Genomic DNA, 72,089 nt, shown 5'->3' on the forward strand with positions numbered 1-72,089 from the left:
TATTGATGTGTGTAGTTAATGCTTAAGAACACTGAATCTGAGCCCAGATGTAGAGTCCACCTATCTGCTGCTCCCTTTACAAATTATATTTGTTAACATTTCAAGAAGATTTTTTTAAATGGTTTTCAACAGGAAAAAAAACCCAAACCACTATTTTTGGTGAAGGCTTAATTTCTTTATCTACCATATTCCACTGGGTTAGATACATGAGTGGAAGTTTTCTACACATCATAGAACAGTAAACATCTAATACAATCTATACTTTCACCAATCTTTTTTTGCTGTAAACTATCACTATTCCCTATATATTAAACTGCATCTAAAAATAATTTTTCTTCTCTTTTATATGCTATTACAGCTGTAGGTATTTTAGCAACAGGAGTTGTTGCTAGTTGTTTAAATTACAAAATCTGACAATTTAACCTTCTTGATCAATACTCCTTTCTAAATATTTTTAATAGATGAAGAGTAATAAATTAAATCACTTTGAAATAAATGACTTTTAATACAGAAATCGTATCAGGCATCCTTTAGAACAGGATCACATATTACCTGAAGATACTTTTCCCTGTTATTGACACTGCTATTTACTTTCTTCCTCCATCCTATTTGATTGACTCAAAGTTTGAATATGTGTCTGAAGAAAAATGAAGGATCTAAATCCTTTCTGGGGCAGCTCATTCTTTCAAAACTTTTTTAGATGTGACATTTTAAGAAAATTTGCGAGAGCCAGGAATTTACTGACCTCTGCCAAAATGAGTACTATGAAAAAGGAAAAATAGGGGAGGTCACTGAGACTCAGCCAAAAGTAATATTATTAAAGAATTCTTTATAGACCTGACTGCCAATTCATACTGTTCTGGAGACTACAGCCTTGTTCCACTCTGGCAGAGTGTCCTACCTAACCCACATTGTTCTTTGGTCACTATCCAAACTCTGCTGATGGATTTGGGAGCCCCTCCAGGGAGCTGAGTGCACTTTGGATTGCAGCATAAAAACACCAGTCAGACAATGTTAAAGTCTTGCTGAATAAGGCATTACCTTCAGAAGTTAATTTTGACGTTTCAGATGCTAATGAATCATTCTGTTATACTTCAAGACAGTAAGAATATGGTTTTTCCTGTCATGTGTTTAACACTTGAAGTTTTTTGTCATTTAATTTTATTTATGTGAAGAACTGAGGCTCAAAATAAAACCATTTCTGAAAAATGGGAATAATTAGATCCAAAATGGATTCAGCAAACAGATTTCATTCTTTAAAATAGGGAGAAGTGAGGGGAGGAACATGTTGATTCATTAAATACCCAAATGATTTAGGAGAAAAGGTCTTATTTTTTGAATGGGACAAAGACAGCAGGAGACAGTTTTAAAGCTATTGCTGATACTTACGGAAAGAAAAACACTCAAATTTGCATAGGTGTGAAAAAACAGTCACTAATTTAGCTCAGGGGGAAAGTAGGACACAGTAAATGAATATATAATTTTTAGTCACGGTAGACTATACTGGAGGATAGGTGGAATTTTCAGAACCATTTAGCTCTACTTGATTATGCTCACTTATCATTAGCAAAAACGTACTGTCTTTGGTAAAAATAAAGTTGTTCATCACTTAGCTCTTCCAAAAAACTCATCCTTAAATGTCAGAAATGCTACTAATTTTGACACTTTGCCTTAAAATGCAGACCACACACTTGGGAAAAAATTATCTTTCTTATCATTATTTAATGTAATTTTTCTGTGAATATGCATCTTGATGACAGTGAAGAGCTATCTTTGATGTCATATCTACAAGGAGTCAACTGAAAATATATTCTCAACATTAGTGATCTATTTCCAAAGTAGGAAGGATAGAGTGAAATCTGATTGTGTTATTTGCAATCCTGTAATTGTCGCTACCGTATTGAAATATGGAACAGACAACCCAGGAGATTATTAAATATTTGGATTTGAGACATTCCTGTGAACTTTAGGCAACCAGCCAGAACTAGTGCAAGCAAATGGTAAAATCTTAAGCATTTTTAAAATACCTTAAAATCATTTGCAACCACATAGTTAAAGGAGAATCAGTGTTCTTCCTCTTGTGTTATTACAGAAGACCTTTCAGTTGTAGAAGCATCCTGACACAGAGTTGCCCTGGGAGATACACAAAGGTCTTCTGTATAACCTTTTCTCTTTTTTTTGAGCAAGTCACTTGTCATATAGTAACTTCCTTTGATACCATGCACAACACTGCCCTGGACTTGTTTTATGTAACAAAAATCCCCTTTTACATTCACCAAGCCCAACACATGTTTTCACAGTGGTTCGGCTAGCCCATGCCTCAGGGTTAGACAATTTCACCAATGCCCAAACAAGACTCCTACCCCAGAGAGTGAGAAGTTTCCAAGCTCACTGCTTTCCTCAGACACGCTGTCTTTAATGGAGAGTGAAAGGAGGAGGTCACATCCTGTTCCAAGAGGGAAAAGGAAGCTTGTACAGTGTTATTTTTCATAGCAAAAAAGCCTCCCATCATATAGCTTGTGCAATCTGCTTAGATAGTACAAATGAGTCCAGACCTCTTATCTTAGCTGATATAGCCAAACTAGATGTAGACAGGTCAGTAGTTCCTCCAAAAGAAACAGCAAAATATTCTGAAAGCTTAAATATTGTTTAAATAGCACTCCATTTACTTGTCTTTATATTTGTCTTGTCTCAACATACTAGACTATGCTACTACAGGTTCTTGTAAACTTTATTTCTTCCACTTTATTGTACAGTCATGAGATTTATCAGATATGTAACTTCAAAACAATTCTATATGCCATTATTCCAAAGGAAGGTGAATGCAAACTAAATCTAAAATAATGAGTGTACTATTAGCTATACTCGTCTTATTTAGCAGCAGAAGGGATGGATTTGAGTGACTTGCACCTTGCACTGCAATCCTACTTTTCTTTTCTTTTCTTTTTAAGCAAGAATTCTATTTATCCCCTAGAATAAATATATATATTGTTCTTTCAGGACAGTATTTTTAAATGCAGCTTGCAGTAGTCCATGGTAACCTGACTAGAGCTAAAAGCAGCCAGTAGCATTGATTAAATCAGAACTGAATTAGACTAGTGACGACCAACTTTGATAATTCTGGCTTCAGCATTAAGTATTTTATAACTGAATTGTCAGGTAGGTGCTAATTTTAATTTTTGAGTTCAGCAGAAATCAAGAACCATAGAAAGACAGACTGAAAACAAAATGGAAACTATGTGCATCATGATTTAGAAAATAAGTGATTTCTCAAAGCAAGTTCCTAAAATCATTGAAAATTCATTCTGATTTTCCTGGAATACCTTGCTGTGCTCCTTTCAGGAACAGTTTACCCTCACCCAGCTAGAGATTTTATTCATGGATATTCCACAATTATGTTATATATTTTAACTGAGGACTCACTTCACATATCAGAATAAGGGAACTGCCAAGTACATTCCTAAAGTCAAGTAACAAATGAACATAAATTCAGGCTTGGACAAAATGAAGTGTGTAAGACAGACACTCTGACATCTTGCAAATCCAGATTAAGTATGCTAATTTGATCAAAATAATTACCCCATTAAACTTATATTCCCAATCAAGCCTAAACAGAATCTGTGCTGAGGACGAAGTTAGCCAGGTACCCAGTGGGGAAAGAGAAAAAGGGAGGAAAGGATGGCTGACTGGAAAGGCCATAAGGAAAAACTAATCTTCATTTGGCATAAATACAGCTGTTACCAGGAACTTGCCTGGCCAGAGCAACGCCAAGCCTTTTTCCTCACACTGACTGCAAAATGCTGCAGGAAGTTTACAAGGAAGAACTAGGCAAGAACTAATCCTTTCCTACTCTTTCTGCAGTTGCAGTTTTCCTGCCCTAATATTCATCTGAAGTTGAATGTTTTACCTGGTGCAGGAAACCATGGCATCAGGTTTTTCTCAGGTGCTTCTCAGGGTCCTGTTGTAGTCCAAGGACCCATTCATCAGAGAGCTACCACAAAAGCTTTTCTAAGCTTTTCATAATTATTAAGCTGAAAGTCTTCAACTGATACAACACTCATGCTAACAAGGTTCCATCTCCACCGTCCACCCCAGGAAACACCCAGACCTTGACAGTTTCTGAGGTTATGACCGTTTCATCTTTATCACAGAATCATGGAATTGTTTGGGTTCTAAGCCCCTGCCAGGAGCAGAGGCACCTTCCACTAGACCAGATTGCTCAAAGCCCCATCCAACTTGGCCTTGAACACATCCAGGGGTGGGACAACCACAATTTCTGCGGACAAGCTGTTTCAGTACCTCACCACCCTCACAGAGAAGAATTTCTTCCTAATATCTAATCTAAACCTGCCTTCTTTCGGCTTAAAGAATGCTGTACACATCACTGTTGGCCTGAGGTGAGGGAGTGTGTCCAGGAAGAGCAGTGGAGCTGGAGCACGAGTCTGAGCACAAGTCTGATGATGAGGGACCTGGGACTGTTTAGCCTGGAGAAAATGAGACACAGGGGGCCCTCATCACTCTCTACAACTACCCAAAAGGTGAGGGTCAGCCCCTTCTCACAGGTAACAAGTGACAGTCCAAGGAAATAAATGGCTAGGGTCAAATGGTGCCACTCATGACCTGTTACAGCCTAGCTTGCCAGCTATTAAGGATATAATCTTTTCTATGACCCTTCTGGGTCCCTTCTAACTCAGAATATTCTGTGATTCTGCGACTACCTGCCCTTGTGAAAAGTGCTTCCCCAGCTCCCTCATAGTCCCCCCTCCGGTACTGAGCTGCCCTGTCCAGAGCCACTAAAATATTAAATAATGTGAATTACTTGTACTTAAACAACCAGAAATTCTTTGGAAAAATATTATCTCAAAGAAGAGGCAACAAATGTGTTCACTGATCCCTGACATCTCCATCCCAGCTATTGATAAACAGTGGCTGGAAAATTGAGCAGTCTTTTCCAGCTTCAGGTGCAAAGAAGCCTGTAGTTAAGTTCATGAGAAACCAGTGAGGGCAACTGATAGAGGAGGCCACACCTGGCAAGAGGAATTGGACCTGCACAGGAGGAGAATCACACATGAGAGAAAACTGGCCTCTGGTGAAAACTATTTATAGACAACAGCCCAAAAAAGGATTGGCTCTATATTAATGCCGCGCTACTCCCTGTAGTTCATGAGTGCCTGACTTTCTCCTGAAGCTTTCTTCTTTGTTCTCACCTGACTTCTAAAAGGGCAAGGTGAGTCCTGAACAGAGGCAGACAACCAGCCCAACTTTCGTCTTTAATGCATGAAGCAGGTGCTCCAGGGTGCTGCCTGTTCCAAATTCAGCATCTCATTTGTTATAAACTAACAAAAAACTCCCCTGGGCATGCTGGACCCAAATAATTCCTTAAAACACTAAATGAATCAAGACAGCTTAGTAGATAAAATAGTGTTTTTACTTAAGGTAAAGAGATGAAAAAGGTCTGACATTTAGTCTCATGTGACCTTTATCAAGGACAGTACAGAGCATACAGGTTTTACCTTGATAACCCACTGTAGCCGGAAGTCTTTGACTTTGATAAAGGTCACTCAGGTCCAAAATGTTGGATCATTTTCTGTTACCCTTATCTGAAAGAAAAAAGGCATTCTTCTTAGTACAGTAGTGTTGGGGTTCCTCCCCCCTGGCGTGGGGTCCAGGGGGAGGGGGACCCTGGAGTAGAGGCATGGCCTACAGGGTTTCCCTACTCCCTGGTCAATCCTGTTCCCCATTGGTTGTTTTGTGTTCCCCTGCGCGGGGAGGACCCTGGTTGTTCCGTGATTGCAGAGTTCTTCGGCAGGACCCCGGCCATGTGGCTGGAAAATAAATATCTCTGAAACAGCTATCAAGAATCAGTCCCTATTTCTTTCCACAGGCCCCGCTATCTATACATGTTGCAGAAATCCCCGCTGCAACACAGTAGTCCTCCTTTTTAGTATTACTAAAAAAAAATTTTTAAATAAATAAATAACTTTTTTTAAAGTAATTTAGTTCCAGGAGGAATATCTTACATTATTCTGTATCCAGCACAGTCTTTTCTATTGTCCCTTTTATTTCTGCAAAACTCTCTTCTCTGATCAAACATCACTGGCCTCTGATTGGGGTGGATCATGTGAACTGAGCTCCACTGATGTGAGTAAACAGAAACAAATGGTGAAGCAGAGTACAGACACCATGGTTCTTCATTTTTTTTTTTTTTTTTAATAACTCATTTACTCAGCAATGTAACTAAATAGAAATGGGAGACATTTATGTGTATAGTCACACTGTAGTTAAGAAAATTGGGCTCAGCTGTTACACTCTTGTTTTCTTCCGGAAGAACATTGCATGAAGCTAGCATGGCAGGACAGACATAAGGAAGATGCTGAAGCATGTACTTGAAGCCTCAATAATTTTCAATGTTGTTCTTCAAAGATTTTCTCATCATTCTTCCTGTGAAAGCTGTATTTTCAAGCTTATGTTCAGATTTGTGTTTTCAACATGTAAATTACACACACTCCAACAACTATTTCTAACTGCTCCCCCTTCAGTGTTTGCCCAGACAGACCACCTTGAATCAATTACATACATAAGGGCCAGAGAAAGAGTTTACTTTATTGTCCGCAGAAGAAAATCCTGTCTGAAAATCATTTCTTTCTAGAACTGTGCAGAATTGCACATTCTTCCCTTCAAAATTCATCTCAAGAGCAACTTACATAGAGTTTTACTTACACAAGTTGCTGTGCCATAGGAGAAATATTGATTGGGAGACAGGACTGCATCCAGTGTCTTTTGTGACTGAGGAAAGGTAAGTAAATGAATTCAGACTTCCTCTTCTATCCCGATCCTGTCCTTAGAGCAAACTGTGGCAAAAACGAGAGATAACAGTGTAAAGGGGTTGGTTTTCCCTTGTAATAGTGGCTAAAGGAAAGATGAAGAGAGGCAGGTGAGCTGTGACTATACATGGGATGTCATGGATGGGACAGCACAGCCAACTTAGAGCAAAATACTGCCACTCGTAGAGGAGAAAGAAAGTAGGAAACAGGATACAGCCTGTGTCTCTACTGTTCCTAACTTCTTGGGTCATTAGTAGTGTCCACAGATCAGTTCTTGATGTAGCCCAGAGTGACTTATTTTAGAAGCTCTGCAGAAGCTTTGCATATGGTATTAAAGGATCCTTCCACCTATTAAACAATATACATATAAAAACAAACCTTTATTTATGTCTACTTTTAGAGATGTTTTCTTCACTGACCTTCTTCAACGCCATCCTCTCAAATAAAAATATTCCAACTACTACTGTGACCTGTATTTGGCTGTGGTGGGGTCAAAGAGCCACTACTGGAGACAGAGAACCAGTCTGAAGGTAGCTGCACAGGTCTACCAGCACTAACAAAAGAAAGTAATTTGGCCTTCAAATTTTTAAGGCTGAAGCACATCCTTAGACAAAAATCAGAAAAATCTGCTGGAGACTTCCTACCAAAGGCATCTGGATGTAAGTTCAAATTACTTCAAAATCATAGAATCTCTTTTTCTTGAGAGATTCTGGACACTTCTGGGTCAGACCCACCCTGCCCCACCCTACCTCCCATCCCACACCTCCCCTCTCCCGTTATAATGAAATGGTAATCTGCTACATCCTCATTATTAGGAATCTCATATCCATGAAATGGTTACTTTATATAACTTCAGATAAAATACCTTTGAGACAAATTTGTTAGGAGTTGCTTGGAAGCCAGTTTCAACCCTGCTAACACAATCATTGTAATTTTCAGGAGAAAAACATGATCTTTGTAAAGAGAAGAATCTAATACAGGCATTTTTGTTTGTGGGCAAGGTTCAGTTAAATCTGAAGTTAAGGTGCCTTCAGCCATCTTGTATCCTACTCATGGGAGCTCACTCTGTGTTTCTATGAAGCATAAATTTCCAAACTTCCACACATAAAACTGTGGTCAGCTCCAGAAATAGCATGTTTAAGAAGAATGCTTTTAACTCAGGTTGTTTTGCTTCATAGAAAGAGCCACATATGACTGTACTTAAACTAATTATATGAAGGTTGTATTTTTGACCAGAAAAATGTGTATTGCATTACATACGCTTAGAAGAAATATGTGAAATGGAATTATTATTATTATTATTATTATTATTATTATTGTTATTATGCCAGGAAGATTTGGACTAATTCACCTCTGCAGGCACTTCTCTCTACATCTTCCAATGAGACTTTTGACATTCTGATCTTTTATAACTAGAGTTAAATTTGAGGTCTACATAGTCTTGTCATTCCTGACCTTACTGACTCTTACATCCATCACATGGCTTCATTTTGCTTCTCTGGGATAGTTCAGGCAATGACAGATTCACTTCAGAAAATTTCTTAGGAGATTTTAACAGAACGGTATGTTTTATAAAACCCTACCAGTAGCTGGCATGGCATTAGAGGGGAAACAAAAGTACTCAGAAGCTGAGAAAGGAACAGAAGATCCTACACGGATGCTCACAATGGAACACAGCTCATTCCTACTCCCACAAAAGCAAGGGCAAAAATCCTTGCCATTTACTCTATAGAACTGTTATTACACCATCCCAGGGGAGCAGCAAAAATAGCATCCCATTTTGCATCTGGCTTCCAGCTTTATATTAGCAGAAATGTAGGACACATGGGAAGCAAAACAGGCCATACAAAAGGTGAGTCAGTCAATCTGATTTTATGGCTTTGATTCACTCATTCTCAGTTTTCCTCAGCCTCGAGGAATGGTAGCCCTCAGAAAAAAGGTGCAGCTAAGTAAGTCCATGTTACCCAGCTTGAGTGGTTAACAGAGTAATTACAGGGCTACTGGGCACCTCATCACTGACTTACCAGTTAGGGCATCAAATGCATGACATGTGGCTGGTTGGTGACTGTCCCTTTAGCAGTAACTATCAACCTTCCTCAGAGCAATAACTATATTTAAATGACCCTTCCCCAGTACAAGTCTAACATAAGATAATAAGCTCTAAGTCACTGACATGCTAAGCAAGTGAGGAGAGCAAATCCAGCACACACATAAGCATGCATCAAGTTGAAGCGCACATTCTGATTTTTTGCAGTAAAAAACACCAAGCTCCATGCCCAGCTCTTTCCACAGATCATATCCAGAATTCAGAAGAGTCCCTGAGCTGGCACAGACTAATTAAGAAGAAAGGGAAAAATTATATTTATGTGTAAACAATACTCTTATAAAGAAACACTATCAATAATGTAGTGGTAAAATACTTGAAAGGAAATGGATTTTTTATGAAGTCAGTTTTCCAAAGCCTTTCTTCAGATAAGAGAATAATACTTTTAAATTGCTATTCACGATGACCACTTGTTAACATTTTGCCCTGGGGAAAAAACACAGCTTAGCAGTACAAGGGCTTTATAATAAGCATCTTTATCTCCTTGGGATTCTTGTTATTTTTTTCCTCAGTACTGTAAACCAAATACCACTCGGGTTGACTCACACAGACCGCGGGAGGCGGACATGGAAAAGAGGGCTGTTTTCTCATGAGAAGTTCAACATGGTGGAATTCCTCTTCCATTTCTGCAGCTCCAAAGACGATTTGCACCCAGCTTGACCTGGCAGACGTAACTTTTCTTCTCTCACTCCTAATTTGTCTGCAGTTGGGTCAGGTTCATAGCTGTTTGGAGTGTACCAATGGCTTTCCTGGTTGGAGCTATAAAAAAAGCCTGAGCCTACTCAAATACCAGCACAAGGGCAATATCGTAGGCACTCCTTGGAAGCAGCAGAAAGAATGGGGTAGATGAGCTGGCAGACAGCATTCCTGTCGTAGCCCACAACCAATCACCATATGTTTGGCTCCAAACTAGGCAGCAGAGAGGCCAGAACAATGCAGAGAATTCAGATGATTTTGTTATGTCACAACGAAGACAGGGAGCTTTGAAGCTTGCAAGCATCACCTACATTCTCTGCCTTTCCTTACCAAAGCATTACTTCAGAGAATTAGCAAGAGGAACCTTCCTCTTAAACACTCTTAAAGATTTGGTTTCCAAAAGGGGCTTTGTTCTATGGTGGCTTTGGATATATTTCCACTCTGAATTTGCTTTAACACAATGTTTTTTGTTTTAATACAGTGAAGGCTTTTAGCCTGCTCAGTTAAAGAAAGTTAGAGGGAAGGCACTTCCAAACTGAATGTATATCCCATGGACACGCAATGGAGTACGCTTCAGAGACCCTTCATTTCGGCACTGGAAAAGCCAAGATAAGCTGTGGATGTCCCATCCACAGAAGTGTTCAAGGCCAGGCTGGATGGGGCTTTGAGCAGCCTGGTCTAAGTGGAAGGTGTCCCTGCCCATGGCAGGGAGTTGGAACTAGACAATCATTAAGGTCCTTTCCAATGCAAACTAGTCTGATTCTCTGACCTTGTGATCTAGTTTAGACCCAGCAAATCTCTGCAGTTAACAGAGCGATCAGTATAAAAAAAAGTAGAATCAGAAAGCTCAGAAACAACTGCAAGCACCACGTTACAAATTTGCACTCAGAATCAACTGGTTTGAGTACTCAGCAGTGATGAGGGCACACCACAAGTGCTGTGTCCAGTTCTGGAGGCCTCAATTCAGGAAGGACATTGAGGTGCTGAAGAAGGACAACAATGCTCATGAAGGGTCTGGAGGGTTAATCCTATGAGGAATGGCTGAGGAAGTTAGGGCTGTTTAGCCCGGAGAAAAGGAAGCTCAGGGGAGACCTTATTGCTCTATAAAACTCCCTGAAAGGAGTTTGTAGCCAGGTGGTGGTCCCAGGCAATACATGACAGGACAAGAGGAAATGGCCTCACGTGGTACCAGAGAAGGTTCAGGATGGACATCAAGAGGAATTTCTTCACAGAAAGGGTGATTAAACATTGGAATGAGCTGCTCAGGGAGCTGGTGGAGTCACCATCCCTAAAGGTGTTTAAGAAAAGACTGTGGTCTAGATGACATGGTGGTATTTAGTCAAAAGCTGGAATCAATGGTCTCGGGAGTCTTTTCCAACCAACTGATCCTTTGAGTTTGTGATTCTATGCTAAGGGGGATGTCTTCACACCGCAACTTCACCCCATTTCAGGTGTTGGAGACAGTCAAGGGAGTCTCCAACAACAAAGCAGCTTAGGCTACAGAGATTTAAGATCTTTTTTAGGTTGCCAATTTTATGCGTGTACCACAAGAGCCATTCTATTATATAAACCAAAAAATACATTGATCTGCCACCGCTACAAATGCTAGTTAAGATTTTTTTTTTTTTGGTTCTACATTAGTTTACACACCACCTCTTCTTCCACACTGGGTGGACACAGGCCTAAATGGCCAGGAAAAAAATCTTAACACGCGCAGAGATGAACTGAGGAAGGATAAGAAAAGAGAACATCAAGTACAGGTTACAAGGTTCCACCTTCTACTGTGAAGGCAGGTGGGATTTATAGACAGCCTGTGCCTGGGCTGCCTTGAACATCAGTGCTCTCAAATGAACCACTGACACAGGGAACACTAGTGCTCAGAGTAAGGTCAGTGTGACTCAGCCCACTGCGGGGCTGGGGCAGCGAGATGCCAATCAATCCCAGCCCCTCCCCTGGATCGAGTTTCCCAAAGAGGCAGACTCAGAGGATGGGTTGATGGGCGGCTCAGAAGCCTAAGCCCCACCCCCCCGGGCGGTGCCCGGGTACAAGCTGCCTCCCCGGTTTGGGAAAAATCTCGGTTACTCGGTTGTTCATTGGTTCTCTGTTATAACTCCCGCCTCTCGGTTCCCCCCCCCCCCCCGTGGTTCTTGTTACATTGTATCCTACCCCTGGCTTGTAACTCATTGGTTGTTTTCCCCTTTACTGGGGTTTTCAAATTCCCTATAAAACTGAAGACAAGCTTCAGTATCGGATCCCATCAATCCCATCAATCCCATCATATCAGATTCCAGCCTTCTGAGCTTGTTCAGGTTGCGAAACTTCTAACAATAAACCTGTTAGAAGCCAGACCCGAACAGCCTCTCTCTTCGTCTCTGAGCTAACATGAGCTGATACCATCGGCTCCTGCCGTGTTCCCTCTGCATAGAAACCAGCTAGCTAACCCAGTAAGCAGCTCTTTTCCTGACTCCGAAGTCGCTTCAGCGACGCATGGAGGTAACGCAGCTGGACTGTCTCTGACCTGGGGCACACCAGAGCTCATGCTTCGAGCACCAAGAACTGCGTTAGGTCAGGTCATGATCCCAGGGAGAAATGCTAACCTCAATTAGAGGCATATAAGAGATTCTAAGCCAATATTCACCCCCTGCTCTTTTTGTGAGGCTGTAGTTCCATGCACTGCTGCTCCACATAGTGCCACAGGCTGCCATCACTTCAATATGCTGATAAGCAGTGCTCTGCTAAAGCACTGCTGCAGCACTGCTGGCTGCTGCAGACATGTAGGTATTTTTGTTACTAATGTGTGACCTTAGAGAATTTATTAATGAAAAACATTGCAGCTTGCAGAGGAAAACAGTTTTAGCCTGAAGCAGACTACCACTGAGGTCAGTGAGTCGAGCAACATGAAGTTAGCTAAAGATGACCTAGAAAGGAAGAGAAAAAAACCATAAGATTTGTTTCTTTACGGCTTTGTTATGGCAAACAATTACTGTGAAAGGCTTTTTTCTATTTTTTAATGGGTGTTTTCCTTGTGCAATTGCTCAAAGTAGATATCTAGGTATAAGATGGAGGTGGCCAGAATATTTTCTACATAAATATGTCCACCTAAACAGTTTTAAGCAATTTATATAATTTGTCTAAAAGGTGTCTGGATCCCAGAGTTGACAGCTTGCTGTTTTATTTTTGTTTTGTGATGACTAAGAGTAAGTTCCAGTTCTAAAGTTGTAATAACATGCAGGCCACACAGAATTATTAAGGTTATATAAAGATACTGGTTTAGTAAATGTCAGTGGCAGGAGAACACAGTCTTTTCACAGAAAAAAAAAAGGAATATGATTGTTTGAAGGGGGTTTGACAGTAAATGTAAAATATTCAACTTTGGGTTATCTGTGTGTCTGCAATTTTGCTCTGTGCACTTTTTCTTGAATGAGGATCAGACTTTCTGCCCAACATCAAGTTCAGTGGAGCTGAGAGATGATACCAGGCTGCAACAAAATCCTGTCCATCAGGAAGTCATTTAGGTCCCAACAGGTTGTTACCTTTAACCACTATTTATTTCTCCTTCAGTAAAAAACCAAAATTTGACAGGCTGAAAATCAGCAAGGAACAGACTTAATCATATCAAAGAATGAGAAGGGAAGTGAACAAACCTGTTTCTAGCTTGGCTTTACTACTGTCCATACTTATGCCTCCAAGTAGCAAATAAACCCCAAATCTAAGCTTCTGAAAGCAGCACAAAAATCATAATCCCTTTTCTCTTGCTAATACTAAGGGAAAGACCAAGAGTCAAAATATTCCCAAAGTAAAAATCAAGTATTCCACAACCATGTGAATAAATAAGAGGCAAAAAAAAGGAAGCTGCAAAAGTCATCTTAGAAGTACGACAAAGATGTCTGACAAACAACTGCTAAAATATGAAAAAATAAATAAATCTTGAGTGTGCCACATTCTGTGATCTAGAAGACTAAAATAACATTTGGAGAGCCATGAATCAATATGAAGTATTTCAAAACTGTTGGCTCTTCCCCAGACACATCCCTAAAGACATACTGTGGGAACATTTTTTGCACAAAGTATTGTAGCTGCAATATAGTTAGTAGCTTCCCATGAACTTATAGTTCCAGGATTACTGTAAATAAAGTATTTTAAACAAATTTAAAAGAAAAAAAAGTCTTTCAAGAACAAAAAGACTATATACTGTAAGGATACTCAAAACCAGCTACCCCTGCTTTTTTTTGACATTTAACAGACCAGATATTCAAAAATGCACAATGACAACTCCAACTTAGATGCACCACTGCCATTGCCAGCATCATATGCATCAATTTATGCTTAACCATGTAATTTACTGGGTTTGGAAGGGAGCAAGTACCACTTAAGAGAAATACTCCATGATCAGCAAAATGGGCTAACACAAAATGCTGTATATTATGACATGAAATATACTTCTTGTTTTAGAAAGTTTCTCTCCTCCCTTTTTCTTCCAGCACACAGCTCCTATCTCCCACCCTAACGCTACTTCTAAGCCTGGTTTTAGTCATTTCTCCCTAATCTTCCCCACACCCACTAACCATCCATAAGCAGCACCCAAATCCACTACAGTGAACGCTTGTGAGGAATTTGCCAGTGCTGAGTCTTTAAAAGCAGCCAAATGAGTAAGTCTGGAGTCAGAGGTCAGAAAAAAGAAAAAAAAGTTGGGTGAGTAAACTCCATTCACAAAAAAAAAGAGTCTAAAATGATGCAGAATATGTTCTCAATCTGGCAAGGCAAAACACATACTTCTTCTGCTCCTGTCCATCATTTCATGAGCCTGGCTGCCACTTTGGTTTACACTCAGTAACACCTTCCTCCCTAGGTAGTCCTATTGAAAACTGTGAGATGAGGCAGGGAATAGCATTCTCAGTATTAACAGCAGCAGTGAGGCTGCCCCTTCATCAATCATCGATAATCTGGGGTTTTATTAAAAATAGCTGATACCTGTGCTGACAGTTTCCAGCTCTGGCACTGCAACCCATTCAGGTTGTAAAGGGATTTAGTGCTCCAAATCCTGCAAGAATCTTGTAACTGTCCAGTTATCACTTGATGGCCACACCCCTTCAGCATCCTAGTGGCCATGTCACTGCAGATAAGCTCTGTTTATGTTAACTTAGGATATACAGCATACTTCTACAAAGCTGGATGAGTGCCCTTTTGCAGGATGTTCTGTACATTAAAGTCCTGCAGCCAAGAGGCCTGAAGATGTTGAGGGAGAAGAAAAGGCTTTTCATAGAGCTTAATCCAATTAACGCACATTACTGAAGGTTAGGATCATATGTCACATTATCCAGACACATCCTTTCATGCACCATCATCTAATTGCAAAGTCCAATTTTCTTTTAAGGCTTTTCAGCTTCATCAAGAAAATGTGATGGGAAATTCAACACTTAAACTACAGGTGTCTTAGATAAGATTTCTTCATCTTTCCTTTATTTTTCACGCACTTCCCCCACCCCCAAAGAAATATGATGCCTTTTTTAAAATAGTGGCTTGTTTCATCAAGTAATACAAACTGGCATCCATTCAAATATCTCCTAAGCTTTTGTTTGAGGGATTGTAAGACCTTAGTGCAGATGAGTAGAGGAAGAAAAAAGCAGGGAGAGTGAAACACCACATACTGCAAATGAATAAAGGATTTCAGGTGCTGTGGCTGCTGGAATGCTATCAGGCTAGATTTCTCTAATAGCTTTGAGAGCACCTTCCCACCATCGTCACATTAAATGCAGTTGTCAGAGCGAGGTCTGCCATCCTTGATCAAAAAAGAGGGAAAGGCAGATTCTCATTTCTGTACAACCCTCTTTATGCAACTTCAGCAGGACAGGGGGTATGAGAGGACAGTTTATGCAGGCAGGTGAGCATCTTTCTGTGAAACTGTGAATTTCTTCTCAATTTTTCCGGGAGCAGCTGGAGAGCACAAATCTTTCCACTTAAAAGGGCTAACACTGAAACCAGGAGCAATCTAATTTCTAAAACTTGGGCAACAGGTAAATCCATTAAAGATGGATGTGATGAGAATCCTACTGGAGAAAAATTTATTGGAGAAATTCAATAACGCCTTGAAAATACACCTTGATCTCATGATTATTCTGTGACACAAGTATGGCAACTTCTAATCATAGCCCCCAAGTTGGTTACTGCTACCTCCCCACAGAAGGCTACTGGTTTCATACCCCAACTGCTAAGAGTACACCATTACATTCCTTATCCATTTCAGTGCAAATGCCAGTTGCTCATGTCACCTGGCAACAAAGGTTGCTTGGAACAACTGTGTTCAGAAGACCTACAAGAACACAGGAACCTACAAGAACCTGTCACCCTCAGGAAAAGTCCCACTTGCTCATACCCACTTCTCAGTCAACTACGGAAAGAAAATAGATTAAGTATCCCATTACTGACCCTCAACCTTCAGTATTTATGTCTTCTTGAAACTACTGCTGCAGGTAGACTGAGGCAGGCAACATACATGTATTTTTGCTTTCCCTTCCAGCCAACAGGATGAAATATTTTAGTTTCCCAACAAATCCCAAAATGCTGCACAACATGTAGCAGTCACTAGTGGCTTGGTCTAACTGCTGATGTTGGGCTCCGAGCACATATGCTGAAATTTATGCAATCTGTGCTCTGATATTTGCAGTGCTGGATCTGAAAGAAAGAGGCAAGCACCAGACCTGCTGGGCCTCTTCAACAGAATTAGTGAGAGACTGAAAGGATTAATGGAATATGTAGGGAAGGAGCTGCTCATTAGCATGCAAGGAGCATCCATCTACAAGGAATGCTTGAGTTTTAACAGATATCTACTTTGGGGTTTATTAAGTTTCTTGTGTACTTCAAGAAAAGAAAGCAATGCAGGAGGCATGACCAGTGTGCTTAATTTCTCACTTTCATTTAAAGTGTTACTGAGGAGTAGGCCCTGCTGAGGACTACATATATTTCTAAAAATTCAGCTTAGACTTTGACACATCTCATTGTCCATTGCTTTGTTACATCACAGACTGAAATGAATGTTACTTCAAATCCAAGTCAAACCAACTTCTCCCAGCCTGCCTCTGTGGAAAGGAGGGGGACCAAAACCCCATTTTATAACTCAAAACAAACGTGAGGACTTATAACTGAAAATATCTACAGGAGTGGTTGATGCAAAACCAAAATGCAATGAAAAGAAATAAACCATATTGTGCTATTTTTATCTTCTTCCTATTTCCCATGAGTCAAGCAAGTGCAAGTACGATTGCTGTAACCATTCCCCGTGTATTTGTGCTTACTGCAGATACTGCAGACATCATTTTGATTAAACTCCTACCCATTAATCTAACAGAGATAGACATTTCTTGGTAAGCACACAACTACTAAGGCTCATTCAGCATTAGGGTCACCATCTGCAGCTTCACTGACTTTCCCTGAGACTCTGCCTTGTTCTACAACCTTCAGCCAATGTAAGAGATCAAAACCACTGTGAACTTATCCCCAAAGATTTGGGGATGGACCAAGTACAAATGCTTCACTGGCTTAGGTCAGTCTAATCTAATTCTAATTCAGTACAGAGTACATATAACAGACACCTGGGAATCTAAGACAACTTGCTCTATACATACTCCCTGCTGGCTATATGTTGACAATTGAGATCAGTGGCAAGAACAGAGCAAAATTCCACAAAGTCACATTATTAACAGTTACCTATTCTGCAGTGATATGTGTGTGCCTTCCAGCAATACATGTGCTTTCCTAATGCCTTCAGTGCTATGTAAATTTCCTGGTGCATAAGGTTTTTTTAGCATTCATTTAAACAAATACAGATTTGGCACAAATGTTACTCTCTGAACATGTAGATTCAAATAGCCTAAAATTCTGGAAAAGCTGGCACCCCATTATAGCCCTTTTCTGGTTTTATCCTGCTTCCAGTTACCACTGGTCACATTTATCATTGTATGAATGTAATTATTAAATTGACATTTTATGAAAGAAAAAGGTTGTCCTTGTGACAGGCTTACATTTCTGTGTGCTGTGGTTTATATGAGTAGTAGCAGCCCTGACAAAGAGCATGTGACCTGATTTCCCAGATGTCTGTAAATGCACTTGGCGTTGAATTTTAAATCTGACTGAATTCAAAGCTCTTCATATAAAACACAATTCAAGTTAACTTTTATCTCTATTTTTTCCCTTTCTGTCTCAGCAGCTGTTCTTCTTTTATTATTTCATGTGCTATATTCAATATGCAAAGTTTCCTTGTTTGTTAGAGTGCATTACACTTTCGAATGCATCTGTCATGCTGAAAAACAGGAAAGTAGCATAAAGCCTCTCTTGTGAATTCCCCACCCCCCCACCCCCAGTTAAAGGAAGGCTTAGTTAGAAGAAAAAAAAAAGGAAATAACTGAAATTTGCCTCTGAGCATCTAGAAAGCTTAAGAAAAAGGTTCCTCAGCTTTATGAAAGTTTAAAAATTAAAACACTGGTGAATTTAATGCTTAGAAATGACAATGACTGGTCCTGGGAATTTTCCTTAAAAGGATGATTTGGGAGCTAAGACACAGATAGGAGACATGGATTCTATTCTACATCTATCAACAGCTTACTGGTTAACCTCTCAGGCTATGCCAGCCCTGGAGATAGTTAGAAAAATAATTCAAATCCTCATCTGAACCAATGTAGGGACCTATGGGAGTGGGGGTTTTAGATACAACAGCTAGACTTGCTTTTACCCTTCCTTATTTTAATCCTGCCAAAACTGAGCCAGAGACATACAGTTCAGTCCTGCCTCAGAAGTCTTTCCTCATTGAAGCTTCCTGGATTGTAAAACACTGGAGCTTTGTTGTTAAGTTTCTCTGGAGCAGAAAGATCACAAGGGTTGGATCTGGGTATTTCTTTGCAGCAATCAGGATTATGAGACTGTAGGAGAAGCCTGGCCTGGGCTGTGCAAAATTAATTCAGGCTAATTCACCCTCCCCAAAGTCCCAGCAGCTGAAGACCACTCCTGCAGAATTCCAGATGGACACTGCACCCCTCCTTAAGGAATCCATCCATATTTCAACAGCATGAAGCACAGCACTGAACAGCTTTCAAAACTATGCACACTGTAGGGCATTATTACTAATAAATAAAATCAAACAACAGAATTAATGGGCATTTAAATAAACATTAGGAATATCACTAGTTATGGGGGCACATATGAACTACATCCCTATAACAGGTGCATATAAAAGGACACTGCACTTAATATTTTTTTGCATTTTTTTAAAAAGTTAGGCTCAATCTAATCAACAGAGCTAAATGTATGAATTTTGGCAATGGCTGTAGCTTATTTCCAAAAGCATGTGGTCACAAAAAAGTTCACATCCCTGACCAATTTTCTGGCAGGTTTTGCTGGTGGTTTCCAATTTCAACAGTTTCACGGGGGCAAAATTCCTTACAGCTTCCTGCCTGGCACCTGAGTCAGAGGCTGGAGTGTATCTCCAGCAGCTGGCCAGGCAATGTGCTTCAACGTTCAGCCCATATTGTTTCATGATGTATTTTCAAAGGTCCGCTCTTCATTTTGGAGCAGAGCAATATGAGATCTAACACATCAGATCTAACTCCCTGAAATAGAATAATCTTGTTCTACCCACCACTTCTTCAAGTCCAAAAATCCCCCCTGTTTTCCATATTAAGCAGGGTTTTTGGTCATCAACAAATGAAATGGAGCTACCAGGCAAGATTGCAACACAGATGTTGTCTGACTTCAGTCAAAGTTCAGTGTTGAACTACATGTATGTAGCTACAGTGAGCTGTAACTCTGGCCATCCTCTGCAGCCTGGTCTGGCCCAGAAAACATTAACGCCTTTCTAATTGGGTCACTGTGGGCTGTGTTGTAACTCATTCATGCAGCTCCCCTGTTTTAAGAAGTCAGAGCATTCTTGTCTCTGTACCCAGCCACAGCAATCTGCATGCTAACATTTTCAAGTGATCTGAAACCACAGTTTGAAATGGTATTTAAGTGCCTAAAATCCTTTAAAACTTCTAATTGCCTTTTAAATACAGGTCTGATTGACTCAGAACTAGATCTACAATAAGAAATTATGAGCTAAACATGTTTCTAATTTTAACTCTACAGCCACATAAGCCAACATTACATAAATTATGTAGCACTGAGAGATTGCAGTTAAAATTGGGTTTCAGAGAGAAAACCGAGCTAGAAAATACCCATTTAAAAAATACCTGCAGAATTATGATGGAAATATTAAAAAAAAATGAGGCTTAAAAAGGAATTAATTAAACTTTACTGCTCAAAAGCACAAAGGATCTTGATCTGCACTGCAGAGAAAGCACATATTCACTTGTCAGGAAGACCAGATCCTTCAGATTACTCTTCTCTTTCAAGTACATTGGATCTACTTAAAGTGTTCTGCCCTTAATCCATGAAATATTTAATTATTCACATGAAAAAGTAACCATTTCAACAGGAGTGATTTAGCAAACTCCAAGCGAATGGCCACGAGTGGCCTGATATGAATCACTCCAGACAGGTAATAGCTCAGTTCCCTGTCCCCTTCTCTTTGGGTGACTTCCCTGCTCAGATATTAATTATAGGTCTGCATGCCTTCCAAACCAGGTCTGCCTTGACATGCTGCTGAGGGAGAACAAAATTACCTAAACCAGGCCACAGGCGTCTGCCAGGTCAGTCTAAAGTGAGACTTGAGTGCTTTAGAACATTGCAATGATAACCATTCACTTGGTCCCACAGATGCTTCTGCCTTCTGATCCACCAGATGGACAAAGCTGAGGTTGAAACGTCTTGGAAAACACCTCCCCCTACACCAGCCCAGATGTGACTGCAGATCACAACATGGTCCTCTGTTGTGATCCCAAGGTCCTCCTTGTTTTTCCTAACTGTAAAAGGGAAAACCCCCTAGACTTCAGTCCCTGGGACAGATCAGCACCAAGAGCAGACAAGAATGTAGAGATGAATATCCATACCTGATATTCATTCCTCCTTACATTTCTGAGGCTTTTTAGGCTCCTGAAAAGCTGCTGTCAGTACTGTACAAACATTCAGTTTGCAGCTGAATTCCAGCAGTTCAGAGATCATAATGGAATCATTAAAAATAATAGATCAGAGTAAAAAAAAGTGATGCCTGATCCATAGTTTCACATGTTCTTCCATATCTATTAGTTCTTTGTGGCAAATAGTTTATTCTAATAGTTTATAGGCAAATAGGTAATGTCCCAAACATATCAGCTCTCTATGCCTGCAAAAACTGGTAAGCAATAAATAAAATGCAAGACTAAAACAGTAGAAAGAATAAATTTGGATTTCTTTCAAAGTTCCTCAGCAATTGGACCTACACAGAAAGAATAAAACGTATATTTCTGTATGCCTGTAGGAGTACAGAAATTCAGAGTTTGGTGTGAGGAATGGGAAGAAAGGCTGCAGGAGGAGAGAAGCAGGAGAACTCTTAGAGGTAGGAAGGGCTAAAATTTTATTTCAGGCATCTTTCTAGGAAGTGATCAGCAGATGGAAAGCTCACAACATCTGGCATTTAAAGAGAAGTTGATATTTAACAGGATTTCCTCTTTCAAAATATTGATTTTTAAAAATGAACAGCTTTTAAAGAGCACATACATACATACAAAAAAAACCTCAAAAGCAAGCTAGCCACAGTGCCAGTCTCATCGCATCATGCAGCTGTCTCAAATGTGGTTACCATCTGCCCCAAGGGTGGATTTAAACCTGACAGACTAGAAATTAAGGAACTGTTGTCCTCAGCTCATCAGGTCATATCATTTTCATGATTCAACCTAACCTTAAAGTCCATCCACAATTCTCGGGGGCCATGGTCAAAATATGTGTTATGTACAGCTGAAAGGTGAAATGGCCACAAACACATCCTGCCTCCTGCCCCAACACAAGGAGCAGGGGCAGGAATGGTGCTCATGCTGCTGCTTCTCCACAGCACTCTGGTGCCTGTGTTTCCTGCCTTTCCCCCATGTGACAGTAGCAGAACAGGACTGCAAAGAGCTATTTTGCAAGAAAAAAATGTGTGTGGTGTTGTTCATAGCTCATCTGTGCTTATAAGACTCCTCTAGGCTGTGCTGGCTGTTCTCCTGAAAGTATTATGTATTTAGATACATAAAATAAGTATTTATCAGATCAAGAGCCAAAAAAAAAAAAAAAAAAGGCTAAGTTTATCTATTCTCACAGGAATTTACATATTTCTATATTTCTTGGATGTCAATGATTTTATACTGCAGAGAAATATTTCTGAGAAAGCGTCCCTCTTTTAACAGAAAATCATCTGATCTCTCCAGTTTCCAAACAGGCCAAACTCTCCATACACTCAAGCCTGTTAAATTAGTTGTGACTATGACCAGAACTGCCATTGTGTTCCCAAAAACAAGGTTCTAATGATCTATGCTGCTATCTTGGAAATGAATTATAAATACCTTTTAAAACAGAGTAGTAACACTTTAGTTTTCCATAGCAACTTTCAAATCAAGTGTTGCCTCCACATGTCAAGTCAGTGTGGCCAAAAACACCACATATGGATTAAGGTGGATATTAAAGAGGGAGCAATATCTCAAAAAGGCCCTCTTTTAGAGAGGGAATTTCTTTTTCTGCTCCATTTCTTAATCTGAAGTATACTCTTCTTCCAAATTGAAAAAACACGTGCATGGAAAAAATGTAACAGGAAACTTGGAGGAAGGAGCCGCAACAGGAAGTCATCATTAAAAAATTCTAAGTTTAGAGCTGAAGAAGGCCAGGAAGTGTCATTCACTCCTTATGCCCCAGTAACAAACCTAGACTTGGGTTGGAAAAATCTCCATCATAAACAAATTTCAATACGTGCCCAGAATGACAGTTAAATGAAACCCAGGCCATGTAGCTAAAACTGTAAATCACATCCTAAACAATGATGCCCCAAAAGAGTCAACAACTTTAGTCCAGATAAAAGCCAGCTTAATTTAAGTCTGAGTGCTATTCAGTTGTCCTAAATTCCGTCTTAGCCCCTGAGCCTAGTGTTTCCTTTTCACTAAATGTTTTGAAAGCCTGAAGATAGCAAAGGGAAAACACCAAGTACAAAGATTCATATGCAATTTTGGCCATGATAATAAGTCCTAGATGATAAAGGACTTTTCCCTTCCAAATTTTTTCCTCTGAGTTAAAACTACCTTATTCCAAGCCCCTACCAAGAAGTTCAATTTCTCTGCATGAAAAGGCTTGACTACGACAGAAGAGGATGGACAAGGTCATCCCTCAAGGTTTCAGGCTTTCCTTGTAAAACAAAGGAAACAAGTCCTTGCAGAGTATAGCATACAAAAGCCAGCGATGTACAGTTCACTGGAGCAGGGGGTACTGCGCATTCACAAGTAACAAAGCCGTATTCCCTGAAGAACTGCATGATGAGGAGGACATGGACATGAGCCAGCTGAACCGTTTCTTTTCATGTAGCAACTTATCATCTATGTAATTTCTTTCACTTCAAAATCTTTCTTTCAAAAATGATGTGGAACTAACGCAGCAGCTACAGAACACCACTGCTGCACACCTGGTTTGCTACACAGGCCACTCTGGAAAGCAGCTAAGGAGACTGGATATCTCCTCTTCTACAGTTGTCAGGATCTGCCCATGCAAATGGCTGATCGCTAGGAATGGGCAAGTAATAAGGATGGCTTTTGAAGATGATTCCATTAGCTACAAAATCTCACTGCTGCAGCTAAACAAGCCATTTGTAAAATCCTGGACAAAGAATTTCTTTTGGATTTCTTTCAAAGTTCCTCAGCAACTGGACATACACAGAGCTGCTTGCACTGAAAATGCATAATTTCCTTCTATGTATTATATGACTTGGTTCTCTAATTCAGATGCTAGACAATTTATTCTAATTTCTTATCTATTTTTACAGGATCAAACCTAACAACATAATCTTCAGGTTTATTAACATGACCACATGTTCTGCTCCCTCCCTTCTCTCCTAATGACCTGGGGCTGTGAATAGGCTGTTGTTCTGACACTACAGGGTGTGACATGTTAGCATTCAAAGTTAGTGCAGGAACTGGTTGTTCAGCATCCCTGAATTTATGCCCATCTGTCAAAGTGGGTTTGTTCCCACTCAGACAGTCATATGTTGGTGGCAAGAGACAGGACAGGCACCAGGTGTAAGTTCAGAGTAGATGGGGCTAGAGCGTTAAAAGGAAAAAAAAAGAAGAAAAAAAAAAAAAGAAAAAAGTGTTGCTTTGCAAGTAGCTGCTACTGATAGCAAGTAATCAAAACATAGGGAGATTACAGACTCAGATTTCTTGACACTTTGAGGCATTATGCCACAAACAAATGCTTTTATCCTTAAAATGTTTCATTGCTGGGAATTTACATTTGAAAATCCTAATTAAGGGACAATATTGTCCCCCACAGAAAATAAGCAACCTCCACAAATTCAGTGGATATCGAAGTATGCTGAAAAAATTACCCTTACATAAGACTTCATTTTATTAGTGGAGGGCTGATGTTTCTTGTTTCTTCGAATAAGCTACAGGCAGTCAAACAGGCATAAAGCTGGTAAAGTTATCCCGTGAAGAAAAGAAAAAGCAAGATTTGCATTTTGGGAACACCACTTTATTTATTCTGATCAAAGCAAAATAAACCAAAAAAGGTTTACTACTTCAACAGTAAGAAAATTGAGATTTATCTAAAACTGTGAGCCACATTTAGAGCTTACGGACATGGACATGTATTAGATATTCAGCAGCTTGTGCAAGGATGTTTAGGAGATGAAGTCTAATAGAAAGCACCCAAATCTCTGACAGGAGACTCCAGTTTTTCTTCCTCTGTAGTTGAGTAAGAAAGTCTTCCTACCACATATGACTTTAAGGAGGACGGACCTCTAATGAGAGAAGGGTCACCCCTTAAACATGCTGAGGAAAGGTGGAGGAGAATCAGAAAGGCAAAGGGATGGGGGAACAAAAATTGGGAAATATGAGAATAACACCCTCTCATCATACCTTGGCTACACTGAAAAGAGAAGGTGCTTTTTGGTGCCAAAATGACACAGGAATTCAAAATGTTATCAGCTATTTTGGCTCCCACAGCTGGACCACTCATGATGGATAATTTCTCACATTTCTGCATGTAAAACTGATGTGCAGCCCAGACATCCCTCAAGAGGTCAGGGGGCAGCCTCAGGGCCCACAGCCCTGACAGAGGCTGGGTGTCTTCACTGAGACATCCCTCAAGAACAATCTGTCCCAGCTAGCAGATATTACTGGTACTTTGGAGGACATATATCAAGGTTCTGTGTCCTGCAATAAACCGACCTAGCACTCTTCAACAATAAATTTGGGGGAAAGAGAAAAGTAGTATTGGAAGAGTATCTTCTTTGATGGAAGGGTGGTGAGTGAGTGTGAAAGTATCATTTAGGTCTCAGACTATACTCTCACTTTGGCAGATATAGATAGAAAATATCAGATTGGCAAGACAGCTTTGTGTATAAGTAGGTACCAGGCATTAAAAAAAAAAAAAAAAAAAGGAGACTCAGTAAAACCTCAAGCTAAAGCTGTAAGGAAAAATATAACAAGTAAACATCTTTCCCCCCACATCAAGGTGGCTTGTAAATGAACAAGCCAGAAACAGATGTTTCGTATCTTACTTTCAGCATCAGCAGCTCCCTAAAATGATTCCTGAGTTTTGTCATCTTTGGTGTTCTGCTCAAAGCCAACCACTTAGAGGCAGAAAGAGTTCTGACAGCTCTATGCTGGCTGGTGTTTCCAGCTATGCTTTCTTGCCAGCAATTAAAACATTATGCTTATACCTGTGTGATAAAAAAATTTTTTTCTTAGCATCCAAATAGTTAATATATCCAGACTTTTATGACAGTTTAGGATATTACTAAAGAAAACAGGAAATCAAAATTAATGTAAATAAAATAGATGGAATAATCCCATAATGGAATAATCCCATAATGCCCCCCTTTTATTCCCATGATGCTCAGGTGCTAAACCCTTTCAGTTATGTTAACACAAATTAAAATCATATTAAGGTGCAATTCCCAACTGTAATTCACACATTAATTTAAGAAAAATGTGGTCAGACTACTCTGATATTTATTGAAAATGGAAAGAGAAAGACACAGAGAGAGAGAGAAAGAAGAGAATGTAATTGCTTCACAGTAAGTGGAAGCATTTCTGGGTGAAATAGTACTGGCAGTACTTATTAAATTTCATAACAGGATGTTCTCAGCTCAAATATCCTCTTTAGTTCTTGATTTTATAACTGAAACTGACAGAGCAAAACCACTATGAAAGCAGAAAAATATGAAAGTCTTACTTATTTTAAATTGTTTTTTCCCCTCTAGCATTGCTGCCCCAGACTCTGGATTCCTGAGGTTTGAGTGCACTGCTACATATCTCACTTCATGCACCAGCCAATTTTACCCTTCCAGATTCCTTCATTACCTGTTCTTAAACCAGCTCTGCAATTAGATTGTAGTTATCTTCTGGGACTCTGTCCACTTTTCCCTGGTCCCACTCCCTGTCCTCCAATAAGAACACCTTTTCATCCTCTGAGTTTTCAGAGCAGATTAAACAGTCACCGCTGCCTACTTGGCAGGTCAATTAACTCTAATAAACTGGCATACAATTCTCAGCTTTATCATAAAAGCTTCACAAAGAGAGGTTTAGAGTTTGACAGACCCTTTGTCTTTTATTGACCCTATTGCCCTTCAAGAATCCTCAGAGGTAAACACCAGGTGTTCCCACTTTCTCTCCAGGAGAGCATAATGAAGTTAGGAAGGGCTGAAGCCTTCCGTTCCTCAAGCAACCCAGCACTATCCCTTGCTTTGGATATGCCAATATTTCCTGTGCCTCCTCCAAACTATTTCCTTGCCCAGACAGATTGTTAAATGACTGTTCCCAGGACTGCCTAAGCCTTTAAAAGGCCCGTAACTCATTACAGGGTAGCAATGTCCCTTTTGCTAAGGAATCCCTCCAACATAAAAGTTCTGCCTTGCCATAAATTAATCCTTGTATTTCACACAACATATTTGTAGGCAACCACACTTAATGCATACTTCATGACTAATACGTATCACTCATGACTGACTATGGATTAAGATCAGACGGAGAGGCAAACTTCAGGGTGAGAAGAGGTTTGGAATCACAGCTGTCTACATAGGAAACAGGATCAGATAATCAGCCTGCCATGAGTTACAACAAATATTGCTGTGACCATCTGCACTACACCATTACAGTTTCTTTGGGGGGTTGCATTCCTTTTTCCTACGTTGCCAATCTTGCACCTATTTTGCTCTCATTTAGATTATTTCTTGTGCAGCCCTTCTCATGCTGATTGAATCTACCAAAATAAAATTAAAATTTAAAAAATGCAGACCAGAAAATACATTGATACTCAGCCAGAAGATTAGTAACACATTTTGATGTAGGGCCACAAACAATATAAATACATATCCACACAAGGATTCTTTTCAGTATCTGCCACGTGCAATAGATAGATAGATAGATAGGTAGATAGATAGATAGATAGATAGATATGTACACATGCAGAATCAAAACTTGTTTAGTGAGATGAGGTAAAGACTATCTTTTCCTTATCAACAAGTAAGCACAACCCAGGCATGCATTTCTTAGGCATTCAAACAAATGGCTGTAATATTTTGCCCCACTGCTCCTCTCTGACTCTACCTGCAGTGCCGTGTCCAGCTCTGGGATCCTGAGCAGAGGAAAGATATGGACCTGTTGAAACTGATCCAGAGGAGGACCAGAACAAATTATCAGAGAAACAGAGCATCTCTCCTGTGGGATGAGGCTGAGAAAGTAGGGAGTGTTAAACCTGGGGAAAAGAAGGCATCAGGGAGATGATATTGTGCCTTTCAATCTTAAAAAGGGCTGAGAAGCATCAATCTGATTTTTGGTTATGCCTCAACATATGTTATAATCTTCTAAGGGCTACACATGTGCTGGTAACCCTGTCCCTGGGGGGGTTTTGCCTGGCAGCCAATCAGGGCAGAGAAAACTTTCCCAATCAGACTGCACATGACTTCCCCCCTGCACTGGCCGGTAGGACAAATACCCAGATGCCCGAGAAGAATGCCCGCAAAAGTGGTCTGGGGGAGGATCCTTAGCACATAAAAGCAATTAACTCCAACACAACGGGCGCCATTTGCTTTTGGGTTACTTGGAGGGAGAGGGGACTCGCCTGTAGGGCCAGCTCGGCCCCCCTCCTGCCTTCGTTTGTTCCTCCCTGTGGTCCCGCTTTCTTGCCTGTGCCTGCTTCGCCCTGTTTTGCCGTTCCCACGAACCAGTTCGTCACCACGAAGACTTCGTGCTTTGCTGCCTCCCCGACGGGGCGGGCGCCGCCGCAGCCAGCTGCCTCCGCCGTGTTTGCCGGCCACAGCCGCAGCCGCCACCGCTTGTACCCAGCCGTGATCGCTGCAGCTGCTGTGTTTCCTGCGCTGCCCACCGCACCAACTTGCTATAGCACTAGCCCGTAGCAACTAGCCTGTCGCCGCCACCGTGTTTCCCGCGAGCACTCAACTTGCAGCTGCCGCCGTCTTCAGCCGCGCCCCGACTCTGAGAACCTGCAGCTGCTCCAGGAGCACGCCTGTAACCACAGCAGCCTGTTCTCTACCGACGGAAGGGACACACAGCCTGCTGCTGTTTGGAAATTGTGCCCAGACCGCCACGGGAGCTATGCAGCACTCACGCTCCGTCTGCTGAGCTGGCGCCGACAAAGCGCTCAGAATTCCTTGTGGTAGCGCTGTCCTGTCTTCTGTTTCTTTCCTTCTCTCTCTCTTCTTTTCCCCTCTCTGCTCTCTTTTCTATCCCCCTTTATCAATAAATAGTTCTCAGATATAATATTGCCACGTTTGTGCTTTATTTCCGCCCAAGAAATCTATCAAAAGAATCCTCTCCAACTTTCTTTACATAGCGGAATGGCTTATAAGAAAGATGGGGCCTGTAGTGATTAGACAAGGGCTAATGGCTTTAAACTACAAAATGGTAGGTTCAGACTGGACATAAAGAAGAAATTTTTGATGAAGGCAGTGAAACACTAGAACAGGTTGCCTGGAGAGGTAGGAGACGCCCTGTACCTGGAAGTGTTCAAGGCCAGGTTGGACAGGGCTGAGAGCAACTTGATCTAATCAGAGGTGTTCCTGCTTATTGCAGGAGGGTTTGACTAGCTGACCTGTAAAGGTCCCTTCCAACCCATACTATCCTGTGATTCTGATTCCAAGCCCTACTGGCTCTGGGAGTTTAGCTTCCAACTCTCAGAGACATCTAGTTGCCAAGAGCTGGAGTGAAAAAGGAGCTGGAAGGAGCTTCAGTGCCGGCTCACCTGCCCTCCCTTTCAGAGAAACTTTCAAGCTGATGGTCTTGCCCTTCACCCTTGCCACTGTCAGGTCTCATACCTCCTTAAATCCTGACCCTTGTCCACTGACTTGACTTTCTGGCTCATGGTCCAGGACCATGAACTTGCTGGGCAATTGCTGAACTGAGGCTAATCCAAGTTACTGTCTCTGAGTGTTACCGTGGTGCTGATTCAATTCCAGGCCTCTTGTTAATGGCATAATGGCCAGAGGTCACACTCAGCACACAGTTCACCTGCCCTTTTGGAGCTGCCAGCTGTCATTGATACCCCACACTATATCACAGGTTTCTGATAAAAAATTTCCCTCTTTTAAGAAGCAGCTGGTCCTCAGATCGGTCCAGGATCCTGAACACGGAGAGCTCTGCATTGCCACTGCCAGCAGCAATGGCATTCTGGGCAATCCCACAGTTAGCTCCCAAACAAGCGTGTCTTTTTGAGAACCTCTCACTTGCTTTGTGTCCACTCCACTCATTGCTTGTCCTTGAGAAGAATTAAGATTATCATATGTTTTGAAATATACCCAGAACCTTAGTTTTATTCCTGGCTCTTTTCTAGTAAAAGTTTAAAAGAGAGGTTAATACTATAGCCCTTGCGTATGTTATCAGCAGAAGCTCCTTCGGTGTGAATACAGAGGTCACAGGTGTTTGGCAGCAAGTGCTTGTTCTCTTGTGTCTGCTCAAGAAGACATAACAGCAACACATATCAAGCCTATTGATTGCAAATGCCAGCTCTGGGACTCCCATGGAAAAGCATCTCGGCTCCCCACAGGTCAGAAGGAACATTATACAGCTGAAAGCCAGCCATGAGTCACGTGATTCATAGACGAGTAAAAGGGGCTTCTTTGTTATGTTTTTCCTCCCTTGAAACAAAATTATGTTTCATGGATGGAGAGATAAAGAAGAGCCTCTACAGAGCTCCTTGTGGATGCCTTCCACAGAATTCTAATGTATGCTAAGTTGAACCATTAATATTCATAGATCAGTGTTACTGCCAAAAGAAATAATTTTTACAACAAATTCAGCTTACTGCATTCTAAGCTGTCAAATCTCTACAGGATTTTGAAGCTCAGAAACTTCTTTTAAGCTCTAGTGAAATCCAGAAAACAAAACTATCTTTTAACTTTAATGAACTTCCATTGTTCTATCTTTCTTGCTCTTTTTCCAGAAAAACTAATCCTATGGATTCAGCTTCTCAGTTTCTCCAACTTGCTATGAGTTTGAAGAGGTCAGCCACTACTGAAGCCATCAGAGAATATCCTTAGATGGTCCTTTAATATTTCAAAAGTATTTAAACAGATTTTTGTCATACCAACAACACAATTACTTTTAGAATATACTGTTTTGTTCACTGCACTTCATTTTTCATATTTTTTTACTGATAGAAATGTCTTGAATTAGATGATCATTTCAGTAAAAAAACTTAAATCAGCTTTAGTCTAAGCCAGCATTTATTTATTCTTACTTTTATCTATTGAATTGTCTTTTGAGGCTATTTTGTTCTGTCCAGATATCACTGTGATTTATTAGGCTGTTGTTCAAACCTTAGCAGAGGACACCATAAAATATCATAACATAAGTCACATGGTGGATTCCCTATATCCCAATCACCCAATTCTATTCAATAGTATAAGAGCAATCCACCTCTGAAGAAGCCATACTTCACTTTTGTCTAAGGAAAAAAATCCAGTCAGTAAAACTATATGTTGCTTGTCATACTGAAGGAAGAGGAAAAACAAAAAGGTAGCAGAGTTACCTAGTAAAGCTGATGTCTCAAATCAGGCTGGATAAATTCTTCTTCCTTTCACTGGACATTTATACCTTAAAAAATAAAATTTTCCTTAGATGGAAACAGTTTCAGAGCTATGGCAAATTGCACTTCATGAGTATGAAAGTCTGTTAAAATATGCCTAAATTCAATCTTTGCATGTGGGTTTCTTTAGAATTACATAGTGGGAGTGCTATTTTCCCAAAATCTGAATATATATTTTTAAAAAGTCCTAGCTGCTACTTCTTACACAAAAACAATCTCAAAACAACCTGATGTCCAAACACTTTGGTGGCTGAGACAGAATTTGAAGACGAACGACCTTTGAGCACAACACATCCTGGAAACTAGAGATCCTTTATTTGTGTTCATCATCCGTATCAGATTTGCTGAAGTGGGAGGATAAGAATGTGGCCTTGAGTCAAAGCAGCCTCACTGACATAGCAACATTTCCGTAATTGATCTGGCTGTGAAACTAAACTGGAATGCCACTGATCTATTTTCTTTGTAGGCTTACAAACCAGGAGGATCAGATTCCATGAAAGTTCATTGCCTAATTTGATTTTCAACCAAATTGCAATTTGTAACTAAGGATTGTGAAGAACATCATGGGCGTGTTTGTAGCAGAGATTCATACTGCTGCGAACTCATGTCTTGCCTGTTGTATAAAACAAACATAAAACAAGTATTGCTAGGTCTTGCTAGGAATACTTTAAAAACAAATTGTGAATAGTCATCATAAAGCTTTGAATGTGTAATTGTTCATTTGTTCACTTCTTTATACCATAATTTCCAACAGCAGAAGCAGCTCTTAGAAAGCTGCTATGACTCCTTGTCACTAATGCAGATGTTTTTCCTAGTCAATTCATACTACTTCTGTGTGCTAGGAATAAGTTTCAACATCGTGCCGAGACTTACAGAGGGAAAGGTGCGTGGGCTAAAGATGCACTGCAGATTTTTGTGCTTTGACTGCGTCTGTGTAGTTCTCTTTTACAAATCAACCACTGTATCTCCAGAGTGCAACATAGCACCATGTGGCAAATCCCACAGTATTCCTCAGCAACCCTGTGCTGCACAGTACAGTACAGTGTATTGCAGAGTATTAAATTGGGCCACAGAAAAAACCTGCATTAGGATAGCATTGCATACAGGGTCAGCAAGTCCTGCATCACCAGAAGTCATGATCTCAAGCAGCACTGTGCACATCTGGATGTATTATCCCAAGTGCTGGAGCTATGGCAGGGCTGGAGTGCACGTCCCCTTTTGGGTATGACTGATAGCATCTCTCCCAGTTCCACGTCACACTGCCTTGCCAACAGCATCCTTTCAAAGTGGGATATGTACAGCACACTGGTTAATTTATTATGCTATTCTATCCTGTTCTTTCGATAAGAAAGGTTGGGAAGCACCACATCTAGTGAAACCCTCAAGGGTGAGTATCTCAGTTTGGACACAAGTTTAGAAGAAAACACTCTGGAATGAGTGTTTCCTCTAAAAGGGTTCCAACAATCCCTTTCGCCAATAGGAAATGAATACTAGTGGATGAAAGTGAAAAAACCCCAACCATTTATTGACAAACAGAATGCCCACACAGCATGGGAAAAATGTAAATAAATGTTAATATTGAACTGTCAGACCTTACTAGTATATATATATAAAACAAGACAAACAAACAACAACAACAGCAGCAGCAGCAAGCAGAACCAGAAGCCAGTGCCAGCCTCTCTCGGCCACAGGCCCTTTCCCCTTGGGTGCAGTTCCGCTCACAGCCGGCAGGGGCGCTGGTGGCTCCCGGCCGGGCAGGGCGGCTGCGATGATTCCCCCGCGCCTGCAGGGGGCGCTGTGGCGCGGGCTCAGCTGCGTCTCCACTGACAATGGCAACTCAGGCGACAGGGAAAGAGAGGAGGAGGCTCCCTTTCCAAAACTCGAGGGGAGCAGCCGGTTTTAGTGCCACTCCGGGTGGTGAGCTGGACTGTAGTGGTAGCCTCGGAGCATCAGGCTGGAACAGCAGAGGCGAGCAGACCCCTGGGGGCAGTGAGTCAAAGTATAGCACTAACCCCAAAGCAGTGGCAGAAGCAGAAACAGCAGGGAGTCCTGGCAGATGCGTGGTGCTGAGCTAAAGTGTAGCACTAACCCCAAAGCGGTGTCAGAAAACAGGGGGGCTGGGCAGGGGATTACTCCTTTGCACAGCTCACCAGTGACAGCTGGTCCCGAGGTTGGGCTGCCGCACAGAGGGAATGACCCAGCAGGGAGGGCTCCCGGCTCTTGGGTCTCGGCACGGCACGCATCGGCTCTGGGCTCCCAAGCGGCAGAGGAGCAGAGAAGCAAGACGGCAGGCCCTGATCACAGTGCCAGAGGAAAAAATAAACGAGGGGAAAGAAGGACAAAAAGCACAGGGCAACAGGACCTCAGGTCAGACCCACCGTGCCATGTGGCAGCTGTGTTGATCACCCCACCCGAAGGAAGAGGAGCCCCTGGCCCTCACCCCCCGCAGGATCCCAGGCCAGCCTTCATCCATCGCATATTCCCCAGCTGGGGTTGGGGGCAGTGGTACTTCCGGACACAAAAGAAAAACAAAATGGTTATCAAATATGAACCATCCCCAAGACAGTGAGGGAAAAGAGGGGGGAGAAGAGAAATAAATAAGGCAAAAATATGTTCAGCTAACAGAACTGTAATGTGACATGTGAGCTATAGTACAAGTGCCCATAGAGTGGCTACGTTTCATGCTGTATATATCTATATTATCTATTATGTTGCAATGAACTCCTACAACCAAATATGATAGAATCATAGAAAGTCTTGGGTCAGAAGGGATCATCCAGTTCCAACACCCAGCAATGGACAGGGAACCCTCCACTAGAGCAGGTTTTTCAGAGTCCCATCCCACCCATATGTGCATCTATCTATAGTATGCTCCCCAGAAATTAAATGTTCTGTACTCAAATGGTGCTGCATATAAAAGCCAAGACTTGTGCAAACATAAAAGTTTAGTATTAAGAATCATTTACCTTATGATCTTCACTCTCTTTCTGAATACACTGTTAATTCTAATGTAAATGCCTATTTGTATTCTGAAAAAGATATTTCAATATTTGTGTTGTTTATAGCTGAAGTAGGGAAACACTTTATAGAAAGCAATTTGTTCAATTTAATTCTTCAGTTGCCCATGAATGTGCCATACTTATCATTAAATTTATTTCATATTAAAAATTATTGCTGAAAAAAATGTTAGTATATAATTCTTGGTTTATAATACATTTCTAAGCACTTCATTGCAGAGAACTCAGATTCTACAGATTAAAATTATGTACAGATCACATGCCATAAATTCTGTCTCTATTTTACATAAGAAATTTGGTAATTATCCAAGCATTTTTCTGGGCAAATGTATCAGAAGACATACATAAAGTGAATGTAAGAGTACTCACATACTGTCACCCTTAATGAGAGCAGAAAGACTCTACCCATACCCCATTTAGATAAAAGAATGTGATTCCCCAAACTGAGTGGTCCAGAATCATTCTTTGGGATAAAACAGAGGGGCATGAGTTTTTACAGGATTCACTTGGTGTCTAATCCTTCCTTCTGCCCTCAAGTGGTAGTGATTTCAAAAAACACGGGAGCTGGAAAAAATTATGCCCCTAGCAAGACCAAATTCCTACAGACACACAAACTGTGTAAAAGTACAGCTGAAAATTATGTCCATAGGAAACTTTTAGACTAAAAGTGCATGAAATTCATAAAATGTTTTTCCCAATTAATAGGGCCCACGTGGGACGATTTACCAGAACAAAAATAGACATCTACATTGCAAAAGTCTAGGTCTGAGATGCTTTCACTAGGATCTCATCATACTCCATGGAGATGAGTGGCATTGATGCCTAAAGATTTTTTTAGTTTTTTATATATTTTTCATGTATTTGTAGCCTTGAAGATTTTTAATATATTGTTGTATGGTTTCTAGGACTTTTCCTGCCCTTTTGCACAATAAGCTAACCCTTACTAACATATTCTTGAAATTCTGTTTAGTCTTATTCTTAAGAAGAGAATTTCTGATAAGGATGTCTTGTTTTCCACCAGAACTTAAGAGACATAACAAGAAATGGGGCAAAGAAATCCCTGGACCATCTCCAAGGGGCTGACCCAAGGGTGGGTTACCGGGGCAACTGATCTCCTATTGGATGTACCTGCTAAATATACCAATTAATTACCCTTATAAAAATGGTAGAAATCCTTTATCACATGCACACAGAGACATATTTGTGCATCTGAAAGATTTCATTAAAGAGTTGCTTTTTATTTTACCACTTTAACACTGTTGCAAGTTTTGTCTTTTCATTTTAGCCAACAGCATTACAATGGACTACACATCTCACCCTAAAGTGAGATGCACATAAAGAAAGTCAGATGATTTATGTCCATTAGATTTAAGCCCATAAATTGCAGACTTTGTAGGTAAGATGAATCCTATCCCATATTAATAAGGAAACTTGTGCCTGTGAAAGCCCTGCTACTAAGTACCTTTCAGCAAGTACAAACACATTTCTTGGATCATTTTATGGGTTCTGCTTGCCCACAAATAGAAACCTTCGTGCCAGAGAAAAATACATTTTTGTAATGTGATCAGATGGACTAAACAGGAAGAAGGCTTCAGATTTTCCTTGAGATAAGTAAACTTAATTAGAATTCAGAGGAACACTTTTTAACTTCTTTCTTATTAAGTGATAGAAACTTCGCCATTTATGGAAAAAGCGTACATCTTCTAATGTAAAAAAATGTGGAAACAAGATGGTTTGGCATACATTTCTTAACTCTGTTTCATCAAGCTTCTATTCTTTCTGTAAGTACTCGAGTTGCTACATGAGCAAATCTTACAAAAATAATGACTATCATTAAAGTGCTCATTTAAACAGTCGATTGAAGTGGAATATCATGGTTCTCTAGTCTGCTGGATAAGCACTCAGGAAGTGTTGTTTTGCTATTTGATATGTTTCCCTTCTTTTAAATCCTAAAGAATCCCATGGCTTGCATAATAAGCAGCTTTACATTTTAAACTCAATGAGCAGAGATACTGAAGCAAAGGAGAAATCTGTCATTGAAAGAATAAACATCTCTGTTGATGCTTCATTGTTTAAAGTCTTTCTTGAATAAAACTAAAACATTTTCTTGCTTTGGGACACAAATGGATTTCCAAATCTCACAGTGATCAGAACAAAAAATGAGTTCAAGTCCAAGAAGCATGGAGTACCTCTGTAAAAGGAAACCCTGTAAACAAAGGATATTCTGTTTCAAAGTATTATCACAATGAAAATTAAAGACTCTGGCATTTTTACCCGTATGAATTCACATCTAAATCAGTCCACAAATACCTTCATTGCATACTTAAATAAAAGGATATAAGGAGTTTATGAGCAAATAGTAGTTTATGCTGTTGATTAAATAAGGTGCTACAGTTTGGGATTGAAGTTAGGTTGCTTTCAGCACTTGCTTCAACAATAGAATCAGAGAGTGGTTTGGGTTGGAAGAGACCTCAAAGCTCATCTTGTTCCAACCCCCCTGCCACGGGCAGGGACACCTTCCACTGGACCAGGTTGCTCAGAGGTCCATCCAGTCTAGGCTTGAACACTTCCAGGGATGAGGCATCCACAGCTTCTCTATTCCAGTGTCTCACCGCCCTCACAAGGAAGAATTTCTTCCTACTATCCAATCTAAACCTGCCCTCTTCAGTTTGAAGTAATTCCCCTTTGTCCTATCACTACATGCCCTTGTAAAAAGTCCCTCTCCAGATGTCTTGAAGCCCGTTTAGATACTGGAAAGTGTTATCAGGTCTCCCTAGAGCCTGTTTTCATAGGAGAGGTGTTCCAGTCCTCTGATCATCAAAAGAAAATAATAGAAAAATTGAGAGTCAACCTAAAGAGCATTTGCACAGCAACTCTACAGAGTGAGAAAAGACTCCAAATGAGTAAACTTTAACAGCAATCTCACATTTCAGTTACTTTCCTTTACTTGTACACTGCAGGGTCACTGTAACTATAATTGTTTGCATACATTTACCTGACTGAGCAAGAGCTAGAGAGAAAGATTCCAATTTCAGCCATTTCTTAGCAAGGAATGATCGTTCAGTCATTTATGATTATACTGTCATTGATTTACACCTGTAAATCAAGACGTGAACTGCCTGAAAACCCAACAAACCAATACACACAAACACACTCAAGAAAACAAACCTGTGGTAGCAATAGTTCACAAACGAATCTTGAAGACAGATGATTCTTTTGTAGCTAAAGGGAGCATTTGTGACTCACTATGAAGAAAAAAGCGTTTATCCACAGTCTCCATTGCATCACTCACTGAACATTTTCTGTGAAAATAATTCCTCCCTGTCTCAAATTTGGTGCAGTATCTGTTTGCAAAATACCAATTTTTTAGAGAAATATAGTAAGTCAGAAAATGTTATGCTTGAAAAACATGAGTTGTGAACTAAAAGGCATCCTTTTCTAGTTCTCCTTTACAGCCTTGGCTTTCTGGCTATATAGCTGCACCAAAGGCAGTCACAGAAAGGTAACAGTCTCAGGGTCCTTATTTAGGCTTTTACTGCATTTTAAAATAAAGAGTAGCAATACAAAGTCTGGTAGGAGGTATTGCCCATGGTGAAGATTCCAAAGGCTTTGACTTGTTATTAAAATCTAAAATTAAAATCTTCCCCTTGTAAGCAACTTTGACCAGGAGGAAAACAATATTTACTTTTAGATATGTTTATAAGCTGGTTATGCATGAATGGGGTATGGAGGACTTTTCTATTTGCAATGACTTCTCCATAGGTATTGTCAATGCGCATGTAACAAACTCATTAAAACAATACTGAAGTGTGAGTGGAGGACTAAATATCTGTATTTTGTACCTGAAGAAAAAGGGTTCTTGAATATCTTGAAGATCACTGAAACATTGTTCAGCTTGAAAAACTGGAGGAACAGTAGGAAGGACTTTATATATCCTTTATATGTATCTTTCATAGGCAAAGTAGGACATACGAGTGTATTGCAAGGAGCACCATGTGCTTAACATTTATAGACAGAAGTGGTGCAAGGTAACCATCATTCACCACCCAAGTAAATCACTTGGAGAACTAGCTTTAATCCAGTATTGGTATCATATAACCATCAAAGACAAGATTCATTATTCTTTCTTTGGGTTTCACTCATATAAATTTTAGAGGTCTTTTGTTATGTATAACCAACTCTTGTAATTCACCTCCTGCATAGGTAAGCAAACCCACTCTCCAAAGCAGGAAAACGTCACAAGTTTCTCTGAATTTGAAAGGCGTTGCTTTTAAAGAGTTTTACTTAAACACATTCACCATAATTCTTTCTTCCCCAGCAGGTAATTTCTCAGAAGAATCTGGCTGACAAATTGGTCTCACCTTTGATTCTAGAGAAGCTCAGCTCTAGAGTGTTTATCCAGCAGTTACAACGTAGAGACCATTATCCAGTCTCTGCATGATAGTTAGCCCAACTTCTAAGGGGCTTCAACTGCTTTCCTTCTTAAAGAAGAAGCCAAATACTGTGATATAACTTCAGAAAAACATCTTAATTAAATCTTGGGAAGTACAGAATATCCAGGAGACTAGAAATGCATAAGATCAAAATCGAGTTTACACAAAAGAGGAAGTGCTAAAATTTCTGAAAATTGCAATTCAAAAGATGAAATAGTTGTAAAAGAGAAAGAACGTGAGTTCATGCTTTCCTTCTGTGGAAACATTTGTTTCTATGAATCTCCCCACACAGTACTGTATAAGTTCAAACATTTCAATGAAGTTAAAACATTGTTTTTATCATTGTGCATACACAAGACCAAAAAAACTCACTTCACATATCCTTCAATGCTGTGTTCAACTGTGTAAATTACACAGGTTTAAGGAATACAGGTAGTGGAAGCTCTTCTTTTCCTAATAGATGGAGGTTTAAGAAAATTAAGGAAAATTTGATTAAGTAAGGTGTACATTTCTCTTTACTAGCAAAACCCAATTGGGTTTTGCTAGTAAAGAGCATTTTAAAAATAAGCATTTTAAAAAATAAACATTTTAAAAATAAGTAAGAAATCTCTTATAATCACTGAATAAATGCAGGGGTTTAATATTGAGTATTAATGTCTATTGCTTTTCTTTGTGTATCACCTAAAGACGGTACAATTCAAGGTACAACTTTATTACAGCTAAACAGTAAAATAAATCTTGTTAATGAGAATTTGTTTGAACCTTCTTCTGAGTCATATATTGAGATATAAGTACTTCCCTGAAAGATTACCTTGCAGTAAGTATTCATCCTCCTGAAACATAAATTCTGCAAATTACTTTCAGATGGGCTAAAATGTAGCTCAATCAGCAAAAAATGAGCAGTTCAAATAATGGAAAGGAGGAAAGATTAAAAAAAAAAAAAAGTGGGCCTTGCAAATTTGCAAATAATACAATCACGGGGATTGTATTATTGCCTGATATTGCCTGATATTGCCTGTTCATAGCCTTGATTGTCTTTAGCAAGATTATACCCTTGGAATGACACTTACGAGCTTGAAGAAAGAATAAGGCATCTTCATGGCAGCTACTAAGACATATATTTACATAACAAGAGAATAAGGATCTTTTACTAGGTAAGTACATCCTTGTCTAGGGTAGAAAGGCACAGCAATCAAAACCAAAGAGTCAGCTTGGAACATGACAGACAAAGAAGGAAGCTGCAACACCACTGGGGTTTTTATGAGTTGCCCAAATGCAGTTTACTCCAAAGAAAACACTGTCTGCAAACAGTGAGCAAGGCACTGGTTTAAGCACACAGTCAAATTGGGTAGGCACTTCCCCAGGGTGAATCATCTGTACTGGTTTTTGCTGGGATAGGGGTGAATTTCATCCTAATAGCTCTGTGTTGGATTTGGGACCAAAACAGCACTGATAACACAGAGATTTTTTTATCTATTGCTGAGCAGCACTTGAAGTTAAGGTGTTTTCTGCTTCTTTCCTCCCTTTTGCCCTCCCCGTTTTCTCCAGCATCCTGCTGTGGGGGAAAGAGAGTGAGTGCTTGTGTGGGGCTTAGCTCCCTACCAAGTTTAAACTACAGAATAATCTTAGACTGAAGTTGATCAGATGACTGATAATAATTTTAAACGAAAGGCTAATACCAACAGAATAATTTCAGTGCATCACCTCTAGAGTGATTCAAAAAAAGTTAACCTCTTCTAACAAATATTACCAACGTGTATGGTTATTGTATCCAATCCAGAGCAATACAAACAGCAAGACACAACTGAGAAGAGTGTAAAACACAAGACAAAGGCAGCTGATTGCAAAAGTAAAAGAAGAGGGAAAAATAATTTTAAAAATTCACTGTGATTGTAGTATGAGATATGATCTCAGAAGTGGCTTGTATTGTACCAGGGACTGTACAAACTTTGCAGAAGCATTTTCCTACCCTATTTAAAATTATCAAATAATGAAGGGAACAAACAGGCAGAGGAAGAAGCAAGTAAATATTGCAATTACACAGAGGCACAGGAAGTTTTTGTTAGGCTAATCATGAAAGCCAGATATGCAGATCAGCATGGTAGTTTCTAACTTCTGAACAGGAAAAGAATAGAGCCTCTCCTCAGAGTACGAACACTACAATATCAATGGTAATGACTATTCACTGGTTATAAAGCAACAGTGTTTCCATACCACACTATTATTTACCACATCATATTTAAAATTTTCTACTAAAAATGATTTACAGACGTACATTCCCAATTCCCAGATACAGTTCTCACTGGGTCTCATCTGCACCACCTGCAGATGCAAAGGATCCACAAAGGAGAAAAAAATTCCTTTTCAGACAGAAAACACTGTCCTTAACACGTAAGAGACAGATAAATATACCAAGAAAATAACATGAGAATGTGAATCCAAGCAACTTCTTTGGAAAGCCTTTTGCTTCCAACAAACCTCTTATGAACTTCAGATTTCTGCAGCGTTTGAGAGCCAGAGGATAAACCACACAAATAAATGGTTGTGCTACCCTCACCTACTGACTTTTCTAACTGTCCAAACTTTATTTAGCATTTCAACCAATTTTGAATGACCCTCCAGACGTTCGCTTATCTGCTTTGTCAGGTCCCATTCCTCTAACAAGAATTTTGGCTTCCAGAACTAAGGGATTGCTCCCAAGAGTACCTACAAGAAAAGGTCCTTACCACAAGCTAACCATTAAACCAAACGAGGAGCGTAGTAGCTGTACTGATCCAAAACAATGCCAAAGGCCTTCTGAAAATCAGAGACAGCTGAGGGTTTGTAACCAAATATGTTCCCGGACATCTTCAGTTCACTGGTACTAAATATGCTGTGTTTCAGTATTGTCTGACTTGTCCAAGGAAGATACAGGACACTGTTTAACAAATAAGCAGGGAATTCTGTAAGAGGAAAGTAAGTGAATTATAATCATCAAGGTTTGTAGGGAAATGGGGAAATTCTTTCTTTTGACAGAGGAAACAGACACAAAAAATTCTTATAGCACATTCAGCCAAGCTTACTGAGGTGAGCATATGTTTTCCATACTCTTTCCTCAAGGCACATGGAGATCCTGCCAGCAAAGTTCTGAACTGATGTTTTGTTTAACTACTACTTTACCATAAACGTACCTCATCAAAGCTTTTTATATTCACAGAAATAAGGCCAGGCCTTACTTGCTGATGTAAATCCAGAAAAAGCATCACCAAAACCTAGAGATACTGTTTGTGCATGCAAATCACATACATTCTTAATACTCACTTGTTTACCTAACTCAGGAATTTAAGTCCATACAAAGAAGGGGCAATTAAAAGCTCAAAAGGAAAAAATGTATCACATATGTAAAATAAATTATATAGGAGCTATTAATTTGTAGAGTCAGGTTAGAATTAGGATTTACATGGTCATTGAAATATATTTTTTTTTTTCTGTCTTTTGCATACTGTAAAAGATTTGAGAACAGTGTGGCATTTGGGACTGCAGTTTTGGTCTTACAGCTATTAAAATATATAAGAAAAAATTACTTGTGTAGCTATTATGGACATTTGTGGGAGAAGTTATTTGAATATCCACATAGTCTGGAAACACATTTGCAATTATTTTGTTTTATTTAGAACTCATATTTCATGGAATATAATTACAATTAAAAAGCTGTTTCATATTTAAATTTGACCATTTGTAATTTTTGTTTAAAAGCTGGATATTGAAGATAAAATAATAGAAAATAGGATTATTTCAATGTATTGAGGATGGTATTGTGATTACAACTGATTTTTGTTTCAGTAGCAGTTTTTATTCCAGAATTGCAACATGTTAATTACAGCTTCTGTTCAAAAAAGCCTTTGTCTCCAGGAAGGCTGCTTAGCCCATGCTTAGTGAGGTTTATGCATGAGCCTAAATTTATGTCATTTTAATGTGGTTTCCTGAACAGTGGTGTGACTTGAGCACATAAGTAAGAGAGGTTTTTTGCTTTACAATTAACTAAATTTCGCAATGTCTTCGCTCTTCTTGACTCACATCTCTGTAATGAATTTTCCTCTACTGTAATTCAGAGAAATTAAATACAGATAGATCAAGACACACATTTTTCCTTAATTTGGGGCAGATTTCAGACCTGGGATGTTTTTCAGACCTAGAATTTCTCTGAAAAAGATTACTTACCTGTGCTAAAGTGGGAACACAAAACCAAATCTGAGGTTAGTCATTTCCTGGTTCTTTCAGATTTGGCTTGAAAATTGCAGAAAATTAGCTTGCTGTAGGAACATTAGCTCTCTGGTCACAATGCCAGTAAGAGTCATTACAGCTTCACAAAGTCAACAAACACATAACAGGAATACAAAATCTTTAAAGGACATAAAGAGACATAAAACTATGGTCTATTCTGTCACTGTCAGACCTGCTTCAGGAGCTTCCCTTCAGGTTATATTTATGAGTCCTGTGCAGAGTGATTTAACCAAGTAACATGTCTAAACCAGACGGTTCCATTCCCAGTACCAGGAACCCAGTAGACACAAACCTGATCTCCTCTAGAGATGGACAAACACGTTAATCAAAGAATCACAGAATAGTGATTAAAAGGCTGTCTAGTCCAACCTCCCAACCATAAGCAGGAACATCTAGACCAGGTTGTTTAGAGCCCCCAGCAATGAATCTGAGTCAACCTCTTAAATCTTATCAAGATTAGGCACTTCTTTTCCTTTATCAAAATGTAATTTGAAGACTATTGCAGTAGATTGTAAGAAAGGTTGGATAGTGAGCAAAGGGAATGAAAAATCCACTCTCCAGCACTTGATCTAGTTGGTGATTGTGCAGCCCTCTAATTTATCAAGGTCTCTCTGCAGGGCCTCTCTGCCCTTGAGGGTGTTGACAGCTCCTCACAATTTAGCGTCATCAGCAAATTTACCTTTGAGTCCTGCATCCAGGTTGTTAGAAGTTGTTGAAAAGCACAGGGCAGAGGATAAAGCCCTGTAACCCCACTAGTGACTGGACACCAACCTGAAGTCAACCCATTCCCTCTATGCATATGGAAGGTTTCTCAAAGGAAAATCAACTCTATTGCAAAAATCCTGCTGATGATAAGCAGGAAATAAGTAATGTAATAGTAACTGACCCATTGTCGTGAATGAGGGCACAGACTCTTGCTTCTTCCGAAGAGAATCAAGTTTATTACCATCAAGCAAGGCCTTATTACTGTACAACTAGGTACGGCTTTTATACTGTGCTAAAAACACTGTGGCTAAAATTATACTTGTTAACATTCTTGTGAACTAAAACAAACACACAGTGGCAGCATACCACCTCCTGTGTTGCTGTGTTGACCAATCAGCACTCTGATCATGCGGTTTCCATGAGCAGCTTACATAACTTGTTTTTAGTCTTCATGTCAGCTGTACATTTCCCAAAGTGCTTTTCGTGAACAGAAGTGAACGGAAGTGAACAAAGGCCCTTTATTCTATAAGACTTTTCTTGTTTCCTACAACCCATGGCACTTAAGCATTTTGAATCAAGTATATTTGTACATGCACTTTTCAAACACACTGGAAAAGTGGTGATAATGCCTATTTTCTTGAGGATTAACAAAGACCATGAGGTAGGAAGCAGGCAGAAGAGAGGAGATTGATTTCTGACAAACTCCACCAACAGTTCCTTACTGATTTAACTGTTCTGGATACAGGCTCATTACCCAGTGCTAAACATCAATACACATCAAGGTATTTCTACTTCTTATTCTAGTTTGCACGAAGGAGGGAGGCAGTTGGTAACCCACAAAACTTTGCACTAACTCATCAAAACTTTACACTATTTATATGTCTCAACAGAGGTATCAGCATTCACTGGTTACAGATTACATAACTTTTTCATTAGTTAATACTAATAGCAAACCCTATTTGCTAATTAGTCCTCATGTGCAGTTCCTTCCTCCATTTGAGTCAGGGGCTCATTTATAGTAGGTGGTCAACCAGTCAGTTGCCGCAATCTCCCCCTGCCATAATTATCTTTGCTCCAGGTACTGCTCAGTTCTGCCCACTTCATTCCTGGTGGCTCTCATCCAGACAGCCCGTTCATCTTGGGATTCACTTCCATAATTCATAAAACAAAGAATTAGCCAAGTAATTGCTTAATCAGCTCTGCCTAGCGATAACTACTGATTAACAACTAAAAAAAAAAAAAATTTGCAAATTTTGATTCAAGTCTTGAGTGCTCAAACCTTGAGGGGCTTGATATTACAACCACTGGGAATATAACAGAGCACTCATTCAGTGCAACACTTAATGCATAAAATCATTAAAAAGCACTAGAGATTTTGTCATTTCAAACCACAACTCTTGGCTGTCCCAGGAGCACAAAGGGCTGGTGGGAAGCAGCACAGTGCAGTGTTTATTAAGCCAATGTCTTGGTTTTGAAAGACAGGTGTCTGCTAAGGAAGGCAGAAGCCTCCCTTGAAGTGGCAGATATAACCCCTTTTCCTCCGAGTTATTATAATTTTGAAATCAAGGGCCTTTAGGCAAAGATGTGGGAAATAGGAATAACAGTTCTTTACTATATATATATATATATATATATAACCAGTCAAACAAAACAACAATAACTATGGCAGTAACAGCAAACAATCACAAACCCAGTCCCAGCCTTCTCGGCTGTCAGGCCCTTTCCCCTTGGGTGCAGTTCTACTTGCAGCTGGCAGGAGCACTGGCAGCTCCCAGTGAGCAGGGCAGGTGCGATGGTTTCCCCGCGGCTGCAGGGGGTGCTCCGGAGCGAGCTCGGGGAGCAGGCGGCACTGGTACCCTGGGATCCCAGGAAGGGATGGAACAAAGGCTTCACAAACCCCAGACAGCTGGCCCCGGTGTCCAGCTGGAGCCTCGGGAACAGCAGGCTGGAGCAGCAGGCTGGAATAGCAGGCTGGAGCAGCAAGCTGAAGCGGCAGGGATGAGCACAGATCCCAGGTGGCAGATGAGATGTATCCAAGCAGGGAATCCCCCGGAGGTCCAGGCAGGCAGGGCAAGCACAGCTACAATGCAGCGAAGGCTCCAATCAGCGGCGGGGCAGGGCGGCCACAGCCCGGCCTCCAGCAGGACAGGGAAGGTGGGCCGGGGGTCCTGGGATCTTTCTCCGCAGAAAGAAAAACGGCCGAAAAGAACCAGGCTCCTCTCCCTGAGAATGCCGAGAGCGAACTGACCCCACATTCGGATGAAAACAAAAGAGTAGCCAGGTCTTTTGTCTTCTCTTAAGTACGGCCATTTGTCCCCTTGCAACATGCATATGGGAAAAAATTCCTTTAACAGGAAAAAAACTAGGACTAAACTAAAACCCCAACAGCCAACATCTGGGTTCTGTCCTGACTTCAATTTCTAATTTCAGAACTGAGCCTCAAGCAGTGTGTCATTACTTTTCTCATACTGGAGTAAGAACAACATAGATAATCACAATAACACCATTTCTGCAGAAGATCTCATTTCCCAAAGTAGAACGCAAGTCACCTTGCCCGGCCCCCACTAACACTCATAGTTTGAAACTCCATCTGCTCTAGATATAATAAAACTTTGAAAACATGGACTTTCTGTGAAGCTGGCAGCCACATTTCTTTACTCAAAAAGTTAATATGATCTTGAACAGACAGTTATTTTTCTAAATATGGTATTCAAAGAGGGTACTTGAGAGGTACTTTCCATTTGGGATATAGGTCTGGTGCATCTGGCAATGAAAAGTGAACTAGAGATTAGCATTAACTCTGGTTTGTCACTGGTATCTCTCAATGTGACAGATTTAATGCTTTCCCATGACCTGAGCACACAAGTCTACAGGCTCTCGGAGATGGCAGCCTGCCTTCTGAAGCTCTCAAAGAGCTTTAGATCTGAAGGGAAAAGATGATACTGACCATTATCACCTCTTTCAACACTTCTTCAATACTTTGAAAGAGAGACAAATTGAAGACCAAAATGCCAGCTGGAGAGACCTGTACATTGATGAAGTTACTAAATCTGAGGTTTGTGGATTTTTGGTTATTTTCCAGGTGTCTAGTGCTCTGGTTTGAGTTACTGAAGAACAATCCAAATGCCCTGACACCCCAAACTCAGGTGCTGCCATGAAACTCCTACTCTACTGCAGATACTTTAACTGGCTACAGAAAGTCAGAAGCTGCTCTGATTTGTGACAACAGAAAAACATTATTTTGCAATAAATTTAATAAGGGCATATAAAACCATTATTAATACATTCATTATAATTAAATTACCAGTTTATTAGTATTGAAAACCTGGCATTGTATGTTATTTCTTATGCTATTATCAATAATAATAAATATTTAGCTTTATAAAGCTGCACACTGGCAGAAGATGCTTTCTTAAATATTTGTTTTGCTTGACATCAAAAGCAGGAAGTCTAAATTGTTTCCCACCAAGAACATCCTGGAAACCCTCTCTGGGAATTGCAGCCCCCTCTGAAATACCACACTCTATTACAGAACACTTATTTAAAACACTTGGAAGAACGTGAGGCTGACACAATGTATGAGAACATTCCGGCAATCTGCCCAGCTTGCACTTTTGCCATCTTGATGTCATTTGCCACCATGCCAAGACATTCATTCCACCTTTCACACCATTATTCATAATAAGAAGATTTACTATTCGGGTTTGAACACTGTGATCAGCATGATTTTGCAGAGTACTCATTGATCCTTTTAGATTTGTGTTCACAGAGGTGTCTTGAACTAATGTGAGCTGGCAGATGATGCCCTCAGTGACCAGGAGGTTGTCCCAAACACTGCAATCAAATAGTAGGTCTGATGACATTTGGCATGTGTATTTTTTTCTAAATTGAATTAAGTCCAGGTTGGCCAGAGCTCTGAGCAACCTTATCCAGTGAAAGGAGTCCCTGCCCATGGCAGGGGGGTTGGAACGAGAAGATCTTGAATTCAATTCACTTCCAATTCAAACCATTCTATGATTCTATGAAAATAATGTCATTTTACCAAGTCAGTCCCAAAGACAGGAAGGCCTCACAGCAGCAGGAAACCTCTCCATGGAATTCTAGCAGACAAAAAAAAAATGTGTTAATTAAATCCATCCATTACATGAAAAGAAAGGACAAAAGAATGCAACAATAGGTCTTTCTTGCCATGAACTGTAAAAAGATGGGGGGAAGCAGCATTGTGGCCATATAACGCACTAGCCTAAGAGCTAATGCCATCCTGCAATCCTAAAAGGTGGTGGAGCCTGTCATGGAGATACCACTTCTGAAGTATGACATGTGAGATGCATGTTCATGAAGGATCGAGGAACATTGGGGGAAAATGTTACTGCAAGTTCATCTTGGCTGTATCATTCTTCTGCCTCCATCAATGGCACTAAAGGAGATATAACACTAAGCTTTGGTCTGCTCTGGTATGTCCATTCTTATGTTCAAACTTACACACTTTCAGGATTTTTTAGCAGGGATTTCATTTCCCTGAAGTGCTTCTTTCTTTCTTTTTTTGAATAGTGAGGCTCATCAGACTGCTGTCAGCTAGCATTTTTCTGTCTCTCAATGATCCATCAGCTGATATTCTTCCCTGAAACCATTTCAGAGTATCTGAAAGATATGCCTCGGCTTCATAGGCATTTCATCTTTCAAATCTGGCCTCTGTATTACCTATAGTTTTTGAAATGCCACTTTCTACTATTATTTCTTCTGTTATTTTTAATAGAGGCTACTTCTGTACAGCAAGCTTTTGAACTCACGCTTATTAGATAATTATCTTCTGGGATATCTGCACAGCTGTGTGAGGGAAGACCTGCCTGGAAGCTCTAAGGCATATTCACTCGCCATGGATATTTCATCTGTTTCAGTACACAACAGGAAGCTCTGGGATGGAAACTAGGTGAAGATGGTTCTGAAAAGCTGCGTCTTCTTCCCCAGACAGCAGAGTCTCTAAATCCCTGCAGAACAGAAAGGCAAGACCTCAAACTGCAGCAGCTAAACCCACCCAAGCTTTCAGTCAGAGCCCTCTTTCAGGAAGCCTCACTCTTAGATCCAAGAAAAGATCACATATTTAAAGGGATATGAAACAAAATTGTTGTTGCTGCCTAATTTTCAAAGCCATGAGCAAAAGGTTTCTCAGGGGCCTTGAAGAAAATGTCAGGGTACAGGGGATTTTTTTCCTAAAAGCCTTTTTGCCCAGATGAAAGTTTACTGCTCTCAGCCTGCACTGAAAACAAAAACAATGCACATACTATAACAACCCCAAGGCACAACAAGAAAAAAAAATAGAAATAATTCACAGCAACATTAGAGAAACATAACACAAAAATTACAGTAACATAACAGGTGTAAGAAAGAAAAATTGATGGGTTAGATAGGACTGGATCAACATGTGACACCAGTGTGGCCTGACCTCCTGACCTTTAGAGCAGAGGTGTACAAACAGCAAATTACTGCCAAAAGCAGCTTGTGATCAACTGCCATGAACAGTTAATTTGCCAGAGTAGAAGAGGAAGGGTGAGGCAACATTCATGTGTGGGAGAAGACAATGCATGCCTATTTCTGGGAGGTACAGTGGTAGCCAAACTGCCAAAGCTGGCAGACAACTTCAGGGTACATTCTTTGACATGATTCAGAGATTTTTCAATGGCACAGATGATGTCTGAGACATGTAGGAGAAGGAAAATAAACCCAAAAGTTTCTGCACACAGATATAAAGACAACAGCCTGCACTTGGAGTGGGCCAAGGGTAATGACTCTGAAATGATACATGCTACATGAAGTAACTGGTTTTTGCATGCACAGTGTGTGTGGACAAATTCCCATTGGAACAAGAAAATGTTGAATGTGTCCCACCATTACTGTTTTCTATATTCAGTATCAGGTGAGAGACTAAAGAGCCTGATACTATATCTGAGAACAGATAACTACTTATGACATTTTGGGCTGGACAGGGGATGCACTGTAAAAGTACTTGTCCCATACACAGAAACAGCCAATGATCCAAGGTCAGTGGATTGCAAAGAATGACGTCAGAGATGTCTGAGAGAAAGTTACTTGGAAAGAAAGCCATTATCAGTGGGTCATAGTAAATGTTTGTGCTATCCCAAAGTGAAGAGAGCAAAGAGGATCCCTAAAGACATTTCAAATACCATTCATGGTTGAGCATTATTCATTAGTCTGATGTCATAGATTTATGATCCCCATAAGTGGATATCACACCCCAGTTAGTCTTTGGAGCTGCTCACAAGGTAACACAGTAACAGCACTGCTCAGCATTTACATCACTGCCTTCAAGCTGGATATGAACCACAGATATGAATTATATATTTGCATATAAGGAGGATCCTTACTTAGTCAAACAAAGTTTTAGATGTTAGAAGACAGCCAATAGAAGTATAGCTTTCCCTATATGCTCAACTGTTTTAATTAAACAAGTTGTTTTTCTCTATGGGGAAGCTGATATAGTCACGCACACTGGAATGACACTGTTTAGAGGAATAAAAAATTCACTTCCCCTAAGAGCAAGTCCTCCTGTGAGTCAACTTAGTCTATAATAAATTTAGAATTTATCAGATGCCCAAAAGGGTTGCAGTTTTGTTAGCAAGTAAGAAATCTCCTTGAGATTATACTGGGAACCTAATTGTAACCAAATGCAATTATTAAACGATATATTATTGAGCGTTTTTAGATACTCTCCAGTTAAAGATCAACAACATTTCCATTACAGTATTAGTTCATTCTTGTTGGAGGTTACGATTTTTCCTTTTTTTTCTTTCTCCTGGGGAATTTTTCTCCCATTTGTTGCCCAAGAGATGGGAACAAAAACTTAAGAGAGACAAAAGATGTGGCCAGGATGGGGAGGAGGGGGGAAGGGGTACAGCTGGCTGCAGTCTCTTAGCTGGGGAGTGAGCTTGGTGGCTGGGGAGTTTTCTCTTGGGAAGTGTCAAGATTCCGCAAGACTTTTCTGGGGGTCAGAGGTTAGGCTCAGCTCGCTCTGTCTCTCTCTCTGTGGTCGGAGGGCAGATGGCGGTGGTCTTGGTGCTGGACTGCTGCTGCAGCAACAATTCACTGCTACTGTGGAGTTCTGTCCTTCCCTGCTTCTCCTACCATGGGTGAGCCTTTGCTCACAAGAGCAGCTGTTGAACTGGGACCTTTTCAACACTCCATTTTACTGGGAGGGATCCTCACCATCTGCTTGGGTGCCTCAGGGGAAACCGGGGGCCCAACCCCCTCCCCTCTCCCCTCTCTGGAGGGAGTACCTCCTGGCTGCTTGCAGGACCCTGGCTGCTGCTGCCATCCCCAAGACATCGGGAGATGTGAGAGCCAGGGGAAAACACGAAATAACACCTTCCCTCTGCCTTCCCTCTCCTCCTGGGGCTGTCCAGCCCCCACTGTTTTCTGCCATTGCTTCAGGGGTTTTTGCTACCCTTTAACTCGACACCCGGTGTCTGCCTGGATCTCTGCTGCTCCTGCCATGGCTTCGGCAGTTTTGCTACACTTTGTTTGCCACCCTGTCTCTGCTCGCCTCTGCTGTTCCAGCCTGATGCTCCGAGGCTACCACTACAGTCCAGCTCACCACCCGGAGTGGCACTAAAACCGGCTGCTCCCCTCGAGTTTTGGAAAGGGAGCCTCCTCCTCTCTTTCCCTGTCGCCTGAGTTGCCATTGTCAGTGGAGACGCAGCTGAGCCCGCGCCACAGCGCCCCCTGCAGGCGCGGGGGAATCATCGCAGCCGCCCTGCCCGGCCGGGAGCCACCAGCGCCCCTGCCGGCTGTGAGCGGAACTGCACCCAAGGGGAAAGGGCCTGTGGCCAAGAGAGGCTGGCACTGGCTTCTGGTTCTGCTTGCTGCTGCTGCTGTTGTTGTTGTTTGTTTGTCTTGTTTATATATATAGCATATATATAAATTTATATGCTAGTAAAGAACTCTTACTCCTTTTGTCATATCTTTGCCTGAAAGCCCCATCATTTCAAAATTGTAATAATTTGGAGGGAAGGGGGTCATATTTTCCATTTCAGGAAGGTTCCTGCCTTCCTCGGCAGACACCTGACTTTTAAACCAAGACAATTCTACATTTGTTGGCTTTAAAACTGATTTTGGCTACAGCAGCCCTATAATTTTTCTGCTATGTAAGACTTTAAACTGTGACATCCTATAAATACATCTGAGAAAGATAAACTTCCAATATTTAGTTGTTACTTGATAAAGAAGGCATCAAACAGACATAGAAAAGGAGAACTTTGATGAGGTAATCTACTTGACTTCCAAGTAAAAAAAAAAAAAAAAAAAAAGGAGACTAACCCATTGCCTTTGACACTCAGGCTACCTTGTTAGAGAGAGGGAATAAAAGTCTTCTAAATATGACTTAAGCACTTTGCAAAAACCCACTGCTCAGATAGGAACTTACATTCAGAAAGAATCACAGGAACAGAAATGCCCACTTTGGTATCATGTCTTCTAGTAATTTTGCCAATAGTTGTTAATAGGATTAGAATCCATTCTCATTAGGAGGTGTTTGAACAAAGTATTTTCAAAGGATGGTACTTTCTGTCTTGTCTTACTGAATTTTCCTCTTCATTTTTTTTTTCCACAGAACTTGAAAATGATCCTACAAGGAGTTATTGACAAATTATACTTGTTATCTAAAGTGGCTAGCAGAAGCATGTCCTCCTCACAGCATGAAAGCACATTATACTGATATGCTAGAGAGAGCCAGAAGCCAAACTAAAATTTTCTCCCACTGCCTATGGAGTCTGACAATGACAACATTTTAATTACAAAAGTGAAATTCAGGCTATGTTGGCTGAAAGGCTTCCCAGAGCTCACCAGTCATTCTGAGTTCATTTCTTCTTCTTCTTTTCTTTTTTTTTTTTTAAGGAGAAGCCACAGAAATCAGAAGAAACTTCTGAGGCTGCTCAGTTTTGACCCATGCCAAGTTCACCTCGAAGGCACAAGCACTGATTAGCTGAGGGGGGGAGGGGGGTGGAGGGGAGGGGGGCAGGGAGAGTGTAATACTGGACTCTGCTGAAATTCCCCAATATGAAGCAAAATTGAGAGAAAATGGGAAGCCTTCTACCACTGTCATATCCTGTTTCAGAAATTCACTGTGAATGACTCCTCTTAAAATCTGTGCTATAAACTTCCAAGCAACTAACTGATGGAAATTTATCTCTGCATCTTCGTCTACTATGACCACCCAAGATGTTGTGAAATTAAAAAAGATGTAGCAGAGAAGAAAGCAACCAAAGTCAGAAGCATGAAGATACAGGCTTTTCTGTGAATGCTCGTTGTAAATGTTAATTCACAGACAAGAGGCTCTGAGAGATTATTTCAAAGTGTGGAGAAATGGGACAAAAAGTACATTAGAGTATCATGCATGGCTTCAGGGAAGTTGTGTGTGTGAAAAGGAACTGCTCTGAGTAGGAGGCAGGGGTGGAGAGGGGCGTCCTCTCTGTGAATGAAATTCATGTCTGGAAAACCACTCTCTTCTGATATTGTGGGGCTCAGGCACACCCTCCCTTCTGGAGGCAGGCTGCCTTCCAGGATCAGCAAATTCCATCACCTGAAGTTCTTCTAGACCTATTTTCCCTTCCTGCAAAGCTAAAAATATTCTTTTCCAGGCAAATATTAACAGATATTTCACATCAACTTCCTTTCAGTTTCTCAAAGTCCAAGTGAGAAAATTCTGAGACATGACCTAAATCAGCAATTAAGCTCCATGACTTTGTAGTAGGCTCATACGGCAAGAGTAGGCTACATGTAACAGAAACTAATGTAATTTACACTTTTATTCAGATCTTAATAACCAGATAGGGGACTTTGTCCCTTCAGAGGGCCTGCTGCACACCTAGATAGTTATTCCAGTAAGCCAAAAGAGTGGAAGAAATCTCTTCAGAACTGCAGTCAGATGCAGAGTAATAAATATCCTTAATGTGTGTGAAGAGTGGAGGAGAGCAGACACTGAGTCTCACTGGTATGCTAGACTGACCTGCTCCTGTTACACTCGTCAAAAATTTGGAAGAGATTTTTCCTTTTAATTCAAATTCTGCTTCATGTATGAGGATAGGACAAAGGACTAGTCACATATTCCTCTTTGGGACAATCTAGACTCCTGACATAAAGGCTTAATCCAGCAACATATGCCTATAAGAAAGTACATTCAATGGCCAAAGACTACTGCCATTTCTAGCTCAAACTGACCCCTCTGCTTTAGGAGAGTCTAAGGCACCATTGCCTTATGCAGATTAAGAAATCTTCTGCCTTCTCACTCCTTCCAGTCTAAAACTCTTACCTGAACATACTGTAACTGAGAACTCAGGCCAGGTATTTATAAATTTTTATGATAAATGATAATAAATACTGAGGATTATTGCAGCTGGGTTTGCTGATGTAAATGTGCAATTAAACAGTACAACTAGGGAAAACTTCACTGTTCCTCCTGCTTCCAGTTTTGTCATCTAATGCCATGAAAGAACATGGATTATTTTTTCCATTGAGGAGATTCGTAATGTTGCACATTATTCCATTAGTGACTGAGAGACTATTCTTTCCAAGAAAAAGTGAAAGAGACTTCAGACATTAAAAGCATGGAAGGTTGGGAAAAGGACATGGTGACTTTTTAAGATGTTGCAAATGTCTTTTTTAACTGCTTTGGGTTGAACTGCACACATGCCAGTTTCATTCTCCTTTTTAAGCCAACTAACAGCTCTTCTAGCATTGTGATGCTAGAATCTCTCTTGAACTCCCTGAATGCTTTAAAAGCCCAGAAGACTGCATTTAAAGTTATTAACCAGAGCACTTGCCTTCAATGTATATACCACCTTGCAAATTGTCAGTACTACAGAATACTCATGTCAACTCATATCAGAACAAAATTATACTAAACCTGACAGCAGGCACACTGACATCACATATGTTCCAAAATAACCCTTGGTCAAAACCTCAGAACTACAAGTGCATAAATTTTCTTGTAACGAATCCATCACTTATTTTGTTTGTTGCCCAGAACTAAGGCTGGCAAACCACACCAACCAAACCAAACCTTCTGATGCAATTACTTGCTGATATTGTGCCAAATTCAGACTAATGGTTTTCATGCATTGTAGGGTATGCCCTGCCACTGCCCTGGAGGGACATCTGCTGAGATAAGGAGATGGAGCAATCCCCAGCAGGACCCCCTGGGAAAGCAGCTAACTTTTCAGTTACGACGACAAAAGACAGGCCCAGAATCCTCTGGGAGACTCTATGCAGATCCTTTGTAACCCATTGGCCTTTACCCTCTGACACCCACCCCCTATATCCCTATAAAAGCTAGCCCTCTGCCCCTTGGGCTCGTCCCTAGCCTCCCCTTCGCCGGAGTATGGACCAGGAGTACGGACCAACAATAAAGCTACTTCGTGCAGAACCAGCTACACGAGACTCTCGTCTCTCTCTGGTCTGGCCTGGAGGCTGCCCTGCAGAGCTAAGCTAAAATCAGGAGCTGACAATCACTAAAGAGCTGACAGCTTCTGCATGGGCCCTCCTAGCCAGCAGCTGAAGGAAGACACCAGACCTTGGGAAGGCGATTCCTTTTGGGACCATCTCCCCAGACTGGTCACCTCTTCCTCGGTCAGAGCTACTGACCCCTCACCAGCTGTAATAATGCATCAGTAAATGTATTTGAAGTGGGGATTCTATAGCAGATTTCATACTAACTTGAAAAGATTTTTATTACTAAGCTTTTCATAAATGGCCCACTTCTCAGCTTGTAGCTCTGTCCTCAGAAATATTTGAAATATGTAATTTATCCTTCAGCTTCCCAGGAAGTGCCATATTAGCTGATGAGGTTTTATCAAGATGAAATTGATAAAACAAGGGCCGGGTAATGGCCTTCCAAATGAGATCAAGGCCTCATTTTCTGTCTGCCATTAGTTTCAGCTGATTTATTTCTCCACACTGACTACTTGTGTGTATGTGTACATATGTGTGTGTATATATATAGATAGCATTATAAGTTCATGTGGCTTTATCACATGAAGGAAAATACAATTTTGTATGAGCTGTCACTAAGGAATCTAAATGGTGCTCCAGCCTTGCCCAGCCTTTCCTCACCTCATCATTTTCTCCTGCAAAAAGTGAAGCAACTCTACAATAACTGGGTGAGGGGTTTTGCACAAGATCTTCATTTTAGGCATTGAGCTAAATAGGAGGGGCTTAGTGGAGACATGACGGTGTACTCCAAGAGATAGAAAGAAGCCTAAATGTGAATACAAGTCTATGACATATGTCTTTCTTATGCTGACAAAACAAAGGCCTGTATTCTGAATGTCTTCCTTGAAACTGTAAGTCCAGATTCCCCACCCACAGCAGTCTATAAGCATTTTAAACCTAGAGTGGGCTAGAGAGTTGAAAGAAAGTGAGACTTCTGCTCCAATGCAAGCTCCAGCCTTACTTCTGTTCAAGGGTTTAGAGGAAGAACCTTGGATTGAGGGCGTGGGCTGTCTGATCTTTCACTTATAAAGTCTATTTACAAATATATTTTTGATCTCCATTTCCCAGCTTTCTTCTAGGCATCTAGGAGATGAGGAACTTAGCATTTATGTACACATCACAGCTTTGTTTTTATTTGTTAATGAATATTACTCATCAGCTTTATTTTCTAGCTCAGTGGAAGCTATCATGCCTGGGGATGGGGGAAGGAGTATTTTTTAGTTCTTCTAAGATATAAACCAAGAAGTTTTTATATCACTATAACTGCACCCACACTTGGGAGTATTAAAGAAGGTAAACTTTTTTTTTTTTAACCTATGCTAGGAGAACCAAAAAGTTCTGAACCACATGCAGAGAAACCATGAAGGCAGAAATACCTTGTAATAGACTGTTTTCCATGGTTATATTCTGCCTGGAACAAGTTCCCTCCTAATCTGAAATAGCCCAAGCCTACTGACTGCCAGAGGACACTGCAAGGAGCCTGTATTTGTGCAGAGTGTGGTAGAAGACAGGTATTACCTCTGTGTGTGGGAACAGTGCTTTGATTTCTGGCAGAAGGCTGATTTTTGCTTGCTGCTGGGGTAAGCTGCTATTTAATTTCACGGTGAATTGTGTCACAGCTCTGTTTTTCTTTGCACTCTAAATCCTAGTAAATTGCCAAACACAATATATGTTTGCTTTAAACAACCTGTTCTTATTGTCCATTGATGGGCAAAATTCTAACCTACTAAAATGAGCGTAATCCACTAAAATCATTTTACCCTGTGCAAGCAGCAGTGCATCAACAGCTTGTGTAAAGTATCAGCCTCTCTCTTTCATACTTAAATGGCCTGACATTCACATGAACTGACTATCTCTGTTTTTAATACACATATCCCCACAGAGCCCTGTCTGGTAGAGAATGGATATAGTGACACCCATTTTAAAGATTAAAAATTCTGACACAGACAAGCTATGGGCCAAATAAACTGTACCTAATAAGATTTTCAATAAGTCTTGCATGTCTCTTCAGAGGCTTCAAACAGTGACAATCTGGCTTCTCTCCTCTAAGTCACTCTTCTTGGTTTGTCCTGCATGTGTTTCCCTACCGCTGGTGGAGAAGTCTGAAGCAAAGCCTAAAACAGTTTCCAGAATGCAGGGGTATTTTGTATTTTAGAAAGAAGATAAGAAACTTACTGAGTAAGAAACATCATCATACCAAGAACAAATTATAGCAAGTCTCTAAGTCTAATATAATATATTGGCAGTGGTTCAAGGTTATTAACACACATCAAGTTATTCACCCAAGGAGAGACAGTAGGTCGCAGAAGTGCAGTTATACAGATTACAAGAAGCCCAGATGCACAAAAGTGTCAAAGCTGTAAGAAAACTTCATTCTCACTCATTCTATCTCAGTGGTTGTTAAATCTACTGAGGCTGAGAAGAGACTGATCATTTTATCATAGTTTCTTCTTACTATGACTTATACAAACTGATTTTCACAACAGCATTTTTTCCTATCAGCTCTGAAATTACTCTTATAAAATCTCTACTGATCATTTTCTGCTTTGCTTCTTGTCTGAATTTTTCTGATTTCTGACTGACAGTTAAGTTATTCCACTGACTGGCCTATGAACATTTCTTTACATGCTTAAACATTTACGTAAGTGCTTAAAATGTGCCACATGGTCATCAGCCTGGACTGGTGTTTCTCATACTCTATCTCTTGTACATTCCTTTTCTTAGTCAAATTTTAGAAGTAATTTTAAAATGGGGTAATAAGAACTACAGGCATACCACATCTTTAAGCAGTCACTCTGCTTTGCTCTCACTTCCATTTCACGTGATTCTTGAGACTGAGCTTGATCTTTTGATCATCAAGCAGCAATATTCTTAACTTCACTTTTATCCTGTGAAATGCTCAACTAACCATACAAAACATTTTACATAGGGGGCTTTCTGGCATTAGGATCTTTTTCAGATGGATCAGGGCCTTAAGGCCTGTCTTTAGTAGTCAGGCAAGCACAGAAAATGGAGGTTTGGAGGTGCTAATATATCCTCACAGATATAATGGATGCTTTGAGACCACATTCAGTTCACATTAAAATGTTTCAGCCCTCAACTGACATTACTTTCCGTGATACAAAATAATCCAATGCAAGGACTTAATTCAGTGGGGTTCTGATTGAATGGAAAGTATGTGACCTGTTAAAAAATGATAATTTTTTTCTAAAAGAAAATATCTCTTCATCCTCTCCATTAGATAACACAATGTTCACTAGCCATAGGTACATCTTACAGAAATTAATGATGGTGCAAACAACATATGGCTTAGTTTGAATATTTCATACATTTCTGTCATGGGATTTAACTTTAAGTGAGTCTTAATTCCACCTGAAAGGCCCCCAAGACTACTTCCATAAAAACAAACCAAAATCAAAGAATGGCTTGGACAGAACCCAGGCAGCCCATTATAATTTGGAATTCAAGAGGCAATATCAGAAGGAATGGTCTAAAGTCACAGGAAATGACAGAAATAGCACAAGAAAGCTTTTTCTCACACACTCTCTAACGCTATTTCATTTGTGTGAGAAATTATAAGGTAACAGGAGACCACAGATATTTTCTGTGGATTAAAACAACATATGCTGTTCAAGAGGAACAATCTCTAGAAGGCTTTGCATTTAAGAAAATGAAACAAAATCTATCATTACTATTCTCAGCAGAAGATATAAAAATGGACTTACCTGTTGTCAAGTATCCCCTTGAGGTAGTCTGGGACTAATAGAAGTAGGATATGAAAGCTCGTCTACCCATTAAGCTCTTATTTAGCTTGTGGTAGCAAAGTACCTTTTGAAAATACCGTATAAATGAGCATCAGATATTAAAGATTTCATCTGCATTTCAGCTCCTGAGGGGAACTTTCCCTGCATATATATATAAATTCTCTGAAAGCCTATCCATGTTTCCCTCTGAAATGGTTAACAGGATGTAGTGGTTTGGTCCAAAATACTCATTACTGCTTATCCTCTGTGAGATAAGAATTAGGAGAAACGCAAAGCAGGCACCAAACTTGAAAGAATATAAAGAAGTTTATTAACAGACCTAAAAGAGGGGAAAAAAAATTATACCATACCTTCAGAACTCTCCTCCTCCCCTACCTTCCTCCCTTCTCCCACTGACAATGTGAAAAAAACCCCTTAAGATGTTCAGTCTGTTTACCACTTCCATAACAACCTTGTTCAGTCTATTTAGAAAGAGAAGTCTCTTCTTGCTCGTGCTATGAAAACATTATCACAATGAGCCAGCAGCCCACTTCCAAATATTGTTCAGTCCATTTAGGAAAAGGTCTCTCTGCTCGCATGCAAGTCCCTTCCCCCGACTTGCAGCTTTTCCCGCAACTGCTTTTGAGGGTCCACTCTTGAAGTTTTTGGGGTACAAATTTAAGGTTGAGCCATTCAGAAACAAAAGTTCTCTTCACCCATCTCTGGGAGCATTTCATCTCCAAGAACAGAGGCCCTCCTCCTTCCCTGTGAGCAAAGGGTCCTCCTCATCTTTAGGACTATCTCTGGGAGCATCTCTAGGAACTGAGGTTTTCTCCTTTCCCATTTGGAGCAAAAGTCCTCATCTAGTTCATCTCTCCCTGTCCAAGCTTCTCATGAAATTACAGCTGCGTCAGCATCTGCCTATCTCAGCACAGGTGCTTTTGCTTACGAGTTGAACACTCCACCCCTCATATCTTCATGAAATTACAACGGGATACTCTGATATATCATAGCTTCACAACAACTTTCAGCTTTAAGCATCTCCTCTTTCTCTTCCCTCAGGTTTTCAGCTCTTCACAGCACTAAAAGGGTTAATCTCACCTTGGCCTTGCAGCTGTGTGGCTTATCGCTGTTGGTCACCTGACCTCTGCCGGACAGTGGTGCCACTTTTGCTGGAATCTTGGCCACAGTGGAGGGGGAGGGGGGTTCCGAGCCTCTCTGGCTGCCCACAGCCCTGCTGGGGGGGGTCATCCTGGAGCCGTGGCCCAGCCTGGCCTGGCCCAAGCAGGGGCCGGGCCCACTGGCCCCCGCTTGGGCCCCGCAGCCACCTGTCCCAGCACTGGAAACGAGAGAGAGCTTGGGGGGGGGAGTTTGTCTATTCTTAAGTGTGTATCACAGAGGTGGTCACAATTTTAAGTGGCTTAAAGAATTGTCCATATTCAAACTGGCCAGCTGATAGGTTCTATCAGGTCCCAGAGGAAACTGTAAGCACCCCTTAGCAAGGACATCCCTTCCGGGACTGTGCTTGCTAACCTATGACACAGGAACATTAATATTGTAGATTTTACATTTTCATTGTAAGAGTGTCATTCTGAGGATGCACATGAAAGAATCCCACACTGTTGAGCTACCTCACTATCATGTAGGCTGACTGATCTTTCCATGTGTCTTTATTTATCTAACCTTGCTTTGTCTTCCTTAATGAAAATCTTTGGCACTGGCCAAAGCATCCTGAATCCCAAAGTTGCAATTAAGTTTCTTCAAGATCTGTCTTGTAAATATGTTATTAAGGTCTTTTTAATGTAGATTTTTGTTGCTGCCACTTGTTAGGGGCCTATATTCATCTATTTTCTTACCCACATTTCCTAGCTGGAGAAGAAATATATAGGTGCCTAATATTTAACTCAAAATAAGATTCAAATCTTCTAGGCTTCCTTTTAGGTCTGTGAACAGAGGCCCTCAGAGCATTCCAGTTTTGTCATTTATTTTGTATTTGTAAATCCTACTCTGGGTGTAAGGGGATTATTAGAACTGCTGGGGACAAGGGAATAATAATCCTTACCAATATTTCTTTTGAAAAGCAGACCTTGAGTTCCCTAAGGGTAAATCTTTCCAGTGGATTAGTCACAGTCACTGAGAGAACATCGTATCTCTGCTGACATTAAAAGTCTCCTCTAAACATATTTTAAACCATTTATTTCATTTATGAAACAGCTGTTTCTCAATCGGTGTTGTTCTGCTTATTGATTACTGAGAAAAGTCATTACATTTTCCTTCTCATGCATTCAAGGTTATAAAAGATTTTCTTTCATTCATTAAGTATCTGCAGGAAAATGGCCTTTTTGACACACTAGTCAAAATATGAAACTGTTTCACTGCTTAAATTGCATTAAAGGAGAACTCAAAAAATGCCTGGTTTGGGGGCTTTTGCCCAAATCATAAAAATATATGAGACAAAGAAAGTAGAAGAGAATTTTTCAGAAAGCAATATGCATCAGGTAACTTCACCAAAAACTTGATATAGGTACATCATTAATAGGCCAAAGAAAAGTGTCATAAGCAGTGTTTTAATTAGAGGCAGAAAGTATATTCACCATTCAGTATTCTAAAGCCTGTTCTTACAGGCAGTCTTTCTTTTAACACCAAACCATCTGTAGTTCCTTTTTGCCACTAGTGTTTCATTTAACTGTCACCATCATAAATTAATTCTATTTACTCATTTAACTATGGATATTTTCTTTGTTGAGTGGTTTAGGTTCAGCACTAATGTGAAGTTAAATGTTCATCTGTGAAAGAGTGTCCATTTTTTTTTAATAGTTTTTTTTTCCAATTTTTTAAATAGGATTGCATTGAATAACACAAAAGAAGTTTGCAAGAAATCCACTACACCAAAAAGGCAACTTCAGACCAGGACTAATAGACACCATCTAGCTTTTGCACACCGGCTATTTAAATCAAGGCTCTCAAAACTTAAAACAGGACTTTAAACAGGACTGAAAACGGACTGAGATTCCCATTGTTGGAAATGATACAAAGTTTAAATTTTTTAATGTAACTTTAGTCTGTTTCGTTCACCTTTGCCCTGGAGGAAGGGAATTGAAGTTTCTTTTCAGGGGACTGTTCACTAGGTGAGGTCTGATGTGCTTAACCTCCTAACAGACTGGGAGTATCACAGAAGATACACAAAAGATAACAACCATTAACGACCATTAATGAACATCAACTCCAAACATCACCCCTGGCATGGTAGGAGACATCTGGTCTGGGAAAAGAGATAAGAATGAGAACCTAATCAGCATCGAGGCAAAGAAATCCGTATCCAATAGGAAACCAAATACTAAGAACTGCACAACTTGGGACCAATGAACATGAACCAATGAATTTCTGTGGGTTTTGACTGGATAAAATGTGAAAAATCTAGTGTGATGGAACGATTTTCTCTGCACAACCCGGGCAATCTGTGGATGAAAAGATTTCTCTTGCACATCCTAGCAAGAACAACATCCTGGCCAGAATAAAGTAATGCCTTGATTCTCTAATACTAAAAATGTTGTTGGAGAGTTTTTTTGTTTTACCCACAGTTTCGGTGACACCATGGCAACTACTTAGGACAGCATGAAAAAGAGGAGCTACACCATCAAGTATGGCTGAAAAAGGAAAGGGATTTCTTCCCAAATACAGAAAAATAAAATACATCAATTGTAGTATTATGAGACAAAACAGAGGGTTAATCCCAATAACATTCATGTTATTTTCATCAGCCTTTTTAGCAAACTGCAAGGCATAAAATTCATTGTTAAGCAGCCACATGTTATCAAACCAACCTGAGACCAAATTCTAAAAGCACTTTAGCAGATTATTTCACTGTGGAGACAGACCAGGGAACACGTCAGATACTGAAATGTTTTAATTTATGGCTTAAACATCTTCATTAAAGACTTTTGCCTATTATAGCAAAACTGTATAAAAACTGTAGAGATGATTACCACGCCCTGTCTAAGGCCTTGGATTTTAGGTTGATGGATATAAGTTCAAATAACTCAGGTCTGGGCTGGGGAAAAAGAATACATTCACAGAGGGATCAAGCTTAGCACCTTTGGGGGGTGGAGACCACAGTCCTGGGCTATCAGCTGCCAGCCTCTCAAAGACCCTCACACCAAAGGGGGGAAGGAGGAGAGATTTTGGGTGTGTGGTAAAAAAGCCTCTAGTGAGAGGCAGTGAATGCCCATCCTACGCTGTGCAGACCAGCTCAGCTGTGGGGCCCTTCACCCCAGGAAAAGCCACATCCACGTGAAGGACAGAAGAGGGGATGTCATGACCCATCAAAGGCCCTCCCCAAAGGGGTCCCCAGACCCTGCACCCGAGCACTGCACATGCTGCAAGAGATCCACAGTGTTGCAAGGGACTGTGTCAAACTTGCCCTCCCCAGGGGAGGCACCTGGGCGCTCCCACCTGGCCCATACGGATATTAATCCGTGGCATTCTATACTTTTCGGCGCGGGGCTGCAGGAGACCCTCACCACCAAGAAGACCAGATGGAGGGGAGCGTCGTTGGGACCCCTGGAAGGGTGATACGTTTCTACCTAAAACCTGTCACTCTCTCCCTGTCTCCACCACCCCCACCCACCTGCCATCCACACCCCTCTTTTTCTTTCTTTCTTTTCTCCCTTTCTTTTTCTTTCTTTCTTTTCTCCTTTTCTTTCTTTCTTTCTCTCTTTCTCTCTTTCTCTCTCTTTCTTTCTCTTTGCCTCTTTTACTATTAAATCAAATATATCAAGTTTTTTGGCACCAAAATCTAACCTTGTTTGGTTTTAATCCAGTTTTGGGGTATATTTCAAACCTTTCTGGGTTCAATCCATATTATTCACAGAGACTTAATTTTCTTTGCTCTTCTGTGTTTAAACCAGTTCATAACAGCATGCAATCAGAAAAGCTGAAATATTATTATTATGCATAAACTGTACTGTTATTGCACCAACTCTTTTCTTTGTTGTGTGTTCATTGTTTTAATTTTACAAAAGCATCCTCATGCTCTTCCTTAATCTCATCTTTGTTTACACACACCACCAGTGTGCATCTCACTAATTAGATTTCTAATTTTTGTGAGATCTGTCTCTTTCTTCCTCTCCCTGTCTCATTATTTTCAAATGAAATGGCATTAACACTACTCTTAATAAAAATATTACCCCCAGATGCAGTCTTAACAAGTCCTACTCCCAATACCTTCATGAGATTTATCTTTGAGCAAAGACATCATGGTGGCAATTTAAGACTCAGAATACTAAGTGTGCTCGAATTCCTTCCAATCCAAGTACAGTTGGCTGAGAATTGATTTTCCATTGCAATGTGATGTTGGCATGTGTACACTGTATAGAGTGGGCTGCCTGCCAGCCTTACCACTGCCATGCAGGAATAGTAACATAATATTACACAGACTTACAAGTTTATTTCTTTGCAAGCTACCACAAAAAGAACTCAAACTTTTTCTTGACTAGGAGCAATATTGTTATTTGATTGAAATTCCTTCCAAGGGAAGCTAAATCATTACAAATTCCTGAGTCTAAAATAGAACTGTAATTGACCCCATATTGTAAAATGTCAACTAGAGACACTCTTTTGCAGTCTGGTCTAGGTTCTCCACAATGATTTCTAGGGCAGGGATGATGCATTTTCTACCTGGTCATAAATCCCAGTCTGGCACGTCTTGATTTTTATTTTAAGACAAAGACTGAAATTCTGTGCGTGATACTAATGACCATGTTTCCCCAATATCATCTTCTCATGGGTTATACACTGGGTAGTTGCTGATCAAAAGAAACAGTTTCGGAAGTACTTTAAGCAGGAAAAAGTAGGAATTTCACTTAAAGGCAGAGATTTATATCTTTGTAAGAGGCACTCACCTACGACTAAACTTCTCCCCTTGTGCTATTAAAAGTGTTCAATGTATAGTGAATAGGATCAGAAAATCCCTGGGGCTAAAAGCATACTGATGAGCTTTCTGCGTTCATTTCAGCTCCAAACTGCTTCCCAAGATAACAGTACCAGCACAAAAAATGGAGTGGGAAGGAACAGAGGGAAAAAGATGGATTAGTTCTTTTGATGGTGTGCCAGCATAAAGCATTCATAATGCTGCTACCTAAGGGTCATTTTGAAGTGTGTGCTACCCAGAGCAGTTGTGGCTCCACAGAAGCTTTTCATTTCATAATAATTCTCACTGCATCATTACCTCTTGTAATCCCATTGGTACATGTAAAAGTATTGGGGCTTGTAGAGGAAGGAGCACTTTTGGGGGAAAGGAAGTGAATATGTAACATACTTCATGACTTCTGGAGTACAGTTGAACTTGAGAGGCATAATTCAGATCCTGGTCTGTAAAAAAATTTGTTGGATTTTCTGATTCTTTTATTTCTTTATTGTAAGCTTTCCTTTCAATACAATACTGAAGAGACGATCTAGAAAATTAAAAGTCAAAAGAGAGAGGGTGAGAGCACGAGAGCACAGAAAACTCTACGGATTTTGAGTATCGAAGTCCAAACCTGTAATTCTGGGAACTCCCATTCAGTCCCCATCTAATCTTGGGCATGGTGTGAAGGAATTCTGTATCTCTTCTGAACTTTTGAATTCACAGAATCATAGAATCATAGAGTGGTTTGGATTGGAAAGGACCTTAAAGAGCATCTAGTTCCATGAGCAGGTTCACATCCCACTAGACCAAGGTGCTCAAAGCTCCATCCAACCTGGCCTTGAACACTGCCAGGAGTCAGTCATCCACAGCTTCTCTGGGCAATGTGTCAGGGCCTTATCCTCACAGAGAATTTTTTCCTAACATCTAAGCTAAATCTAGTCTTTCAGTATGAACCCACTGCTCCTTATCCTATCACTACAGTTCCTGATGAAGATTCCCTTTCCAGCTTCCCTGTAGCCCCTTCACATACTGGAAGGTCGCTATGAGGACTCCACGCAACCTTTTCTTCTCCCGGCTGAACAGCCCCAACTTTCTCAGCCTGTCCTCATAGGGGAGGAGTTGCAGTCCTCTTATCAACTTCCTGACTTCCTCTGGACTTGCTCCAACAGTTCCATGTCCTTATGTTGGGGGGCCCAGAGCTGGATGCAGCTCTGCAGGTGGGGTCTCACCAGAGCAGAGCAGAGCAGAGCAGAGGGGCAGAATCCCCTCCCTCTCCTGCTGCCCACGCTGCTTTGGATGCAGCTCAGGATACATTTGGATTTCTGGACTGCAAGTGCCCATTGATGGCTCACGTTGAGTTTTTCATCAACAAATTCAACTTTTCCTGACTACCTAGCATTGTATCCTTACTCAGCCCAGCACTGCCAACTATGATAACCGACAAATCTAAAAATGCAACCTTCCAGTGAGGATAGAGAAAATCCTCTACCTAAATTGCTCAAGGATTTGCAGACTTTCTCAGGCCATAACAGGACTCTATTAATAAAAAAGAAAAAATGCACTTTGGTATCACTCTCAAGACTCCATTCCATTTTGCATGAGTGGTCTTGGAAAGTCATTCTTTGAACAATAGATTCTTGGAAAGTCAATTCTATGAACAATACCAAGCAGAGAAACTGAAGCCCACTCCTCTTCCCAACTGAGCTCCCATATCATTTAAATGCCCTAACCACTGGCCAATGATACAGACACAGTTTTTCTTGTCCTCTCTTTTGATCCCTTGTTTTCCTGAGAATGATCAAAGACTAATATTACTGCAGGCCTGGTTCCTACGGTATAGCACTGTGTCCCGCAGCCATAGGGAGGAGGAGGAGGAGAAGATCCAGCAGGCAGGAATTGTGCAGCAAGATTGATTTATTTAATTATTTTACAAACTCTTTTATAGACTTTTTTCTTAGTCTAATTGGACAAAGGACCAGCCACCCCTTGGGGGTGATTGGCTAAAATCCTAAAACATCCATTGTCAAAATATTTTTCTACTATACCATAAACAAGACTTTTCAAGGTTGCAGGTGTCTGGGTTGTTTACATTCCCTGCCACCTCTTCTGTGAGAGAGAAAAGTCTCTCAGGGACTTAGAAAATAGCAAGAAAATCCTCGCTAACAGCATTTTTGTATCTACAGACTAACTATACATTATTCTTTCCCAGAGTTACACAACTACCTCAGGAGGAAGAAACTGAATTCATGTCCTGACCTGCTATGTAAGTGCTCTAAAAAAAAATTAACAACTGCATAAAGAGGGGACCTTGAGGATTGGTTTTAAAAGAAGAAATTAAGTCCTTCACAGATCTTAAAAGAAAGGAACAGATCTTTGCCAGCTCAAAAGAAATAAAAAGAATTTAAGACATGTATATGATCAGAAATATTTAAGTACATCCATGACAGTACCTTCAGTGTAATTTGAACCATTTTAAGTGACACATTGCACAGGGTTCATGCTATCCTAGATTTCATTTTGATGAGACAAACTTTTCCCATATCCACTTGCAGGGGGAAAGAAATTTAGAGTTCACTATGGACGTTGAGGGGCAATACTCATACTGGCTAACACAGCACCTAAACTGAGCTTTCTGTGCCCATAATGACTTGTGTATTGTAGGTAGCAAGCAAATCTGAGCTATCAGAACTTCACTCTTTGTTGCAGTTTCTTGTATACACTTTCCAAGTCACCAAAGGCACAAATTTCAAGCTGCAGAGAGTAGCACTCTCTCTTAGATTTGGGTTAAATCAGCTAAGCTGAATAAAGCCTAAAGACTTAGAAATATACACTAATGTACATAATATTTTTTGACTGCACCTAGAAATGTACATGGAACTAAGTACTAAGTTTAAAATGAGCTATCTGTAGAAGTCATAACCCTTCAGTATGGGTTTGCAAAATTAATCACAATTTTTCTAATTTTAGTTTACAGAACCACGGAATCATTTAGGTTGAAAAAGACCTCTGAGAGTATTGAGTCCAACCTTTGACTGATCACCATCATGTCAACTAGACCATGACAGCAAGTGCCACATCCAGTCATTTCTTGAACATCTCCAGGGATGGTGACTCCACCTCCTTCCTGGGCAGCCCGTTCCAATGCTTAGCAACGCTTTCTGTGAAAAACTTCTTCCTCATGTCCAATATGAACAGCTGATGCAGCTTGAGGCCCTGTACTCTTGTCCTGTCACCAGCTTCCTGGGAGAAGTCGTCACCTCCCACCTGACTACACTCTCCTTTCAGGGACTTGTAGAGTGATACGGTTACCCCTGAGCCTTCCTTTCTCCAGGCTAAAGACCCCCAGCTTGAACTACTTTAAGTTGTTGTTTATTTTCAAAGATACTTCAAAAGAACTTTTTTTTTAAGTGGTTTGGAAGTGTCCTCTTTTGTGTCCTCTTTTGACTTCAACAGCACAATGCTGAATAACATCCTCAGAGCTGTGCTAGTATCATTTGAAGTTACTGCTGCAGGAAGATATTAAAGTACTACTTAAATGGAAGTTGTTAAATAAAAACAGTCTTGCCTGGATTATGTTGCCTTTAAGAGACAGGAAAACAAATCAATGTTGCTGAATGGAAAAGGATGAGATCAATAGGGGGACAAAGTACATTTTCCAGGCACTAAAAATCTGAAAAGTTAGAAGTTTTAAAACTCTGAACAATTACGTGGCTGCATCCTTTTAAATCAAAGTTCATGACATTTACAGAATGCTAGATGTCAGATAATACCATGCATCTGAGAGCTTAGCATTGCAGTTTTCTGATAATGTACTTCTGAAGGCCTAGACCTCAAAAAGAGCTTTGTAATCATCAGCCATGACTTATGGAAGCAGTAATTCCACTTCTCCCTATATTTCATGTCATTAAAAAGAAAGACTGGTCTGTCAGTTGAAATACTCTTTCTTCAGGTAGAGCTAAAAAGAACAGTAAAAGCTATAGATGAACCACACGTCAGCCAAGTGATTTTCCAAAGATTAGCTACATAGGTACTGAACAAAAGCCTGAGTTATCTTGAGTGATATTCAGAGCTCATTTTCTTAGTCTTCTGTGCAAGCTTCTAAAAGGTATATCCAACAATGCTGCTGGATCTGGGAGGAGGAAACTATACCAAAGCTCTAGAAAGGCTTAAAAACTGGAGTTTGGTTATTGGCATATAGCCCTAGTTTCTGTCTTTGTACAGATACAGACCCCAAATGAGTCACAGAATACCAGGTTGAAAGGAACAGCTAAGATCATCTGGTCTAATATTTCTCAGAAAAAGAATGGAACTGGTTGGGTACAGAAAGAACTTTTCTTCTTTGAAAAGAGAGACATGAATCACAGTTTCAGGATCTGCTTTCAAGTCTGTTTTAGGTGCATACACATATAATTTTGTTTGCCTCTCAGTAAGGGTAGTCACAGCACTAAAAGCAATTTCAAAACTTAGGAGAGCTTGAGAGAAAATAGATGTAGCAACATTTACAGCAGAAATTCCTTCCCTGGTTTGCTAACACCAGACAGTCCTTTTCCAAGCATCCCCATAATTGTGTGGAAAGTACCTTTCTATAACTGATAAAAGTTAGGATGCCACTGAAGCCCTGCTCTCTGACTCCAGAAATTAACCCTGTCCTCGCCACAACCAGGACAATCTCCTATAAAAGTGATGCCATTTTACTGACCAATGTAGATCATTATGCACTGTCTCTTGAGGATTTTTCTACTTTCTAATGCACAGCTACACTTAATTTCTCCCCCAGGTTTTCCCTCTGAGTTCATGTTAGCAAACTATAGCTATCATTCTCACTCAACATCTTGGTTATCTAAGTGATCATTAGGTTGGTGAGGCAGGTGTTTCACTGCTACTATTAACCTTAGCCATTAATTTTTCATTTCTTTTTGAGCCTTTATTAATTCTATGTCTTTATTGCTATTTCTCTTAGTCATAAAAAAAGGAGAAATGTGTAACAACTGCCAACTAATTTCCAAATCAGAACAGGTTTCTTGCTAAAGCACATAGTAGATTTGTGAATGGAACTAGGTATAATATTTTTGAACCTGTGGACAAGAACTACACCAACAGTGTGTTAAAATAAACCCAAAATCATCCGTTTGTTTGTATACTGCTGTGTCTGCAAAGCCGTCCAAATTTTGCAGGACATATATTCAAAACTTTCCAATATAAAGAAGAAGAAAAAAGGCAGACTGTCTGGACTCTACTGAGAGGCTGTTCTTATTAGGTTTTGACAGTAGAGAGCTGCCACTTTATAAATGTGGAAGAGAGACACCTGATATTACAGACATCACTGAGCAATATACAATTCATTGACTCAGCAAAGGTTCTTGAAGTTCCTCGCTAGCCACAGTCTGAAGGAGCACTTCATTCTTCCTTCTTAACTACTTAATCTCTATGTCACCCAGAGCATTTTTTACGTAGAAAACTATTTCTAGTTTCCATGAAAGTCTTTTGACTGGGCCAGCAGAGAAGGGCGACCTAGTTACAGTTTGGTAAGTCCCATTGCAAATCTTGCCACCAAGAGCTTTGTGGACATTACCTGCTGAAGAGCTCATAGAACTATGAATTACCAGACAGAGAGGTACAGCACTTGCTTAAATGGCAGAGTTATGCATTCACATTCACAATCATTTAGATTTGATGGCAACAGTAGGATTATCACTGGAAGATAATCAGAGAACTTCTGCCAAGTAAGACTTCAGCAGTTCACAGAACAATTAAAAACCTGAGGCAGAATTTTGAAGCATGTAAGAGAGAACCGTTTTTATTTTAAAGGGTTTTAAACTGTGTTAATGTGGTTTTATACATTATTTAGTGACTGCTTTAAGAGTAATACAGTCCCAAACCTCCAGACCCAGCAGTTTTTGGTTTTTTTCATTAATTGGTGGTAGAAAGCATCCCAAATACCTTTTAAACCATGTGGTTAAAAATATTGTTTCAAAATCTAATTAACAAATTTTTGCTTTCATTCATTCAGCTGTCCAGCGTACAACCCACCTTTCTACGAAGTCTGGACTAGCTACCACAAGAGACAGTGGAAAATAAGAAGGGGACAACTCAGCTTGACTTTCAGAAATTTCACAGCCAGCCAGCAGACAAGTTCTTAAATACTTTCCTGTACAAATGATGTGGAAAAAACTCACTCTTTGCCTTTCCCATTGGAAGTTTCCCACCCCTGTACACCTGTTCCCCATCACATTCACTCTCCATCATCACCTATCATATGAAAGGAATACTATACAGTGCACTTCCTGCAATCACATGGGAGCTTTCAACATGCAGCCACTAGTTAATGTGCTAGAGACTGTCCACCAGGATTTAATGGCACACAGGGCGCAAAGACCTGACAGAAGCAAAGTCTTGCGTATTTCCTTCTGTAAGGAAAAGCACTCAGATCTGATTTCAGAGACAGCAGTGCCTGACTCCTAAGTACCACTGTTTCCCACTGAGTGGGAGCCAGCTTCTCCCTCTCATAAACTTTGCATAGATCAAGGACTTTGCAAGATCCACCTTTTCATGCTTAACTCACAGAACATCACTTTTCCTTCCTTGCAGTTAGAGTAGTACATACCAGGAAAAATAGAGCCAGCAGTTGTTTGTCTGCTGATGATAATGAAGGGCATGTTATAGTGATGGAGGAAAGGTACTATAAAAGCCATTCCAAAATAGATGTTCTAAATGGGTGGTCAATGTTTCTGCACCAAATACTGTCCTTCACATCTCTAAGATGAAAAACCACTCATTTCAGTTAAGAGCACAGATTCTGTTTTCTGAGATATTGACAAATAATTTTGATTGAGACTATTTTACAGCTTTTGTAGTCTGTCATTTTTATAATACCTTTCCATCTTAGGAATCTTACAGTACATCATGTTGTTTTGAAAATGTTAACTATACATTAATAAATGTGTGTTTTCTTGTTCAGAGACAAGTCTGACTCCTATAGAAATTGGGTTTTCTATCTTCAGATTATAAACAGCAGTCAGGACTGACTGGCCCAAATTTCTAAACTAAAAGAAATGCAACATTAGCTTAAAACAATAACTACAAGGGAGGTATTCCATGAAATGAGAGGCAAGATATGCATCCTACTAATTCTATTTACTATTGTCTTAAATAGATGAGAGATTTTATTGACCTTTCTAACATTTGATGCAGTGCAGTGACAAGAGAGAAATAATAAAACCTACAGATTGGAAAGGGCTTAAGGAAAAAGAAAACAGAAATGAAAGGAAGCCTTGTGTCCTTTATTCAATCTGTCAACTTCCACCTGTATATTTAAGTTCATTTTACAGCTAACTCTCTTTACACTGAGTAGAGAGAGTCCCTTTACTATGCATAATGTCATAAAATTAACAAAATTCTGTACTGAAAGATGGGCACACATGATATTTCCTGTGATTCTGTTGCCTTAATACACTGTGCCTCAAGAATATGGACAGAGAAAGTTTTATTGCTTAATCTTAACCAAAATTGGTTAGGCTGTTCCAAAACAGGGGAGTTAAACTTTTCAGAAAAGATCTATGCCCAAAAAGCCTTCAGAACATCAGCAAAAAATTTGTGAGAACTCCTGTTTACTTAGCTATGGAAAGCCAAGACAGACTAAAATCAAAGTAGCACTTCTAAGATCGTTTTGAAATGTTTCTACTGAAAAGTGTTATAAATATTTTATTGGAAAAAT

At 40.3% G+C, this 72,089-nt stretch overlaps 1 long non-coding RNA gene across 1 annotated transcript; it reads right to left on the reverse strand.

The window, feature by feature from the left end:
* Positions 1-6,255: 6,255 nt before the first annotated feature.
* LOC138108951 (uncharacterized) lies at positions 6,256-26,187 on the reverse strand. The gene is made up of 3 exons (XR_011150156.1): positions 26,070-26,187; positions 6,721-6,851; positions 6,256-6,450 (listed from the first exon to the last, which is right to left on the reverse strand). It is a non-coding gene; the product is annotated as an uncharacterized lncRNA (long non-coding RNA).
* Between the last annotated feature and the right edge of the window lie 45,902 nt (positions 26,188-72,089).

Source organism: Aphelocoma coerulescens, chromosome 4 (genome assembly GCF_041296385.1).
Source record: "Aphelocoma coerulescens isolate FSJ_1873_10779 chromosome 4, UR_Acoe_1.0, whole genome shotgun sequence".
Classification (NCBI taxonomy): Eukaryota; Metazoa; Chordata; class Aves; order Passeriformes; family Corvidae; genus Aphelocoma; species Aphelocoma coerulescens.